The sequence below is a fragment of the Arvicola amphibius genome, chromosome 3 (assembly GCF_903992535.2).
Source record: "Arvicola amphibius chromosome 3, mArvAmp1.2, whole genome shotgun sequence".
Lineage (NCBI taxonomy): Eukaryota > Metazoa > Chordata > Mammalia > Rodentia > Cricetidae > Arvicola > Arvicola amphibius.
In genome coordinates, this window is record NC_052049.1 from 106641059 (window position 1) to 106713147 (window position 72089).

Below are 72089 nucleotides of genomic sequence, written 5' to 3' on the forward strand. Positions count from 1 at the left end.
CCTAATCCTGCCTCTGCTGCCCAGTGTTGGAAAGAGTCCTGCAACTCCTTCCAGGTTTGGCCTTGACTAGTCAGAGAGAAAGAAAAATAGAGCACTTAATGAGTGTCTGCTAATCTATCTGGCTTTTATTGGGGACTTAGAAATGAAGAGGGATTGGTTTAAGAACTGAACTCATTGACCAACTTTGAAGCTGGTGGAGACACAGTGCAGGAAGTGAGAGGTTGGCCTGAGGGTGAGAGCTTTCCTCCTTCAACCGAGATTACTTTTCTGGAATCAGGTAGTTTATTGTAGAGGCTGTATGATTGTCCTGATCGACCAGTGTTTGCAGTCCATGGACCTGGGCCATCAAGAGTCTGGGTAAGGGACTGACCTTATCCTGAAACCTAATTGCTATGTTTACAATAGTTCATCCAAAATAGAAGATCTGGGTTAAATGTTGTGTCCCTGCTTAAATAAGACTGCTACTTTTCTGGATTAAGATCTTCATCATTAGAGAAAATATATAAAATATATTTATTGTGCTCTAATAAAATCCCTATTCTCTGGAGCACATGGCCACAAAGCCTGTTTCAACTTTTCAAAAATAATTTTGGAGATGGAAGCTACATCATATTTACATTGTCTTTGTTCCCTCCGAGCCATAACATGATCCTGATTTTTTCTAATTCATGGTCTGTATTTCTTTATCAACACTTACACAGTAACAGTAGATACTTTATGAATGGGCCTTGTGTTTGTCTTCAGGATTTTGCATCTCTGAGTCTATGGGATGTCTGCACTGGAAAGTGAGTGTGTAATGGAATGTGCACACAGATGAACCTGTACTTTCTGTGAGGAACAGGATGTGCTCTAGGAGAGTCGAATAATGTGTACTAAATACAAACTATCTAAACTAGAGCCTGGTCTGCTGGGCTGGAAAGGCAGAATTGGAAGGGCTGTGCTGTCTGAGTCATTTGATCTCTGATCCTCCTATAGAGGAGCTGCTAATATTGTGAGGCCCAGCTGGGTGTCCCTAGCCAGTGAGGAATTCTGGGAAGGGTTAGCAATGGGGAGTACTAGTGGCAGACAGTTTGTGGGTTCTTTCCATGATTCTATTCTGCCTCTGCTGTCGTAGTAGTAAGGAAGATCACAAGCTATACCGTGGTGAGTGTTGGGTGTTGAGGTCTGTTGAACTGTCATTTCTGCTGTGTCTTAGACTGATCATGAGCCAGACTGTAGTTTTGTTGGTCCATGTGGCTCATGTTGGCAGTGGCCCATGTCCTCTGAGCCTCCCTATGTATGAATTTCCTGGGGCAGGGTCGACTCTGGAACTGGAGGATATGATGCTGATCGTCCAGCAGAGAACACACGTGGGCACTGCTCTTGGTGTGAAGTGGGAAGAGAGATTAGAAAACTGAAGGTCTGGATTCTAGAACTTCTAAATATTGCATTCCAATTTCAGGTTTGTGTTGTAAGATTACAAATAGCTTAGGAACTGGTAGGAAAATGGTGATATTGATCTTCTAGCAATGCATGTTCAGAATGCTTTTAATGTGATCCTGCCAGTAGCTGCAATGGTGTGATCCAGTGAAACTTGCAGAGACAAAGGAGTTTTTGTTCTGCAGAGATTTTTCAGATGTGCATTGTGTTGGGCAGGGAGGTAGAGCACAATTCACATCTTGGGCCATAATCCATGTAGCAGAAAATACATTTTAAATCATTTTTCTTTTTTTAATTAACAACTTTCTTCATGATACATTTATTTTAAAAAATTCCATCCCCTGTAAATGAGTTTAAAAAAAAAAATCCAGCTCCCACCTCCTTATTCCCACTTCTTCCTATTAAAAGACCCCAAAGACGGGTGTCTCACCTTTGGGGATCACCCTACCCAAGAACTGAGACCAGTCCACTGTATGCAAAAGCAAGAGGCAGTTTATTATTTACACAGGTGCCTGTGGATGCTGCAAAACAGCCCAGCTGGGTGAACAGCTAGCTGAATGAGCATGCCCGGCTAGGGATACATCATGCATTTATAGGGGGTTCAGGAGTTACGTAATAGGCTGCATAGCAACAAGCATTTCATTGGTTTTTGCATGGTTGGCTAGGGTCGAGCTTAGGACAGGGCTGTTTGTCCATCTGCAGTTTCATAAGAAAAACCATAAGATCTAGATAAGGCTAAGTTCAGCACTCTGGGTTTTGACAGACTGTTGCAGTGGTTTGCTGTCTTCCTGTTGGCCCAGTCTCTACAGAGCTAGCTAACCACAGATATTCTGTTCAGCTGAGCCCCACTTGGTTCTTTAAAGTTTGTTTTTCTAAGCTTATGTAGGTGACCTGATTTAAACCCTGCTATAGGCTGGGGCGGGGGTCACTCATTGTGACAGGCTGAGATGGGGTGGGGGTGTCTTTCACTATTCCCTCCAAATAAAAGGGAAAATAGTAAAGTAAAAATAAAAAAATAAAAAAAACAAGAACACGAGGTAAACAAAAACACTGCAAAAACTTCCCAAAACAAAGTAGTGTATTTCAGCAGGGGTAAGTGGAATTTACACTGAATCCACTGGGAGTGAGATGTTCCTCTTACAGAAACCTGCAAAGACAGAAAAATAAGCAAAAAAGGAAACAAACTTGTTCACCAGGCAAACTGGAGGGGCAGGGGCCCCAAGGAAAGAAGGGTAAGGTGTCCCTAGACCTGGTAAATCAGGCAGGGACTGAAAAAGGCAGGGAGAAGATGAGCAAAGGAAACAAGCTGAACAGATTGGTGCCCTTCCAGAGCTCTGGATAAAAAAAAAAAATCGCCCTCCTACCACCCATGCCCACCTTCCCCTGAGAAAGGCACAAAGAGAGTGAAGTGGAGGAGGGAAATAGGGAGCAGGTTGCACATTTGAGAAGTGTCCATGGTGAATCTCCAGAGGGAACATGTCACTCCTGCCCCACTCCCAGGGCCCCCCCTACTGCCCAGAGCAGGTCCCTCCTTGTTAGTTATGGGATTCTCCCCCTTCCACAGCACATCTTTTTTTATTTCTTTTTTTCCATGATATTCATTGAGCTCTACATTTTTCTCTGCTCCCCTCCCTGGCTCTTCCCTCCTCCCTTCAACCCTCCCACAAAGTATCCATGCTCCCAATTTACTTGGAGATCTTGTCTTTTTATACTTTCTACTTCCCATGTAGATTATATCTAGTAAGTCCTTCTTAGTGTCTGTATTGTTGTCTAAGTTCCCTGAAATTGTGTTTTTAGGCTGGCTTTCTTTGCTTTGTGTTAAAAAACCACCTATGAGTGAGCACATGTGATAATTGTCTTTCTGTGTCTGGGTTACTTCACTCAAAATAATGTTTTCTAGTTCCATCCATTTTCCTGCAAAATTCAAGATGTTACTATTTTTTCCTGCCGTGTAGTACTCTATTGTGTAAATGTTCCACATTTTTAAAATCCATTCTTTGATCGGGGGGCACTTAGGTTGTTTCTCAGGTTATGGCTGTGACAAACAAAGCTGTTATGAACATAGTTGAGCACATGTCCTTGTGTCACGATTGAGCATCCTTTGGATATATACCTAAAAGTGGTATTACTGGGTCTTGAGTAAGGTTGTTTCCTAATTTTCTGTGAAATCACCACACTGACATCCAAAGAGGTTGTACCAGCTTGAATTGCCACCAGCAATGCAGAAGTGTTTCCTTTTCCCCACAACATCTCTAGCATAAGCTGTCATCAGTGTTTTTGATCTTGGCCATTCTTACAGGTGTAAGATGGAATCTCAGTTGTTTTGATTTGCATTTCTCTGATGAATGAGAATGTTTAACAGTTCCTTAAGTGTCTTTTAGCCATTTTAGATTCCTCTGTTGAAAATTCTCTGCTTAGGTCTGTACTCCATTTTTTTATTGGATTATATGATCTTTTGGTGTTCAATTTCTTTAGTTCTTTGTATATTTTGGAGATCAGACCTCTGTCTGATGTCGTGTTAGTCAAGATCTCTTCCCTTTGTGGGCTGTTGTTTTGTCTTGTTGACCATGTCCTTTGCTTTACAGAAGCTTTTCAGTTTCAGGAGGTCCCATTTATTAATTAGTTCTCTCAGTGTCTGTGCTGCTGGGGTTCTATTTAGGAAGTGGTTCCCTGTGCCAATGCATTCAAGTGTACTTCCCACTTTCTTTTCTATAAGGTTCAGTGTGGCTGGCTTTATGCTAAGGTCTTTTATCCATTTGGACTTGAATTTTGTGCATGGTGATAGATATGGGTCTATTTTCATTGTTCTACATGTTGATATCCAGTTATGCCAGTACTATTTGTTAAATGTGCTTTCTTTTTTCCATTTGATATTTTTTTTTTCCTTCTTTCGCAAAGATCAGGTGTTCGAAGTTTTTGGGTTTGATATCTGGGTCTTCTATTCCGTTCCATTTGTCCTCCTGTCTGCTCTTTTGCCAGTACCAGGCTGTTACTGTAGCTCTGTAGTAGAGTTTGAAGTCAAGGATTGTGATGACTTGAAAAGCCCTTTTATTGTCCTTTTATTGCATAGTTTTGTTTTGGCTATCCTAGGTTTTTTGCTTTTCCAAAGGAGGTTGAGTACCATTCTTTCAAGGTCTTTGAAGACTTTTGCTGGGATTTTGATGGGCAGTTTATCCTTTTTAAATATACTTCTTCCATCAAGGTTATGTTGTGTTTTTCTTTTAATTTTTCTCTCTTCTTTCCTCTTTTTTTTTTCCTTTCTCCTTCTAATACTCTTTTTAGTAAGTGGAATACCTTGATGTTGCTCTAGCCTAGTCCCTGAAGAGTTGGTCCCAGGGCCTGCTGTTAAAACCACTGTAGAATCAAGACTGGGAGCTGTTGTAATTGGTAGTCTGGGCAAGGTATTGGGCACGTGGGAATCCCTTCTGATGTACTGATGGGAATCATTTTTATTTGTCTCCCTCTAAACAGGGACTCATCTAAAGCCAGAGAAGTCCAAACTGGCTCTTTGTCTAAGAGTTCTATACATGCAAACCCTTTGCATATATTCAGTGGCCCTTTGGCAAGGTCACTGAATTTGTCACAGACTGTAGAAACACGGTTGACTAACCCACAGTCATGAAAGTGAGCTTCCAGCTCTTCTGCTGTTGCACCATAGTCCACATTGCCAACATAGATGGAACTGGCATCAGCCTGCATCTTCTCTTCAAGAGACGTGATCACTGAGCCAGCATTACCTGGGGTTGTTCTCTTATTCCTCTGGTTCTCTACCTCCTTTTGTAGCTAGCTCCTTTAACTTCTCATCCTCTTCCTCTATCTCCCTGACTCCCTGAAGCTTTGATCACTTCTAGCTCTGGGTCCTCAATGATGATTTTTCTGGGGTTCACCTCAACCAGTCCTGGATCTTCCTCCTCCTCCTGGCTGCCAGGGACTCCCCAGGGGGGCCCAGAACTTGTAGTGTGGGGGTTGGGAGGGTGGAGGTGGCACAGGACTGGGGCTCTTTGTGCAGACTGTTCCATAGTCCTCTGCACCCCTGGGTCTCCCTCCCAGCTTACCCTAAAGCCCTAGGCCCACTGCTGAGGCACGAATCTCCAACCACCTGCTTCCCCTATTGCTCCTTAAATCATTTTTCTAGGTTGTTTGGGATTGGGAATCAGTGGAGCAGCATTGATCTGAAACCAGAAGAAAGCACAAGGGGATGGGGAGCCATCACAAAAGATCTTCCATGTTTGGAAGAAGAACATCTATATCATAAGGCTTCTGTCTTTGGAAGACAGATCTGTAACTGGATGTCAGGAACAACAGTTTAAGGGGCATTTCAAGATAACTTTGTGAAAGTTGTGCGGTTTGTGTTTATTTCATTTCTGTACACACATAATCAAAGGTAGCTGGGTAACATTGGTCAAGATCACACTTTTCCTTGCTTAAGTTTTCTTTGGTCTTTGATTAAAGGTTGACTATATATTTCTGCCTCTGCTTTTGCCTTTTTATTTCCTTCCCCTTAATTCTTATACAAATATTGTGCACATTTTTGATTTATGGATCATCGGGGAAAGTATAGAAGTCATATTACATAAATGGGTATCCTACTTTTCCATAATCTAGCTGTAATCCAAATATATTATTGATTATCTTGAAAATGATGGAGCTTCCTCAATTTTATTTAGAAAAGTTCTAATATTATTAGGTCATTATTGTTTTTTGGAAAGTTTCTCTTCAAAGACTGCCTTTTTCTTCTTAGATGCCTGCCTCTTTCCATTTCCTGGCATATCTGTGTCTTTTAGTTGTTGCCCTCTTCATATTTGAATCTTTGCTACTTAGTGTTGGTATGATCAATACATAATCCCTTGAGCGTTCTGAGTGTTTCCACTGTGAGTATTGGTTTGCTATCAGCTGTCCAGTTATAAATTGTTGGGCAAAGCAATTTGTATTCATTTAATGGTGGAAATTTATCATACACAAAAATCATAATTTTTATGGATCATCTTCTTAGGATCATTCTTTTCTTCTTTTTTATGTTTTGTTTTTCTTGTTTTTATTAATCTGAGAAAGACTTGACTTATTGGATAAAAGGTTTTATGTGTCTGGGCAGGTAGCTCAGCACAGATTCTTTTTGTGGATGACCTGAGTTCAGACACCTACATGCAAGTTGGGAGGTTAATAAATCTCCACTATTCCCAATCCAGCGGATCTGACAACCTTTCTCTCTCTCTCTCTCTCTCTCTCTCTCTCTCTCTCTCTCACTCTCTCTCTCTTTCTCTCTCTTTCACTCACACACACACACACACACACACACACGTATGATATTCTCTGTCATGCACAAGCATACACAAAAAATAGCAGTAACCTTGTTTTCAGAAGTGCTTGCGACTTTTAAAGCAGTCGAAGTAAAGCAAGTTGCGTTACATGTGCATGGACTCTTTAAAAATCTGTTCTCTTGAAATTTCATTTAAGAAGTTTTCGTTTCCTCACTGTGATGCAGATTTGTATTCAGTCACCAACTGCAGGAAACAACATGGTAAGTGATCCTAACAGACATCATTTTCTTCATCATAAGAGATGAAATGCTTTCCGTAATCAAAACTATTTTCTGTAAAGTAAAAGCATCAGAATACTTCAAGTGAATATTGTAAATTTTGGTGAAACAGCCCTTCTCACCCAACCCATTTTCTGTTATTGGTAAAGGAGAGAACAGGAGTGTACAGGATGCGTGATGGCCAGTGATTTCTTAGGAATTAATTTTGAATAGAGCCTTCTTGTTCTTCTTTAAGAAACAATTGTGTGTGTGTGTGTGTGTGTGTGTGTGTGTAGATTTGTGTTTGTGTCGTTTTGTCAATGGTGTCATTTATATTACTGATTTTGTGAACCATAATTTAATTATATCATTCATTGTTTTTGAAAATGATGGACCTTCCCCAATTTGTACTCAGAATATTTCTTATACTCTTTGGTGATAAACAGTTTTACATTTCTCTTCTTGATGTCGGATGCTTGCTTCTAATTATTTAGTTTTATTTTTTCATTTATATTTTAATAATAAAGCTTGCCTGAAGATCATAAAGTAAAACATGCCATGACCAGCCTTACACCCCAGGCAATACTGACACACATCTTTAATATCAGTAGTCACACAAGTTTGTTGTAGTGTCAAGTGCTGGTGTCTCACATCTTTAATCCTATCACTAAGAAGTTGCAGATAGGAAGTGGTATGCCTGGGCAGAGAGAAGAATATAAGGTGGTATAAGAGAGGAGCTGAGGATTGAGTATTTTGTAGAAACAGCATTCAGTCTGAGGACTTATAGAGACAGGATACCCCATTTGGTCTGTCTAGCAGAATTCATCTCAAGGTTCCCTTGGAGGGGATACTGAGGCTGAGGAAAAGTTAGATTAAGAGAAATGAAGACAGAATCATAGGTTAGACCTAGAGGATGAAAGGTCAATAGGAAGCAGCCTGAGTTTATTTCTCATCCAGCATATATACTAAATACAGTCAAAAGGCAGATCCAAAAGCAATACAGTGAGCTCCCCACCTCCCTGCACTGTGCTGGGAGGCAGCTCAAACCTGTGCATTATGTGATTCAGCTAAGCAGCTTCTAATCACTAACAAGGAGTGCCTCTGGCTGGCCTACACTAGCCCAAATCTTAATAGAAAAAAAATGGGCTCTTTCAGCTGAAAAAAAATGCTTTTTCTGTTGGCTGACACAGATGTTATTCACAGCCCTCAAGATTACTGGAAGAAGCACAGCAGGCATGCTTGAATTCAAAGGGATTCTTTAAGTCTCAAATGACTCCAGATGGAAACTGAGTCACATGTGGGCTCCCACATTGGACTGGGAATTTTATGGAGCTAAGAACTAGTGGCTGGATGCTGTGCTTCTCTGATCTTTCAGCTTTCAGCCCTACTATCGGTCTACAGGGTTTATGAATAAAACCAATTTGCACTACATCTAAAAACTAATTTTCAAAAAAGGCTTCTTCTTAATTCCTGTTCATGATTTTGGGTCTAAATCCCTATCAAGTAACTTAAAATTAAGTTTTTGAATTCTGTATGTCAATAACAAACTCTGGTCCTTTAACCTCTTTGAGCTGTACTACAAAAAGCACTTAAAAGGTTTTCTACAGTAAACCACGATCATTCTTAACAGTGACCATTAAAATCCTAAAAAGAGGCTTAGGGCCCCACACGATTGATTCCTCCTAGAGTGTGGTAATCCACTAAACTGACTACGCCCTCCCCCCCCCACAAAGGTCAGCTTTGGGCTATAAACTATTCAGGACAATTCCAACTTTAATATCCAAGATGGTCCTCATGCACTACACTAGCCAGTACTTGAGATAATTTCACCACATATCCATTACACAAAGACTGGACAAGAGATAATAGGTAATTCTCGCATGAATTGAAATTATCCTAGGTTTATTTCAGGGACCCTTATAGATCGCCCAGAGACAAAAAAAAAATAATTTTAAACGCATGGATCGCATATTCCCAAGAGTTGGGGTAAGCAGTTTGGTCATTCATTAGGTCATGATTTATGTCATCATGGAGGTGGAGGTAGTAACAAGGTACTATGTATGGGTAATGGTAAAAAGTATAAACAAAGGAGATTATATTCAGTTATCTTGTTCTGAAAAGAAAAAGGAAAGATATAGAAATTATAGGATAAATGATAGATTACTAATTTGACGTTAAGTAAAAAACAACTATTTGTATTAAGATTTTACATTAGTATGGATTTTTGTATATTAATACATATTTGAGATTATTTTGTTATGCTATATATGTTTCTAATCATCTTTAACATATTTTTGTATGTTCATGGAAATTCAAGGTTATTTTTGATAAAACATACTATACATACATTTCTACTCTTATGTAAGATTTTGTGCCCAATAAGTCACTTAACAGTGTAAAATAAATCTCTAGTTTTTAAAGATTACTACTGTAAACTATTTAAATTAATAAAAATACAGGTTGATAGTTACATATTATCATACTTATATACTCATGTTAGGTATTTTCTCAATGTGAAACAAAAAGACACGTCTTTTCCATTTTTTTTTCATGATAGGGTTCTTTTGTCTTGCTCTGATTGTCTTGGAAAACACCTTGTAGATGAACCTGCTTCTGCCACACAAGTGCTGGGATTAAAGACATGCACCATCACTCCCTGGCCAAAAATATATTTTAAATAGGCATTTTAAGTAAGTCATCAAACATTTCCTATTCAAAATATGGCATTTAAGATGTTGTGATAATATAGGGCTTTTATGACAATATATGTCTGTTTCTAACAACACCAATCTACTTCAGAGAAATGATGGATCTCATAGAAATGACTATATGGAGTTAACTTTCTTGGTGGCAAGACTTAGGCACTGGCAAGAAACTGTCTTTGACTTACATACTGACAGTATACTGTCTAAGTTAGATAGGCAGGACACAAAAGAAAGTGACAGCTGAGCGTTGCCATAGCAAAGCAGGGCAAGCTTTTAAAATTCCTGCTTCACAGAAACTCGGTCAGATCTTCTAGGTGTATAGACCACAGTTAAAACTCCCAACAGTGCAGTGGAATCTTGGGTGACATCTTTTGTGACTATCCAGGCAATCAGTTGTTTCTGTCATTTCTTAGTTTTTTTAATTGTTTTTATTGAAGTATATATTTTTCTCTGCTCTCCTGCATTCTTCCCCTCTTCTACCTTGTTCCATGATCCCCATTTTCCCACTTAGTTCAGGAGATTTTGTCTTTTTCTACTTTCCATGTAGATTAGATCCTTTTATGTCTCTCTTAGATTCCTCTTTGTTATCTAGGTTCTCTGGGGTTGTATATTGTATGGCTTGTTTTCTTTGCTTTAGGTCTAAAAGCCACTTATGAGTGAGAGCATAGTATATTATATATTTGTCTTTCTGGGTCTTGGCTACCTCACTCAATATGATGCTTTCTGGATCCATCAATTTGCCTGTAATTTCAAGATGTCATTATTTTTTTCTGCTATGTGGTACTCCATTGTGTAAATGTACCACATTTTCCTCATCCATTATTTGATCAAGGAGCACTTAGGTTGTTCCAGGTTCTGGCTAATACAAATAGTGCTGATATGAATATAGCTGGACACATGTTCTTGGGGCATGATTGAACGTCCTTTGGGTATATACCCAAAAGTGGTATTGCTTGGTCTTGAGGTAGGTTTTGTCCTAATTTTCTGAGAAATCACCATACTGATTTCTAAAATGAATGTACCAGTTTGCAGTGGAGAAGTTTTCCCTTCACCCCATATCCTCTCCAGCATAAACTGTCCTCAGTGTTTTTAATCTTGGCCATTCTTAGAGGTGTAAGGTGGAATCTCAGAGTTACATTTCTCTAATGGCTAAGGATGTCGAACATTTTCTATGTGCCTTTCACTCATTTTATAGTCATCTGTTGAGTTCTCTGCTTGGGTCTGTACAAATTATTTTCTATTGGATCATTTTTTCTTCTGATGACCATTCCTTGAGCTCTTTATATATTTTGGATATCAGTCCTCTGTTCAGTGTGGGGTTGGGGAATATCTTTTCCCACTCTGTAGGCTGCTATTTTATTGAACATTTCCTCTGCTTTACAGAAACTTCTCAGTTTCAGGAGGTCCCATCTATTAATTATTGCTATTAGTGTTTGTGTCGCTGGGGTTATATTTAGAAAGTGGTCTCCTGTACCAATGTTTTCAAGTGTACTTTCCACTTTCACTTCTATGAAGTTCAATGTGTTTGGTTTTATGTTGAGGTCTTTGATATATTTGGACTTGAGATTTCTGCATGGTGATAGATAAACTCTATACTTTCTGTTCACTCAGGTAATATTACATACTTCTAAGGTCTCTAATGGAGTTAAATACTAGATAATTGTAGTTCTCTCTGTTGTGAAATTGAAAAAAAACAACTCATAAATTAGTATGAAATATATAGGTTAAGAGACATAAAAAGTTTATTTTTGTTCGGTAATACAAGTTTGGATAAAAAGTAATTTAGGTACAACCCTTTGGACTTACCTAAATAGGATAGATAATATTTTCTCTAAATTTACCAAATACAAATGGATTGGTCATTGTTTCCTATATATATTTGTACATAGCTGTTGTATATTTTGTATATAGCTTTACTCTGTTAGTTAAATTCTTCACTTTTTATTTATTAAGAAAGGGGAAATTATGACATTTTGATCATGTTCTCATAATAGAGCTTGCTTGGAGTCAGGACAGAGCTAACCACAACCTGACTGAACATTGCCATAGAGATTTGAAGTACTTTGGCCAGATAGGAGTCAGGATTATTAATGCAGGCATGAGAGAAGTTACGGGCATTTTCTTGAACGGAGATATTGAAGTGGTAGTAGTCACCAATGGCTGATCAATTGGTTTTCTGATCTTTCAAGTTCTTACCCTACCATCAGACTCCTGAGTTTTTATTTTATTTTATTTTAGTTTTTCTGAGACAGGGTTTCCCTGTGGCTTTTGAGCCTGTCCTGGAACTCACTTTTGCAAACCAGGCTGACATCAAAGTCACATAGATCCGCCTGCCTCTGCCTCCTGAGTGCTGGGATTAAAGTTGTGCACCAACACTGCCTGGTCTGAGTTTTTATTGATAAATGTCAATTAGATTAATGCTTCAGTAGGGAAAGAGCTAATTAATTAAGCCCTTTGAACATCAAGCCCTACCAGTCATCGGTTGTACACACCTTTAATTTCAGAATTGGGAGACAGAGGCAGGTGGATTTCTGTGAGTTCAAGGCCAGCCTGGTCTACAAGAGCTAGTTCCAACAAAGGTTTCAAAGCTAAAGAGAAACCCTGTCTCAAGAAACACAAAAACAAAAGGCAAAACAAACAAAAAATGTAGCCCCATGTACCTGAGAGAGAACCACAGGATTTGACATTTGCTCTGCTGAATTTTCATCTTTCCTTGACTCAATCCTCCCTCATTTGTCCTCATTCTTTCATTTGTCTTTTGTTTCTTTTTTTTATTACCCTGACTGGAGTGCTTCCTTCCACCATTCATCTCAGTCCCACCTTTCCCCCAAATCTCTCTTCTTTGTTTACCTTTAAAAAGAGCAGGTCTTTCATACATATCAACAAAACATGGTGTCTTGTTGTAATTTGGGATCTGCTGTTGTGATGAAACACCATGACCAAAAAGCAAGATTGGGTGAACAGGATTTATTTGGCTCACACTTCCATATTGCTGTTCACTATTAAAGCATACCAGGGAAGGAACTCGAGGAGGGCAGGATCCTTGAGTCAAGCATTGATGCAAATATGATGGGAGAGTTCTTCTTACTTCCTTACTTCACAGGACCTACCCATCCTCTGTTCTTGTAGAACCCAGGACCAGCCCAGGGATGGCACAAGTCTCAATGGGCTGTGCCCTCTGCCATTGATCAGTCATTGAGAGAATGCCTCATTTCTGAATCCCATGGAGGGATTTTTTTTTCCTAAGGCTCCCGAATCTCTGGTGTCTCTAGGACACTATCAAGTAGACATGGAAAACCATCCCACATACATGGTACAACATGTTAGACTAACACTATGCAGAATCCATATAATGCCTGGATATAGAAACCCAGTATGAGGAAAGGGGTCTCAAGAGCTGTCAAATGAATTACAGTACACCCCACATATACACACCCAGTCCTAGGAGTCCCACAAAACACCAAAGTATGAACTGATAACATATATGCAAAGCATTTAGCACAGGCCCTTAGAGTATCATGATAGTCTCTGTGAGCACCAATAACTCCTACTTAGTTGGTTCCGTGAGCTGTGTTATTTTAGGGTCCTCAACCAAGGTGGGAGGTGGTTGCTATGGTACTTCCTCCCCATTGCCAGCAGGGTCTCCTTAGCTCCTGTTATTGTTTGACTGCCTGTGTTTGCTCCTGCTGCTTTAGCTTCCTGGAATAAGCCGGTCTGATAACAATTGGATGATGAACCATTCTATGAGTATAGCAGAATATCATTAGAAATCATTTCCTGGACTTTTTTTCTATGTTGTTTGGTTCTATCATAGACCTGCAGTGTAATGGGCTTCAAGTTCTTGGTCATCCAATTAGGATGGACATGGTCTCCCTTGAATGGAACGGGCCTGAAGTTTCACAAGTTATTTGTTGTTTATTCCTACATCTTCTGGGGAACAAATAACTCAACATATCTTGCAAGCAGGACTAGTTGTAGAATGAAGGCACTGTTGCTGGGTTGGTGTCCCTGTCCCAGTGTTGAAAACTTTGCCTGGTGAGAGAAGACTCCACAGGCTTCTTAGCCCCCATTCCTAAAAGTCCTTGCTAGGGCCATTTTCATACAATCGAAGGAGTATCTATTGTACTAGGTACCATACCAAGTCCCAAATGTGCCCCAATTCCTGTAGTCTTTCGTCATTCTCCCTCCATCCAAGCACCCTGATCCTGCTTTCTCCTGTTCCCATCACCACCTACCTCCATTCAATCCAGAAGACCTGTTCTAGTTCCCCTTTTGAAAGAGATCGATGTAGATAGAGCTTTTGTTGTTACTTAACTTAACTCTGTGTGTGTGTATTGTAGCATGATTATCCTTTACTTTACAACTAATATTAATGTATAAGGAAGTTCACACCATTGTCATTTGTGTCTAGGTTACCTCACGCAGAATGATTTTTTTTCTATTTCCTTTTATTCAGCTGCAAATTTTATAATGTCCCTGTCTAAATAACCGATTAATAATTTATTGCGTAAATGAACCACATATTTCTATTTTTTGGTTGAGAGACATTGACATCTAGGTTGTTTCCAGTTTCTGGCTATTAGGAATAAAGCTGCTACAGCACAGTTGCACAGGTGTTCTCATGGTAGGAAGACTGCAAACTTCAATTGTCCTACATTCTTTAGGTCTCTTTTCCCTTTACAAAAAGGAAGCAAAAATTGTATTTGTCAAATGGAAATAAAAAAATGTTTTGGAAATGAGGTTTTGTTTTATGTCCACTGGAAACAAGAGACTAAATTTATTCCAGGTCAAAATGGATCAGGTTTGACCAGAGAATATCCCTTGATTCTTGACAGGTTATATATATCAACAAAGTTACTAGCTGGTCCTTCCTGGTCTTGGACATTTTCTCAACTTTTCTCAGTGACCCATAAAGATGCCTTGACCCACAGACAGCAGAAATTATTATAGAAAAAAAGGCATCCACATTCCCAAGAGTTATGGTATGGAATGCTTTTGGTTATTTGGTGGATCGTGGATGTTTCTTTTAAGTTAGGGGAATATAGGATAAAAATACAACTATTAATCTCATATATTTTGCATTGGCATGGATTTTGATAAATCAATACAAATTTAAAGTTACTTTTGTACACCATATGCTTCTACTCTTCTTTGGGGTATTGTCCTTAATGTAGCTGATTTACAAATACAATAGTTAAGAAATGAGGTTACTAGTTAATCTCTAATAATCAAACTTGTAAACACATTAGCTTTCTTTTCTTGCTTACCCTGCTATATTTTAGACAGATGATTTGAAAACACTTCAAAGACTTACAAAATATAACATTAATGTGTTTAATAGTCTAAGGTTTTCCATGACACTGAGATGTACCTGTTCCTGGTAGCATCATTTTATTTCTAAAAGAATGATGGTCATCAAAGGAATGCCGTTAGAGTTCTTTTCATTGTGGCCAGGTTAACTATTTGGGTAAGAAATAAACTGTTTTTCCTTGACTGCTTGATGATGCCGTTAGAGTTCTTTTCATTGTGGCCAGGTTAACTATTTGGGAAAGAAATAAACTGTTTTTCCTTGACTGCTTGATGATGCCGTTAGAGTTCTTTTCATTGTGGCCAGGTTAACTATTTGGGTAAGAAATAAACTGTTTTTCCTTGACTGCTTGATAGGATGTTGTTTAAACAGGATATGCAGGAGTGACAGGAAAATGACTGCTGAATTTCATCAAAACAAGGTGGGAAGGTTATCAGATTTCCTACATCACTGGAGTGTCAGCAAGATATTTTCCCAGACAGAGTGACAGAGCGGAAAGTGGCTGAAGACCTTTGCCAATACAAGTAGAACTTTCCTTCAAATTTCCTGCTTCACTGAAAAGTCTGTCAGATATTCTAGGCCTTCAGTTTAAAGGTGAATGGTCCTGTGTTTCAGAGTAACTTTGGGTGACTGTCCAGGCAGCCAGATTGCTCTAATATTAGATAATGTTACATCCTACTGGGGTCTTTGGAGCTAAAGAAAAAATAATTAGTGTTACAGTTTTTCTTACTTATGATGGAAAGTAAGTTACTTATAAAATTTTTGAATACTAAGATAGGATATATAATGGAGTATTTTCTCTACATTTGATAAATACAAATGTACTGAATGTTATAAATATCATTCTTCCTGATACCTGTTTTATTGTATGTAGTTTAATGATGTTAAAGCTAAATCTTTTAATTTTTTTAATATTTATTTATTTATTATGTATACAATATTCTGTCTGTGTGTATGCCCACAGGCCAGAAGAGGGTACCAGACCCCATTACAGATGGTTGTGAGCCACCATGTGGTTGCCAGGAATTGAACTCAGGACCTTTGGAAGAGCAGGCAATGCTCTTAACCTCTGAGCCATCTCTCCAGCCCCCAAATCTTTTAATATTTTTAATAGTCAAAATTTTAATAAAATTTTCCATCAGAAACTGGAAATGTGACAATATTCAGTCACTGGTCACAAGTCACACATAGGAACTTAAGACAGATTCATTCTTACATCAAGGTATTTAATCCCTGTAAATGGCTATATCTCTGTATATTTACCAAATGTTGCATAGAGTTTAAAAATGTTGTGGCTTAGTCAGAAATGCATGAAGTACACGAACACATGTAGGCTGCAATGTCTAAATAAATTACAGCAGACAAGATGTACCTATAGAAAATAGAGAAACTACATTCTGCACTCATTCAGTAAAAGAAAACCTTCAGCAGCTGCAAATCAGGAGCCACCAATTAATTCTGCGTTTAATTCCATGAAGACTAAAGCCAGCATTCTCTAGGATTTTATCATGAAAGCATGATGGAATTTGTCAAAGACGTTTTCTACATCTATTGAAATGGTTGTGAGATATTTGTATTTAAGTCTAGGGTTTATTACATTTATTTATTGATTTGCTTGTGTTGAACCGTCCCTGTATTTTAGGCATAAGGTCAACTTGCTCATAGTGGGAAATCTTTGATGTATCCATTTGTCCTTTTTGGTACTATTTTTTTTTTGAATATTTTGAATTTACATTCATCAGGGACATTTGCTTGCAGTTTTCTTGTTGTTGAGTAACTGGTTTGGGTATTATGGTGATACTGGCTTCATAGAAGGAGGAGGGCTAGTGTTACATGAGGAGGGGGCCTCTTGTTTGTCCCAGCTGCCAGGCTAGCTTACACTCAAAATAATCACACTGAAACTGTATTCATTAAGACTGTGCTTGGCCATTAGCTCTAACTTCAGTTTGATTTGTGTTTCCCTGATGGCTAAGGATGTTGAATATTTCCTTGAGTGTCTTTTGGTCATTTGAGATTATTCTATAGAAAATTCTTCCTTTAGTTCTGTGCTCCATTGTTTAATTGAAATCATTTGAATTTTTGATGTGTAATTTCTTGAGTTCTTTATATATTCTGGAGATCAGTCCTCTATCTTATATGGGTTTGGGAATCTATTTTCCCATTTAATAGGCTGACTTATTATGTTATTGACTGTGTCCTTTGCTTTACAGAAGCTTCTCAGTTTCAGAAAGTCCCATTAATTTATTGTTCCTCTAAGACTGTGTGTTGCAGGTGTTATGTTTAGGAAGTGGTCTCCTGTTCTATACTTGGAAGGCTGCTTCCCACTTTCTCTTCTCTCAGTTCCAGTTTGGTCACATTTACATTAAGGTCTTTATCCCCTTTGTACTTGATTATTGCGCATGGGAATGATATGGATCTATTTTCATTCCTTTACATGTTGATATCCAGTTATGCCATAACCATTTGTTGCAGATGATTTCTTTTTTCCATTGTATAATTCTAGCTTCATATTCAAAAGGTGTTCATAAGTGTGTGGATTATTATCTGGGTGGGTCTTTGATTCAATTCCATTGGTCAACCTGTCTGGTTTTTTTTTTTTTTGCCCATTTTCCCTTTCTCAAACCTCCAAAATGAACTTTTTATTTAATTAAAACATGTTCCCAGCAGTCACAATCATCTCAATGTACCACTTTGATATTGTCCTGAGCAGTTTGTAGTTCAAATCCGATGTTTAGATGGTGAAGCATTAACCTAGTGCGGTTAAAACCTTTGTGAGACTCACGCTTCTTTTGGAGACTTCAAAGATCACTGTAAGGCATGCTCATACTTCATTTTAGAAAACTTAAGCATTTTAAATCTCATATGCACAAGATCGATAAGAAGTTAAAGGATGAGTATTTGTTATGTAAATTCAGAGTTCACAACTTAATGCCTAGATTCCTGATAGAGACTCAAACCCAAAATTAAATACAAGAAGCTAGATGAAACCTTTTCCCAGAATTAGTTACTTCTCTATATGATCACTAATATGGTAAAAGAAATATTTGTTGTTAATTTCTCCCAAGAAATTACTGCAAGCTTTTTGCCAATATTCACTTCTTGTCCATAATGATTCAATTTCAACATTAGTAAAACATGCTACAATTTAACCTTGGCCAATTCTTGCTAATTGATGAAGTTTCAATTTTCATTTTAAAATCAACTCACATTTTTTTCCACATAAGTTTATAGTATTTTTAGTCTGTTTCTATAGCAAAGATATTGATTTTAAGATATCTTTCTTCTGCACTAAAATTCCTATGGGGGAATGCATAGAAGATAAAATGTTCAGAGTGAAGGCCATGAAGTGGTGGCTCATTCCTTAAATCCCAGCTCTTGGGTGGCAGAGGCAGGTGGATTTCGAGGCCAGCCTGGACTACAAGATCTAGTTCTAGTACATGTTCCAAAGATACAGAGAAATCCTGTATCAAAGAAATGTCTTGAATGTAACCAAGCTTCAGATCCAAACAATCCATATGTGCCTCCTATAATTTTATTTCCACTAAACCAGTTTTTACCAAAACAGTTTTTTTTTTTTTTTCTCTGCTTTTGACGATAATTCTCTTTGGCTATTTAATCCTTGTCACCTTTTATGGTTTGGTCAAAATTATTCTTTTCAATATTTTACTCCAATAGTGGGATATAGATGGTCAATGTCTTGCAACAATTCTGAAAATCATTAAGAGTTCACAAATGATCTCTCCTAATTCTTACTTTTGGGCTCAAATTTTTATACAAGTATTTTATATGCTGAATAATTAATACAATCACCTTTTTTTATATTTTCAGAAGTAATTTGTACTCCCCAATGAGACAAAGTTTGCTTCACTTCAAACATTTTCTCTAAAGTATGTACACTTGAATCTGATAATAAAATTCTTTATAATGCTGAAAACATATCTAACTTGAGTATAATTTCAATTGTAATAATTAACAAACTACTAACATGCAATATTTTATATCGTAATTATTTGATAATAACTTTCAAGGACTAGATATTTTCATTACATATTTAAGTGAGTTGTATTAGATAGACTATCTTGAGTAGGAATATATAATCATAGATAGTATTTTTTAACAAAAATAATGTCAAATTAGTATCAAAAGGAAGCATCCATATCTAATTTAATGTAAAATATAAAAGTAGTTACTATTAAAATTATTTTTAATGATCTGCCCTTTCATCTCATCATACATATATATGCCTCTTTATTCTTTTTAGAGCAGATTCAATAATATACACTTTTATCCTGTCATTATATTGGGTACCTTTTGTAGGTGGATGTAGACTCATGAATATATAGAGCTGGCTTTGGACACTTGCTCTGTCCCTCTATAAATCCATATATCTTTATTAAGTAAAAGTTGAGTTTCTGTCTCATGTCAGGAGCCATGACATGGGACAGAAAGTAAAAAGAATTTAGAAAAATTTTACTTTTCTTCATATCTATTTTTGTCTCTATTGTACATGACATTGGATATATTTGTCTGTATATGGCTATATAAGTAATGTTTAAGTTTTCCACAATGAACAATGAATTTTCCTGCGTTAATTTTTGAAGTTTCTGGGAAGAAGATGGGGCCCCACAACAACAACTCAACCTGGTTGATATTATATTATGATGATGATAGCACAAGACCTGTTTTGCATACGTGCTGCTCAAGATGGTTCAACTTGGTTAGCTGAAATGGTGTCCTTTTTTTTTTACATTATTCTGGACAGACCTTTTAATAGGAAGCTCAGAAAATCCTTACCAAATAATGAGACTATTTGCAATTATACCACACGATAATCTTGAAACTTTACCACCATTTTCTTCCATAGGATGCCATAGAGAGAACATTGCCCCCATGACAGCTGGAAGTAATTTTAAAAGACTACCTCCCCTCTCCCAGCAAAGTTTGTCCTCAGGGTTAAGGAAATCATTTAGGGGTTGATTATAATTGGTATAGTGTTGCGGGTTGGAGGGGAAATTTTATAGGCTCAGGGATCTCTTTGAAAGAAAATGGCAAAATTGGATGGGATAATAGATTAGTGTGAGCTAACACACAATAATAATAATAGTGAGTAATAGATTCCTGTATATTGATGTTAAATTATATTGAGTGTTGTATGCATTCATGCCTCTCCTTTTGCTTAAAACATTTTTATATATTTATATTGATCATATTGCTATGCACATTTCTACCACTGATCAAGATACTAATACATTGTTTACATTTTGAGGTCATTGTCCTCATTTGTTGCAGAGTTGTTTATTGTATAATATTCCAATATGAAGTCTTAGTCTTTAAATTATATAGGTATTAAGAATTATAGATCAATAGTCATCTATGTTTGTCAGGTTCTTTAGATAAGTAGAGATTATATTCTGCATAAGTAGGTAATCTTCACTCACTTCAAAGAGCTGTAGAATATAGCATTTAAATAACTTTGGCTTCTGTTGAAGTGAGTCCCAATATCTCCTGGTATCATCAATTTATTCCCCAGAGAATGTTGAGCATCTGAAGATACTGGACTTGGAGCTTGTTTTCCTCTTGGCAAAACTGTCCTTTGTGCAAAGTATGTTCATGCCTCAACCACCGACAAGATACATGGTATCCAAAAATGAATAAGCAGATCTGTTAAATCTTGCCAAGACAGGGTAAGATTGTTTTGACAAATTCCCTACCCTGGAAAATGGCCTTTCATTTATTCTAGGTCTTATTGAAAGTTGGTTGCTTCAACATTGCAAATGAGACTTTGCATGATTGCCCAGGTAGCCAGTTGTCTCTGTAATTTTTTGCACATTTTGAAAATTTCTTGATTGCACTTCCTGCTTACTCAAGTAATATTTCCCTTCTTGGTGGAAGACTAGATAGTTGTTACTTTCCTCTCATCACTTGTCAAAACTATTTATTATACAAGACTTAAACTAGTTAGGATAGGATAGTTCATGAATATATTGTTCTTATTGTATATAATTTTGTGGTGGGCTTAGAACTCTCTTATTTATACAAAAGGGGGCATGGCATCTTATACTATATATGCCAATATAGAGCATGAGTCTGGCCTCTTTTCTGGCTGTGTAATTCAGATTCTGAACACCATTCAAACATAGAAGTCTGATTTGTGAGTCTACCCTTAAATAAATAAACATCTATTTTTCATGTTTCAGCAAGTGTTGGATTTCTTTTAAGCATCCTTATTCAAACATCATTAAATGTGAATCTGTGCAGTGACTAAATACATTTTTTCTATTGTTGACCATGAATCAATAGTGACTGGGTTCACAATGTACTTGACTGAATAAACAACCTCCCAGAAAATATGTATTTGAACAAGTTTCTGTCCTTAGTGGTTTTCTTTCAATTTTCTCTGGCCCTTTCATAGGAGAAGCCTTTCTAGATGAAATCCCTCATTGTATGCTATGAGTCTCAATACCCTCAAGTAATTTCCTGACATTTATATCTACTGTGTTGTGTTTGACATTAATCAGCCAACTTCCTACTTATACTGAAATGATTTTATCATCATTATAGGATCCATCTCTAAATCATGTAAGATATAGTAGAAACAGATGTTATTTAGTGCTAAGGAGTTTGGTAACCTGCTGTTTTAATTGTTTCATTTGCTTATCTGAATAACTGTGTGGCTCTAAATTCCTGAAAGTAAAGGGAGGGATCATTCCTGGCTCTATTTTTTTTATGTGAATGGATGATGGCCCTCGTTTTTTTCATGTTAAGTATATGCTGCTGTGCTGAGCTTCATGCTTATCTTGAATTTTAAAATTTGACAGAGAATATCACTCTGATTCCCAAGATGCCATGTATTTATAACATGTACTTCTATTGTTTTCATCTGTCCACTTGAAACTGTTTTATACAGGCAGTTCTTTTTCTACACAGTATTATTGGTATTGCAGTTTATATTCGGGTACTTCAGGTGTCTGGAAGATGAATACAGAACTGGAGTGAAAACAACTCTTTGTAGGAACTTCAATAAAAACCTTTCAGTTTTTCTATCCCATTGTTTGTTACATTGAGGCTTGCAATGGAGACAGGGTCTTAATGTGTACTGCCACCTCTCCTGGACCTGATTGCATAGACTTGACTGGCATTCAACTCAGAGACAAATGTTCCCACCTCTTTTCTGAATATTGTGGTTAAAGGCACAACACATCAATAAGCCTAGTTTGTACATCGTACATCTTTTTTTCTTTCTGTAGTCACTAACTTTTCATACAATTTTCTCATGCATACGATGTTCAACTCAGAGACAAATGTTCCCACCTCTTTTCTGAATATTGTGGTTAAAGGCACAACACATCAATAAACCTAGTTTGTACATCGTACATCTCTTTTTTCTTTCTGTATTCACTAACTTTTCATACAATTTTCTCATGCATACGATGTACTGTTGATCTTTAGTTTTCTCTCTCTGTTAATAGATAATGTTCTTAAGGTGAAATCCCATTAAAAGTGTAGAGAAATGACAGAATTGACTCTCCTTTTCTATTTTCTTCTAAAGTGACTGTCTATGTCATGGAATAAGAATGGGTAACAGCAGCATCATACAATACTTTCAAAGAAGTATGCATTTCCAATGATGTCACTGTCATGCTTACGTTGTACACATGTATGGTATATTTTTGAAGGCAGTGACCTATGATGATGTGCATATCAACTTCACTAAGGAAGAGTGGGATTTGCTGAATCCTTCCCAGAAGAATCTCTACAAAGATGTGATGCTGGAGACCTACAGGAACCTAACTACTATAGGTAAAAATGAAATTCCTTCATGTTTCAAAATATGGAGACAACTTTTCTCTGGTTTATGATGTTCTGTAATTTGATTTAGAAAGAAGTACAATGAGGTGAATACCAGTCATAATTCCTAGGTGCACTTAAGATAATAAGCTAATTGTTGTACAGTGTTAAATAATATACAAATTCGGGTACTGTGTTTTAGGATACATTTGGGAAGATCGTAACACTGAAGATCATTGTCAATGTTCTAGAAGACATGCAAGGTAATTTTCTTGTGCAAATTCCTAACAATGTGCCTCTGATGAGTTTGTAATGTGTCCTGGAACTGTTAAACAAAAGCAATAGTGTAAATAAGCACTGCTTTAAATGCGTTGATGGTTATTAAATTCTCACAAATCCATATACCTCAGTCATTCATTTATGAAAAAGTCAAGGAAGCAATGCCTAAACAGATATCACCATTTGAGTCATAGCACCATGAGAGCTGTTATAGATCTGCCAGCCCATTTGTTTCCTGCTACTCATTACAGGAAATGTATACATTTCAGTGATGATGAATATAGCTGCAAAACTTTCTATTATATCAGTAGCCCAGAGTAAGTCTTGTATTACTTATATACTTTTTGTGACTATGCTAAGTTTAGTGAAAGCAGCTGTTAGAGTCAAAGGTCAAGTAACAGATGTTGTGGAGAAACCTTAATATCTATACCACAAGACTGTGAGGAACAGAGAGTCAAACTGTGAAGAGTCAATGTCATATCTTTTACTCATTATTCTTCCTTTCGTGTGTGTGTGTGTGTGTGTGTGTGTGTGTGTGTGTGTGTGATTTGTCACTCTTGACATGAGTGTATGAGCATAGGGATATGGAAAGATTTGGCATACCTCTCTTTAAGAACAATTAAGAAGATAAAATGTAGTTCTTATATAGAGTATACTTGCTGAATTTGATCCAAGAATACAAAGTTAATTCATTTTCTACCATCATTGTTAATACATAAACAGAGTCACATTACAAAAAAACCATAAGTTCTAGGTCTGTACAAATACTTCCAGGTATCTTAGTTTTTTTAGCAAATGTATAATGATTCACAATATAGAAAAATTTATGAATGCATTAAAGTTGGTAAAGCACTCAGAGTATGCAGTTCTCTTCAAAAATGTAAAAAATATCCTAGAAAAAATATAGGTATAGATGAATAGGTAAACCATGACACAAAGGAATTTAACATCACAAGTATTTTTCCAGATGCAAAATAACCCCTGAGAGAACAAAACATGATTTTAAAAAAAGATATAAAACCTTAATTTTCAATTCCTTTTTATAATTGAAACAAATTATGAAATTAATTTATACAGATATGATGTTCAACAGTGCATTGTATGTGGTAAAGCTTTTACATGTGTCAATTATCCTTGCAGGATTGAAAGAAATCAAACTGGAGAGAAGTTTTCAGTTTATTCTCATTGTGCTAAAGCCTTGTCTTATGACACTCACTATCTAAGGAATGATAAAACACACACCAGAGAAAAATGCTTTGAAATTAAGCAATGTGGTAAAACCTTTGCTTATCACAGTCATCTTCAAATGCATAAAAGGACACACACTGGAGAGAAACCCCATGAATATCTTCAAGATGGTCAAGACTTTGTTCTTTGTGAAACTCATCAAAGTCATAAAAGATCACGTATTGGAGAGAAATCATATGGATATATTCTGTGTGGTAAGACATTTGCTGATGATAGTCATTGTCAAAAGAATAAAAGGACACATACTGGAGAGAATCCCTGTGAATATAATCAGTGTGGTAAGGCCTTTGCTAGACACAGTGTTCTTCAAACACATAAAAGAACACATACTGGAGAGAAGCCCTATAAATGTAATCAGTGTGGTAAAGCCTTTGCTCAACACAGTGTTCTTCGGATCCATGAAAGAACACATACTGGAGAAAAACCCTATGAATGTAATCAGTGTGGTAAGGCCTTTGCACAGTATGGTCATCTTCGAGTGCATGAAAGAACACATACTGGAGAGAAACCCTATGAATGTAATCAGTGTGGTAAGGCCTTTGCACAGAACTGTACTCTTAAATGCCATAAAAGAACACATACTGGAGAAAAACCCTATGTATGTATTCAGTGTGGTAAGGCCTTTGCATATCACCATACCTTAAAACTGCATAAAAGAACACATACTGGAGAGAAACCCTATGAATATAATCAGTGTGGTAAGGCCTTTGCTAGACACAGTGTTCTTCAAACACAAAAAAGAACTCATACTGGAGAGAAACCCTATGAATGTAATCAGTGTGGTAAGGCCTTTGCACAGTATGGTCATCTTCGAGCGCATGAAAGAACACATACTGGAGAGAAACCCTATCAATGTAATCAGTGTGATAAGGCCTTTGCACAATATGGTGGTCTTCAAGCTCATCAAAGAACACATACTGGAGAAAGACCCTATGAATGTAATCAGTGTAGTAAGGCCTTTGCTAGACACAGTGTTCTTCAAACACATAAAAGAACACATACTGGAGAGAAGCCCTATAAATGTAATCAGTGTGGTAAAGCCTTTGCTGATTCCAGTGTTCTTCTAATCCATGAAAGAACACATACTGGAGAAAAACCCTATGAATGTAATCAGTGTGGTAAGGCCTTTGTTGGAAACAGTGCTCTTCAAATACATAAAAGAACACATACTGGGGAGAAACCCTATGAATGTAATCAGTGTGGTAAGGCCTTTGCACAGAAATGTCATCTTAAATGCCATAAAAGAACACATACTGGAGAAAAACCCTATGTATGTATTCAGTGTGGTAAAGCCTTTGCAACTAAGGGTAAACTTGAATTACATAAAAGAACACACACTGGAGAGAAGCCCTATGAATGTAATCAGTGTGGTAAGGCCTTTGCAGTGCACAGTAATCTTCAAATCCATAAAAGAAGACACGCTGGAAAGAAACCCCATAAATGTAATCAGTGTGGTAAAGCCTTTGCTATTCACAGTGCTCTTCAAAACCATGAAAGAACACATACTGGAGAGAAACCCTATGAATGTAAACAGTGTGGTAAGGCCTTTGCACAGTATGGTGGTCTTCGATATCATCAAAGAACACATACTGGAGAGAAACCCTATGAATGTAATCAGTGTGGTAAGGCCTTTGCATATCACCATACCTTAAAACTGCATAAAAGAACACATACTGGAGAGAAACCCTATGAATGTAATCAGTGTGGTAAGGCCTTTGCATATCACCATACCTTAAAACTGCATAAAAGAACACATACTGGAGAGAAACCCTATGAATATAATCAGTGTGGTAAGGCCTTTGCTAGACACAGTGTTCTTCAAACACAAAAAAGAACTCATACTGGAGAGAAACCCTATGAATGTAATCAGCGTGGTAAGGCCTTTGCACAGTATGGTCATCTTCGAGCGCATGAAAGAACACATACTGGAGAGAAACCCTATCAATGTAATCAGTGTGATAAGGCCTTTGCACAATATGGTGGTCTTCAAGCTCATCAAAGAACACATACTGGAGAAAGACCCTATGAATGTAATCAGTGTAGTAAGGCCTTTGCTAGGCACAGTGTTCTTCAAACACATAAAAGAACACATACTGGAGAGAAGCCCTATAAATGTAATCAGTGTGGTAAAGCCTTTGCTGATTCCAGTGTTCTTCTAATCCATGAAAGAACACATACTGGAGAAAAACCCTATGAATGTAATCAGTGTGGTAAGGCCTTTGTTGGAAACAGTGCTCTTCAAATACATAAAAGAACACATACTGGGGAGAAACCCTATGAATGTAATCAGTGTGGTAAGGCCTTTGCACAGAAATGTCATCTTAAATGCCATAAAAGAACACATACTGGAGAAAAACCCTATGTATGTATTCAGTGTGGTAAAGCCTTTGCAACTAAGGGTAATCTTGAATTACATAAAAGAACACACACTGGAGAGAAGCCCTATGAATGTAATCAGTGTGGTAAGGCCTTTGCATATCACAGTAATCTTCAAATCCATAAAAGAAGACACGCTGGAAAGAAACCCCATAAATGTAATCAGTGTGGTAAAGCCTTTGCTATTCACAGTGCTCTTCAAAACCATGAAAGAACACATACTGGAGAGAAACCCTATGAATGTAAACAGTGTGGTAAGGCCTTTGCACAGTATGGTGGTCTTCGATATCATCAAAGAACACATACTGGAGAGAAACCCTATGAATGTAATCAGTGTGGTAAGGCCTTTGCATATCACCATACCTTAAAACTGCATAAAAGAACACATACTGGAGAGAAACCCTATGAATGTAATCAGTGTGGTAAGGCCTTTGCATATCACCATACCTTAAAACTGCATAAAAGAACTCATACTGGAGAGAAACCCCATGAATGTAATCAGTGTGGTAAGGCCTTTGCACAGTATGGTGGTCTTCAATCTCATCAAAGAACACACACTGGAGAGAAACCCTATGAATGTAATCAGTGTGGTAAAGCTTTTGCACGTCATGGTGTCCTTGAAATGCATAAAAAAACACATACTGGAGGAGAAACCCTATGAATGTAATCACTGTTAAGGCCTTTGCTAGACACAGTGTTCTTCAAACACATAAAAGAACACATACTGGAGTGAAGCCCTATATATGTGGTCAGTGTGGTAAGGCTTTTACACGTCATTTTTTTCTTCAGTTGCATAAGAGAACACATACTGGAGAGAAACCCTATGAATACAATTAATGTGTAAGGCCTTTGCTCAAAACTAGTCGTAAAAATCATGAACACATACTGGAGAGAAGCCCTATAAATGTAATCAGTGTGGTAAGGCCTTTGCACAGTAAGGTGCTCTTCAGTATCATCAAAGAACACACACTGGAGAGAAACCCTATGAATGTAATCAGTGTGGTAAAGCCTTTGCTCATCACAGTGTTCTTCAAATGCATAAAAGAATACATACTTGAGAGAAACTCTATGAATGTAATCGGTGTGGTAAGTCCTTTGCATATCAAAATAATCTTCACATTCATAAAAGAATGCATTCTAAAAACAACCCTTTGAATAAAATCAGTGTGTTAAGGCCTGTACTCTTCAAGGGCATAAAAGAACACATACTGAAGAGATATCTGCGAATGGAAAATGTGGTAAATCATTTTCACAATCATTTCCAAATACATAAACTAGGCCATCCTGTAGAGAAACTCTCAATTTAATGTGTCTATTCTTCAAAAAATGAGAAAAATCATACTGTAGAGAAACTATATAAATGAATAGTATTTTGTGCTTCATATAGTAGTAAGATTCTTTGTGTGTAATCAATCTGATAAAGCTTGTGCATATTACCATAATCTTTTTTGACCTGAGGAAGAAACTGGGGGCTTATTGTCAATTATGTTTAATATGCCTTGTGTGTATTCAAAGAAGTATTTTCATTTATCTTTTATAGATGTAATAAATAGTATAATCAGCAATCAGTTGTGTATCTGACACTATAACTTGATGTTCTTTTTAAAATTTTTTTATCAATCTTTATTGAGCTCTACATTTTTCTCTACTCCCCTCCCTGCATCTCCCCTCCCCTTCAACCCTCTCCCAAGGTCCCCATGCTCCCAATTTACTCAAGAGATCTTGTCTTTTTCTTTTCCAGTGTATGTATGTCTCCTTAGTGTCCTCACTGTTCTCTAAGTTCTCTGCGATTGTGATTTGTAGGCTGGTTTTGTTTGCTTTATGATTAAAACCCACTTATGACTGAGTACCTGTGATAATTGTCTTTCTGTGTCTGGGTTACCTCACTCAAAATGATGTTTTCTAGCTCCATCCATTTTCCTGCAAAATTTGAGATGCAATCGAGGTTAGGATTCTAGTCTTGCAATAAGTGTCCTTTCCCACTGAGTCATCTCATTGTTGCTCAAATTCAATTAGAAGAAATATTACAACAGTAAAGCCCTTTTTTGTATTGAGATTGTAAATGCATTTCCATTCAAGAATCAAAAAACATAGGACAATTTGAATAGTCAATCCTCTTTGCATGTGAAAATAGTCTTAGAAACACAGATTTTTAAAATTTTTTCACTCCGAGGAAAAAAAATGTATTTGTAAAACTTTCTTCGAATCAAAATTATATGCCAGCGAATTGCATAATTTACTAAAGTTCATTCCTGCTGATTATGATAACCTGGCTTTTATATCTTGTTTACCCTAATACTCTTACAAATTTTGTCATATTTGTTCACATCAGCATTACTTATACAGAGTCCTACATCAGCTCATTCACAAATAATTTTTAAACCCAAAAAAGTGTCTTTGAGGTTATTTGCAGCCAAATGACTATTTAGGTTTAAGCACTAAAACGCACAAAGTGTAAGTAGGTCATAGACAACTATGAGTTTGCCTGTCTGTGCTACATGCACAACATGGCTCATGTGTATTCACAAAAATACACATCAAGCATTTTCAAATGGATGGAGTTGACACTGCAATAAAAATAACCCATTATTATTGACATTACTTGGCTATTTAAATTACAGAACTTCAAGAAATATTGTTATTCATCAAAATAATGATGTTCCCTTCTAAGTCTTTCATTATGTTTTTAAAAACACACAATTCAGCTCAACTTAGAGGTGCATGGCTATAATCACAGAACATGGGAGTGTGGGTGGGTCCGATCTCAATGAGTTTGAGGCCAGCTTGTTCCACATAATGCATACCTGTCATCAGTGGCTACATGGACATATCCTATCTGAAAAACACAAAGACTATCCCAAATTATGAAAGTTTTCCTAATAAAATCTGTCTGGAGTCAGACTAATTTCGACCAACGTTTTAAATATTCCCTCACATAGAACTGTCTTAACAATGAAAATGAACAATATACCAGTTCCATCCATTGAATCCTTGCCAACCATCTAGAGTGGACTTTATTCTTCAAGTGATAAGAGACAGAAGGAACAGTGTGACCTCTCTACCTTCAGCATTAGAATGACAGGTTGGACCTGGAGAGTTGTCTCAGGCATACTGCTCCTCTTGGGTACACAAGTTTGATTCATCGCATCATATCTGATTGGTCTGAAATCCCTGTAATTGGAGGTCCTGAATATTGGGTGCATTCTTCTGCCCTCAAAGGGTACAAGATGTGCAAATATGAAAAGATCTGTTTTTGATTCTATATTAAATAGATTTTCTTCATGTGTCTGTTAACCTTAAAAAGAAATAACATTCAATTTAGATATACAAGTTTAACCAGTGAGTTTACTAAGTGTATGACCAGAAGATAGTGTCTACTCCTGTGACTGGAGGTACAGACAGTTGTGAGCTGTCTTGTGGGTGCTGGGTATCAAAGGTTCTCTGGATGAGTCACCAATGTTCTAAGTGCTGAGCCTTCTTTTCAGCCTCATGAACATGTCATTAATAACAGTAAGGTATAAAAGGCTGATCTTAAGATGAGTTCATCTTAACTCATCCTTGGCCCAGAAGAAATAAATGACTGATAGTATTGGAAACAAACTTAGACTTAGTTCTTAAAGAATGTCGGAGCCAAATCTTCCCCAAATAAGGGGAAAGTACAAAAAATTAATCAGGAAACAAGCTGACAATAAAAGTCTTCAAAAGATATTTGGATATTTAACCAAAGCAGTTGGCCATAATTGGAACTTAGAAACTCAGTTATCAGGTGTCCCCTTGCTTGAGTTCATTCTACAAGGTTGTGGGTGGTTCTTGGTTGGCCACAAAGAGCAATCATGTTTTCATTTATTGGTGGCCCCTCCTACTAATGACAGTAAACACATCACTTTTGTATTCACAGTTTAAAATTTTCTCTTACACTGCCTTGTGTTTGTAGACCACAATCAACATGCATTTAAGTAACTCAAAACTCTGAACTATCAAGAAATTGGACACAATTAAAAATGGGAAATTACTATTCCGCAGTAGAAGTCAGCAATCATATCTTTGAACAGAGAACTTTATGCTAATTTTTCATATGATATAGTGCACAGTAGCAAAGTAGATCAGTGTAGTGAGTAAGAAAGGACGCTTCTGGGAAGGTGTTGAAGGTAATTCCCAATAATGCTGTCCAGAGCTATTCAAGATTCAGTCATGTCAAATAAAAGACCAAAGGTGGGCTGCAGCCACAAACACATGACTGTGACACCTGAGCAGGACAGCCTGGAGAATCAAGTCAGAGCTGCACACATTCTTTGATTTGTAGAACCGGGGGGGAGGGGATGGCCAGCAGGTTCATAACTCTCAGGTCAGCAAGAGAAAGAAGACACAGTGCCAGTAAACTTAAGGTCTCTTAAAAGAACTGCCTATTTTTCTGCAAATGCTCATCATCTGATAAAGGGGGCAAGCCTCTGATCACTGATTGCTAGCATAGCCCACCAAGAAAAAGAGGCTGTCACTGAGAAGCTGTAGTTGGCTATGTAGTTTTTTGTTTTGATTCCTTTTCCAAGTTATTTCAGATTTTATGTGAAAATTTTTGTCCACACATTGGAATGCAATTTGTAAACAGTTACTTCTTTCCTACCTGACAGTTCAAAGTAACTACATTGAGGTTTTTAATAATTGAAAATACTTGACCAATAGATCAGGCTTATTACTACCTGTGACATTTTTAAGTTAACACATTCTTTATTTACTATCTATCACAGAGTAGAACCTTTATTAACAAGGCACATTCATGTCATGCTCCCTGTGCCTCGTCCCTATTTACTGGCCAGTCATTTCTTTATTTTTTTATTTTTTATTTTTTTATTTTTCGAGACAGGGTTTCTCTGTGGCTTTGGAGCCTGTCCTGGAACTAGCTCTTGTAGACACCAGGCTGGTCTCGAACTCACAGAGATCCGCCTGCCTCTGCCTCCCGAGTGCTGGGATTAAAGGCTTGCACCACCACTGCCCGGCTCAGTCATTTCTTTATTAAAGCAAATGGAGTGAAAAATCTTCAGAGTATACAAAAGAATCATTCCACAACAGATGTTACTTGGAAAGATTTGGTTTGTAAAATATTCAAAACTTTGGTACTCATGAGAATATGACCTTTTTTACATAAAACCTGCTAAATATCTATACAAATATAAACTGGCATAGATAAATATAGAAAGATACACAAGCAAAGTAAGCAATGAATTGTATGTACATACGTTTGTATGTACTAGTGTTCATCTGTGTATGTATGTTTGTGCATGAGTGTGTATATACTTGTGGAGACGTATATATGTGATTGTATATGTGTGTGTATATATTTGGAAGAGAAATCAACCTCTGATGTCAGGCCTCTAATTTCACCAAACTTTTATTTTCTATTTCTTTTTAGATAGGGTCTCCTATTGCTCTGTAACTTTCCAATTAGAATAAGATAGCTGACCAACAAGCCCCAGGTACTCATTTGTCTCCATGTCCCTTTCCCATTACTGGTGTTAAAAAGGCCTTGTGACCTTACCTTTTTTTTCTTTTTCTATTCAGCATGGATTCTGCGGCTCATATTGAGTTCCTTAAGTTCACAGGAATATCTCACCTGTCTTCTCTGGCCCTCTCAACTACAGATATTCTGTCAGCACTGTTTAGTTTTGGTTTATCTTGTCAGATAATTCCATGCAGCCTTGAGACTGGCCCCCATGTTCTGGGAAGCGTGTATGTGAAGGCCTGAGGTTGATATGAAGAGTCTTGCTCAATCTCTCTCTCTGCTACTTATCTACCTACCTACCTATGTACCTATCAATCTATCTTTCTGTGTTTTGAGACAGTATCTCAGAGTGGAGCCCTCTAATTCTACTCTAGCTAGTCAATACATCCCATGAATCTTCTTGTCTGCTTCTTCCCCTTACTTGGGGTCACAGGCATAGGCATCCAGAACCTGACATTTTATGTGGGTGCGGGGAATCCAAAATTAGTATCTAATTCTTGCATATAGGACTTTAACATCACCCCATACCCCACTGCCATCTCCTAAACAGCACGTTATGAAAAGTGTCAACAGATGGATAGATGTTAGATAAACAGATTGATATATGATGAGACAGAACGGCTATCCACTGTGAAGTCTAGATTTGGTGTTTAGGAGTTCATTGCCATTGTTAGAGTTTGAAAATGAAGCAGTCCCTCAGTTTATATGCTTATTGGTTGGTTTCCCAGACGGTGGCAACATTTGGGGTTAGTGTGATCTTTATGGTATAGTTGGAGGAAGTAGGTCACTGGAAATGTGCCTTGCAAGTAATATATTTCCCTGACCTTTCCTGTTTTCCTTCTCTCTGCTTTCTAGTCCTTATGTCATAATAAAACTTCTCAGTAACCTTTTCCGTCATTGTGAATTTCTGCCTAGGGGCACAGGACTGAAAATCTGTGAACAGTTGTTCCCAGTACAACACCACACCTATACTGGGACTTCTGCAAGAATAATCAATTGATTAGAACTTCTGTGCTTGTGGAGAGGTTTGGATGATAGAGTTTCAGAGCATAATTATAGTTTATGTTAGATTATCTTTAGCCCCTTTAATATCCATTTGTCTTAGTGTTCTATTTTCTGTAGAGATACCAGATCCTTGGGGACTCATATAAAAGGAAACATTTAGGGGAAAAAGCTGGATCGAGAAAACGTCTTAAAAGAGTGAGTTAACCCAGATCTAAAAAGAGAAATTAATCACTCCTAAATGGCTTTTAGATATAAAGCAAAGGAAAACCAGCCTAAAATTCACAATACCAGAGAACATAGACAACAAAAAGGAGCCTAAGAAAAACATACATGGATCTATTCTACATAGGACATATAGAAAGACAAGATCTTAGTAAATTGGGAGCATGTGGATCATGGGAGAAGGGGAGGAGACAGGAAGGGAGAGTAGTGGAAAAAACATATAGTTGAATAAAAAACAGCTTAAAAAATCCTTGCTACATAGAAGATTATGGGTTAATTATCAAAAATGATAGTAAGAAATGAATAGCTGAAATATGGAACTTTGCTTAATTTTGTAGCTGTATAAAATCACTTCTCATGCTAAGGCAAACTGATTTCTGACATTTAATTAAAAACAATCCACGCATTTTTCCAACAGAAAATTGAAGATTTGTACCATATCTCCCCATATTCCCAAACCTATAATAACATGCACACACGAGAAAGAAGTGTTTGATTTTACTTAATAAAGCTGCATTCATTCTAAATTCATCACTCAACACTGAGGTCATGTTTTTATGATGAGTTTTGAAGGCTGTACAAGTCAGAGTGACAGACCCTGAAGCTCAACGAGTACTAATTGAATCTTTGACTTTTGAAAACACCAAGTTAGAGCCTGGTGGTGGTGGCGCACGCCTTTAATCCCAGCACTCGGGAGGCAGAGGCAGGCGGATCTCTGAGTTCGAGGCCAGCCTGGTCTACAAGAGCTAGTTCCCGGACAGGCTCTAGAAACTACAGGGAAACCCTGTCTCAACTCCCCCCCCCCCCCCCCCCCCCAAAAAAAGAAAAGAAAATACCAAGTTAGAGTGTAAGAATATCTTGGTCTTTTATAGGTCCGATGAGCACCTACAAATGAATGGATCATGTATACAATAAATCTAGCAGCCAGAATCAAGTGCTAGAATCAAGAAAGTGACCACACACTTTACAGATTGATTTATAATGTTAAGAGACCATGCCCAAGTGGATTGGTATCTTAAAGGCTATTGCCAGAAGGAGCTTTCATAGCACCTACCCCTTTTGTTTAAATAAGAGAATCATGATATGAGGTAACAAACCACGAGCCTCATAGTAAAATATAAAATAACAGAAATGGGTTAATTTAAGATGTAAGAACTATATAGCAATATGCCTGAGCTGTTGACAAAACAGTGTTGTAATTAATAGTTTTGTGTGATTATTCAGGTCTGCGTGGTCAGGAAACAAAAGTGCAGTCTCCATTTACACATCATCCACACCATATGGAGCGAGGCCTGACCTCCAACAGTGGTCTGCTGCTCTGGAATATTATTTTCACTGTGTAAAGTTGTGTTACATTTTTTGATGCTTTTTTTTAATGATGCAAACATGTTTTACATTTTTTGAATAAATAAAATTAACCTGTGGTCAACTGGCTGCATCAGCAACCATCTGATAAAAAGTTGTAGGGAGAAACTAAGTGTAGTGGGAGTTTTAAGTGAAGGCTGAGTAGAAGGACACACCTTTGTTCATAAATGCAAGCAAAAAGAACACATTAGGATCTCACTATTCAACCTCTCTGAGCTAGCAGGAATTTACCTAAATATCTAAATCCCGAGTTCCACAGAAGGATAGAGATTTAGATATAGATTTTCTTAGCGTCTTGTTAGGATCCCTTATCTCATATCTCTGTGAGTCTGAGACCAGTGCCTGAGGGAACAGAATTCCCTCATCACTTTATCCCATAGGACAAACTGCTGCTGGTAAATGTGGAGTTGCAATTGCTGTTTGGGACAGAAGTTGCTTGAGGTGCAGTCAGTGTATTGAATACAAAACATCAGTGTGGCCCTCCTGCTAGCTGACTCCAGGCCACCACAGCCCCTGAGCACTCTGTCTGCTCTTTTGGGTCTGCCCCTGTCCACTGGGACTCTCAGTGAGGCAGGCTAGAAAGAGCAAGGAAATTAAGGAGCAGGGCAAAGGATAGAAGCTGCGCCCCCTGCAGTCTAGTTGGTATATTTTCCTCACTAAGAATCAAGAAACTTCAACACAAGCAATAAAACACGGATTTTCTGCAGAGGCAGTATGCATCATTCTAAAGCTATCTCAAAGAGAAATTTCAAAATGATCAAGAACTCAAGATAGGCGATAGGGTTGTTTGCCTCCAATCCCCGCATTAGGAGGGAGAGGCATGAGGCTCTCTATAAGTTTGAGGCCAGACTGGTCTACAAAGAAAGTTTCAGGACTGCCAGAGTGGTTACACAGAGAAACCCTGTTGCAGGGGGAAAAATAAATGAATAAAAACCTAACCACAAAATAATCAACAGCTCTCTTTAATTAGGGCCAGAATGTCTATGCTTTGCATTTAACTGTGTTAGCATACCATACTCACTTCTAAATCTAAATAATACACCTTACAATTTCATTTACATAGGAAATACTTGAGGATGAGGAATAAAACCTGGAAGGATGACTCAGCAGTTAAGAGCACTTACTGTTCTGCAGAGGATTCACACCCACATAGCAGAGCAGAGCATAGATCCAGGCGACCCAATGCCATCTTTTGGCCTCCATGGACTCTGCATATATATGATGTCAGAGAGAAATATATAATATGACTAATATTGGTTAGGGGCAATGCAGGCAAGGGTTGTCAAAACAGCTGAGACATTGAATGTGAGACCAGGTCTAGTTGTTGGAAGGGGAATGTTGGAGAGATGGAATGAACTGGTAATTCTTGTTCTTCTGAATATAATGATTCTTTCAACACAAGATAATTAATGAATATATCACAGTTTTTTTCTGCTATTTTCAGCTATCTTTATAGATTAGTAGACTTGATGTATATTAATTATCATTGACTAGGTCACTATGACAAACATTTCTGCTTTTTGCTCTCCTTCAGAAGACATTGGAACCAGCTTTAGTCATAGTGTGATAAGGCAAACTTGAAAGGATTTGATTCAGCAATCATGTAATTGACCCACAAAGTTTGTATATTCAGGAAATTTTCAAATGCTTGTACTGGGAGAATTACAGGTTTAAAAAAACCTTCTTTGATACCAGTAAAGCATACCAGAAACAATGTGAATAAGACACCATTTGGGTGTATTGCTTCCAGGTCTACAATCTATGCTACTGAGTACCGCTACTAACTAGAGAACATGTTTTCCCACCTTAGTTAGCTGTCACAGCAATACTCACAAATGAATTATCACATTTATATTATAATAAAAGTTCTAGTTGGATGAATGCAAATAATTATCAACAATATTGAGGTTTGAAGAAATATTAAAGTTTAAGCTTTGTTTTCAACTTTTTGAGGGTTTGTGTTAGAATTTCCATGAGAATTACATTGAGTCCTAGACTATTATTGGTAGGATGGCTGTTTTCACAATATTAATCTTACTACTGATCCTTTAACATGGAATTCTTTTTCATCTTCTAATGACTTCTTAATTTTCTTTCTTCCCTATATCAACATTTTTGTTATATACGTCTGTCACTTGTTTAGTGTTTTTCCAATATATTTTAGTAAGCTATTGTGAAATGTATTGTTCCCCTGATTTATTTTTTTTTCACACAAATATTACCTGCCAACTGCAGTTTCCCTTCCCTCCCCTCTCTTCCATATCTTACTCCATCCTTGATCTCTCCTCCATCCACCAACAGTATGCCCCCACTCTGAAAAGAGCAGGCATTTCAGAGAGATCAATCAAATAAGACATAAGAAGCTACTATAAGGCCAGTCACTTTCTATGAAAGGAAGACTGGATAAGGTAACCCTATAAGGGGGAATGTGTCCTATAAGTAGGCAAAAGACTCAGTGACTATCACTGATATTTCCAAGTTTTGTTCAATTGCCTGCAAATATCATAATATCATTGAATTATCATGAGACTTACTCACTGTGTAAATGTACCACATTTTCTTTATTGGTTCTTCAGTTGAGCAACGTTTCTATATTGTTTCCACCTTCTGCCTATGATGAATAAAGCTACTATGAAGATAGCCGAGTAAGTGCCCTTGTGGCATTACTGAGTACCTTTTGAGTATATGCCGAGGTATATAGGTAGGTCTTGAAGTAGATCTATTACCAATTTTCTAAGCAAACACCATATTGATTAACAAAGTAACTGTATAAGTTTGCATTCCTACCAGCAGTGAAGAAGTGTTTCACTTGCTTCATATTTTCTTAAGCAAGAGCTGTCTCTTGTAGTTTTGATTTTAGTAATTCTGACAGGTGTTATATAGTATCAGTTTCATTTTGATTTTCATTTCCCCAATGGCTAAAAAATGAGCATTTCGTGAACTGTTTCTCAGCCATTTCAGTTTCTTTGTTGAAAGTTATTTGTTTAGATGTGTACCCCATTTTAAAATTGAATTATTTTGTTTGTTGAGTGTAGTTTCTTGCATTCTTTTTTTTGGATATTAGTCATATGTCAGATGTAGAGTTGGTTAAAATCTTTTCTCATTCTGTAAGCTGTCATTTTGTCCCATTGATGGTGTCCTTTGCCTTATAGCAGCTTTTCAGTTTCATAAGGTCCCATCCATTAATTGTTGACATTAGCACCCGCCCTATTGGTGTTCTGGTCAGGAAGCTGCCTCTGGTGCCAATGCATTCAAGGCTCTCCCCCACTTGCTCTTCTATCAGATTTAGTGTATCTGGTTTTATGCTGATTTTTTTGCTGTTTTTTTATTGATTTTTATTGAGCTCTACATTTTTCTCTGTTCTCCTTCCTGGCTCTCCCCTCGTCTTCCAAGCCTCCCCAAAGGTCCCCATGTTCCCAGGGGAACTTATCTTTTTCTATTTTCTATTTCTCATGTAGATTAGATATATGTAACTCTAACTTAGTGTCCTTAATGTTGTCTAAGTTCTCTGGGATTGTGGTTTGTTGGTTGGTTTTCTTTGCTTCATATTTAAAAACCACTTAGGATGATGTTGGTTGTGACCTTTTTGTACATTGCTGTATCATGCTGAGATATGTGCATTATATCCCTTTTCTCCTCTGGACTTCTATAATGAAGGGACATTAGATTTTGACAAAAGCCCTTTATACATTTTATGAGATGATTATGCTTGTTTATTTGTTAGTTTTGTTGTTTTGTTTTGTTATGATTTGATTTTAGTCTATTTGTTTTTTATGGAGTATTATGATTACTGATTAATATATCGAACCATCCCTGAATCTCTTGGATGAAGCCAACTTGATTATATTGGATAATTTTTTATTTGTTCTTGAATTTGATGTGAATGTATTTTATTAAGAATTTTTTGTGTCTATGTTCATGAAGAATGTTGGTATATAATATTACATTTTCTTGAGTTTGTGTAATTTTGAATTTAGGGTAAGAAAAATGAATCAGGAAAGGAATTTTGAAATGTTTATTCAATATCTTTTTTTTGTGAAATAATTTGAGGAGCCTTAGGGTTAGAATTTCTTTGAATGTTTGGTGTAATTCTGCACTGAATTTGCCTTGCTCTGGGCTTTTTTAGGCGGGAGATTTTGAACTACAACTTCCATCTCAGCATGAGTTATGGATCCTTTAGGTTGTTTATTTGTTAATAAGATATGGGAATCAAAAATGGTCTAGCCACTTTTCAAAGCAGCCAATGTTTCTAGAACTTTTTGAAATAATCAGGTAGCTCTGTAAAATGGTAAAAAATGAGGTATCACCTGATATAAGAATTATGCATAAATATATATTAAGGATTTGGACATATATAAGTGAAAATGAATGTTTTTCATAAGACAGTCATTACCAATGCATTAAGAGTAAATTTAACCTAAGTACACATTATATAATGAATGAATAAGCACCTTGTGGTATCGTCATATTCAAGAAATTTATTCTGGTTTTAAAACAGTAAGTACTGACTTTAAACAATAAGTTCAGGCAGAATGAACTTTGAAAATATATTTCTACATATAAAGAGAGAACCCTACTGGTATCATTTAATTTTATGGGCTTTCCATGATAAGGAAATACATTGAAAAAAACAAAACATGATAAGATTTATCTTTGCTACAGTTTGGCAGTGGACTGGAGTAAAAGAATAGCATGTGATTTCAACATAATCTAGAATGCACTGATTAGTGTCGATAAACCCTGGAATTTTAAAATGTCAAAGTTTGACAAATTTGTAAGTATCCTAACTATACCAATAGTCAGTTTGCAATTTGACTAACATGGAAGAAAATGAGGGTCCGCCTTTCCCCACAGATGGCTTACCTTTTCTCTTTTTTTCTTCTTTTCTTTTCTTTCTTTTTTTCTCCCAACTGTGGCTCAATTCTGTAAGATTACAGTCTCATAAGAGCAGCCATTGTCTTAAAAGCCCATGTCTATCATTCAAAGCTGTTCCTACTTCACCATCCTTCTTGCAGACTACACCTGGTGATTCCAATACTAACACTGAGCAGAGATCACTTTAAAAAGTTCAGTTAATTAAATTTAGAGTTTCATTTACAAACTAATTTTGCATCTTTAGGATTAATATTCTTATTGAAGTAGAATTCAAAATGTTCCTATTAAAGTGGAAGCATTTATCTCTGTCAATGGATTTGTCTTATAGCTTATCTCTAAGCCAGGTCCAACCACCGGTCATCCAAATGTCAACGAAAAGAGTCAAGTAAATATCTATGTATATAAAATACTTATATGCATGTAAAAACAATTGATGAATAAAGAGTCCATGAATGTGATAGGGAGCAAGGATGGGTCTGAAACAGGGTTGAATGAGAGGAAAGGGAAGGAATACATGCTATATTTAAAAATAATATCTAAAAATAAACTAATAAAGGCCAAATTAATAGTGAAAAGCAGACTATAGAAATCTCCCAATAGAGCAAATACAGAATAAATTTCAGTGACACTTGCTTCCCAAGTCCATTTTCAGGAAAACCTGACTTTATTGCAAGTTTTAAATAAAAGGCAAAACTATGTATAACTTAGCAGATTGGTCAAGGTGTTGTCCTATCCTTTACTCTTTCAACATTGAATCTTGCCTGGAAGATCAGTCTTCCCTTCAAAATGATCTAAAAGTTGTTCATCTTTCTTCATGAGAAAAGTTTCTCTCCTGGCAGAAAAATTGTCCCTAGTGCTCTGATCTTTTCTCCTAGCCAGTGATTCCTAGATAAATAAATATTTACTTGTTTTTTTCACTATTCTGATTGCCAAAGTGACAGGAACAGGTGTCAGTTTAAAAGGCATTCAAAGGGTGGCCTGAAACTCCTAATTATTCTGTATCTACCTCTTAAGCATTCCTGATTAGGTGGGTTGGGTCTATTTCCCTATAAACTTGTCAAATGTAAATTCTAATTCTAAAAAAAAACTCTCATATATGACAACTTCAGTATAATTGTATATTCTTCATATCTTCTATATTGTCATTCATACAATGAAAATAAATTAAAGTACCATTAACTTCCTAAGAATTGCCCCAGACTTGGCTATCTAATTTTGAAAAATATTCTAAATATATGATATCAAGCTGCTAACTAAATCAGCTCAATTCCTTTTTTAAATTTTTTTCAGATGATGAGGAATGAATGTATAACATACTCTTTGTACCTGCAAGAATCAAGGCACTGATAGCTTTATGTAAATATCATTAACGTTTAAGACTGATATATTCAAGCCCAGGTGTAAAAGTCAAAATCGCAGGCATAATGTAAGATTAATGTTTCATTTCAGGTTGCAGACATGACTTTTGATTACTAAATGCATTCTCTCAATATATCATTATTTTCAAAGATGTAAGAGTATTCTTTATTTTATTGGATAAGGTGTATAATATTAATAAATAATGCAAACTTTAAAAATGAAGAGCATGCAAACAAAGTAACTTCACACTTAAGAAACCATGGGAGATATAAATGTGTCAAGAAGGCTGCACTCAAAAATCCCTAGGCACTGATAATTTTTTTTTCTCATGGTTTATTTTTTTTTATATTTAAAATTTCCATCTCCTTCCCTCCTCCTACCCCCTCCCTCCGCTCCTCTTCCCCCTTCCCTCCCCTCCTTCTCCCCCTTCCCTCCCCTTCCCTCCACCCATACCTCCCCTCCCTCCCTCTCAAGGCCAAGGAGCCATCAGGGTTCCCCACTCTATGCTAAGTCCAAGGTCCTCCCAACTCCTCCCAGGTCCAGGAAGGTGATCGACCAAGCTGAGAAGGCTCCCACAAAGCCCGTCCATGCAGAAGAATCAGAGCCCAGCGCCAATGTCCTTTGCTTCTCAGTCAGCCCCCGCTGTTGGCCACATTCAGAGAGACGGATTTGGTCGCATGATCCATCAGTCCCATTACTACAGACACAAGTTATATCAAATTCTGATCAATATATTGTCCTACTCAGGGTTCTTCTCAGAGCAGATTTAACATCTCTGTTTCTAAAGCTGTAGATTAAGGGATTCATCATGGGAACCATGATAGTATAAGAGATGGAAGAAATTTTCCCCTCATTCATAGACCCAGGTGAGGAGGGCTGAAGATACATAAATGTGCTTGATCCAAAAAATAGAGAAACAGCAAATAAATGAGAACTGCAGGTACTGAATGCCTTGTACTTGCTCTCAGTGGATCTCACCTGGAATATGGTGCAAAGAATGAAGCCATAGGAAGTAAGAATGATGGAGGTTGGAACAACAATATCCTTTCCTACTACAATAAACAGTTCTATCTCATTGACATAAGTACTTGTACAAGAGAGCTGTAGCAAAGGGAGGAGGTCACAGAAATAATGGTTAATGGTGTTTCCATCACAGAAGGTCAGTCGAAGCATTCAACCAGTGTGGATCATGGCACCAGAAAGGCCCATCAAATATGAACCAAGCATAAGATAGAAGCATACTTTAGGGGACATAGCATTGTTATACAAGAGTGGATTACAGATAGCCACATAACGATCATAGGCCATTGCTGTCAGCATGTAACATTTGGAAATTCCAAAAAAGCAAAACATGTAGAGCTGGGTCATGCACCCAGTGTAAGATATAACATTTTTCTCCAGTAAGAAGTTCATCAGCATTTTGGGTGTGATCACTGAAGAATAACAAAGGTCTGTGAGGGACAAGTTAAAGAGGATAAAGTACATGGGTGTGTGAAGGTGAGAATTCAGCACAATTAGAAGGATCAAAGTCAAATTTCCAAAAGTAGTTACCATATATATTGCTAGAAAGATGAAGAAGAGGGGGACTTGGAGACCAGGCTCTTCAGTTATCCCCAAGAGAATGAAATCCATCACCAAAGTGCCATTTGCCGCAGCCATTGTTCTCTAAGAAAATCTGGGGAGACATAAAAGGAGAAAAGTAAAGGAAAAACCCAACTGACAACTCTCTCTGCTGATCTTGAAGAATGTACTGGGAATGCACTGACCTGCTTGAAAACAGTGTACCTGCCTTTGATGTTATCATGATATAAAGTGGCATTCTTCCCTAGTAAATAAATACAATGCTTGCTTTTAAATCTAGAATTTTGGAAACAAAGGCAATTAAAACTTTCTGATGAAAAGGTCATCCTTTTCTACTGAGTTACATAGTCGCAAATCCCCATGTAAAATTACAGACAAATATACATTCAAATCACACACACACAACATCACAAGTAGTCTGCACAACTGTATTAAGTATTCTTGTTATAAAATGATTACTAGAAAATTAAGAGAAAAAGTATAGTAGAATGGAACAGGATAAATTTGATGACCTCTGTTGTCATCCTTTACTTCCAAATCCATATGGGTTATAGAGAAAAGGTATAGCAACCTAGGACACACCAAAGTGTGTTCTCTGCAGAAGGCAAATCCACACAGACAAAAATTATTAGAATCTAAAAATAGTTAAGATACTCAGGAACATTTAAGCTCTGGAGGAATTTTAGATCTGCTATGGAGAGGTAGGAAGCTAAATAAGACATTGCAAGTTACATTTCCACTGGCTCTCTGAATAGTGTTATTTCATCCTTCTCTGTTCTTTTTCTTTGGAGTTCACTTAAGTCATAAGCATTTCCTAAGCAGAGAGAAAGGGGTACAACATGGATTCTTGGACCAATCTAAATCTATTATCTACTGTGTGAACCCACTCCATAGGAATGCCTGAATATCTTCCTTGCATTTGAAATTTGCAAAGCTCATATTCACATAGGTTACTTGTTAGAACTCATAGAAATGTAAAACAGGTGAGGTGTGACCAAGTTAAAGAATGCTTGATTATGAAACGAAAATAGGTTCTTAATTTCAAATGTTCAGCAATGATAAACAAGTACTTTGTGTTTGCTTTAAATTACATTATATTATCCTCATATACATACATGTATCTCTACAAATCACACAAACATTAAAAGGGCATAATGAATTAACTTCAACAGTGGGTCATTTCAACAATGCACTTCTTTGTCAAAACACCAAGAATTATATGACATACATACTATTTTGCACATTAATAACATTTCAACATATATATTGAATAAAAGGTAAAATATTATTGTGAATAGATTTTAAAACTTACCCTATTTAGAAGAGAAAAAATATGGACTCAATGTCATTATTACTTTTCTTTTTGTCAATACCCGGTCCTGAGTCTTTGTTTGTTCTGATTCTATGAGAATGCTGAACCAAAGTTATTTCTATGCATTTTTCAGACACTTTGCTGAATTATTGTCCACAGGTTGTAATACTACTTCCTAATCAAGTAAAATAATGACAGGAAAACAAACTTTTTTTAACACACCTGCCACTTGAAACTCCAGATTCTTATGAGTTTCATGTCATAATGCACTGAGAAAATACAAGGAAATCCCTTCAGTTCCTCGAAGGGACTCAAGACAGGTATAAAAAAAGGACTGAAGTGATGGGTTGTACATGCTAGACCAATGTGAATCCTTAGTGCCTTGGAGATTCAACAGATTCAAATGACTGTCCTGGTCTTTGGGGAGTATGTATTCTCAATACTTTAGCCAAAATTCAACACCCTTCTCCTAATCAGCTTCTTCACAGAAATCATCAAGTAAATGCACTGACACCTTGGCTGATAGATTCAGTATCTTTGCAATTTTCATTTATGTGAGTCATCAGCCCCAAATCCTGTGATATGGGACATTAGAATTAGTGTTTTCCATATGTAAGATTGAGGATCAAAGTTTATATTTCAGTTTTATTCATTTTTAATAACCTATGAAGCAGTCACTATTGGTTTTATCATTTTCAAGTTGATTTATTAAGACAAACTGATTGGTGGAATTTCTAGACATCATGCAGATGAGCTGGAGACAAAATACACAAATTCTTAGATTCTGACAATGAAGAACTCATACAAGTTGATCTTGTATCCTGCCACGTTACTGAAGGAGTTTATCAGCTGTAGGAGTTCTTTGGTGGAGTTTTTGGGGTCGCTTATGTATACTATCATATCATCTGCAAATAATGAAAGTTTAACTTCTTCCTTTCCAAATTGAATCCCCTTGATTCCCTTATGTTGTCTTATTGCTATTGCTAGAACTTCAAGCACTATATTGAAGAGATAAGGAGAGAGTGGACAGCCTTGTCGTGTTCCTGAATTTAGTGGGATAGCCTTGACTTTCTCTCAGTTTAATTTGATGTTAGCTGTCGGCTTGCTGTAAATAGCTTTTATTATATTATATTTAGGAATGACCCTTGTATCCCTAATCTCTCCAAAACTTTTATCATAAAAGGGTGCTGAATTTTGTCAAATGCTTTTTCAGCATCTAATGAGATGACCATATGGTTTTTTTCCTTCAGTTTATTTATATGATGGATTACATTGATAGATTTTCGTATGTTGAACCAGCCCTGCATCTCTGGGATGAAGCCTACTTGATCGTAATGGATAATTTTTCTAATGTGTTCTTGGATTCTGTTTGCCAGTATTTTATTGAGAATTTTTGCGTCAATGTTCATGAGTGAGATTGGCCTGTAATTCTCTTTCTTGGTTGAGTCTTTGTGTGGTTTAGGTATCAGGGTAACTGTAGCTTCATAGAAGGAATTTGGCAGTGACTCTTGTGTTTCTATATTATGAAATACCTTAAGGAGTATAGGTATTAGGTCTTCTTGGAAGTTCTGGTAGAATTCCGCATTGAAACCATCTGGTCCTGGGCTCTTTTTGGTAGGGAGGTTTCTGATAACAGTATCTAATTCTTCGTGACTGACAGGACGATTTAGAGCATTTACCTGGTCCTGGTTTAACTTTGGTATATGGTATTTATCTAAAAAACTGTCCATTTCTTTTACATTTTCCAATTTTGTGGCATACAGGCTTTTGTAGTAAGATCTAATGATTCTCTGAATTTCCTCTGTGTCTGTGGTTATGTCCCCCTTTTCATTTCTGATCTTATTAATTTGCGTGTTCTCCCTCTGCCGTTTGATTAGTTTGCCTAAGGGTTTGTCAATCTTGTTGATTTTCTCCAAGAACCAGCTTCTTGTTTCATTGATTCTTTGGATTGTTTTCTGTGTTTCTATTTTGTTGATTTCTGCCCTCAGTTTGATAAATATTTATATGTTTATATAAAGCATGCAGTAAAGATTATTTTGATGAAATTGAAAGTCTTAATGGTCATGTGTTTATATAAATAAATTATGGCTAACGCTCCTGAGCCAATATTCTTCCTTAGGGCTTTGTTTGGTACTCAGGTTATACCCCAAGGGTTAACACATTAAGCAAGTATTCAGCATCGACAATTTTCCCAAGCTTTTTTTTTCTATAGGGGTTTGCTAAATTACCTGTCTTGGTCTTGATCTACTGAGAGCTTACTTCATCAAACATAGATCCACATATGGTCTCATGATTATTCTATATACCAATCACTTATCCTGACTATGTTGAAGTAACTTCCTTGCTTCTCTTACAGCTACAAGACCGTAGTGAAGCCTTATTATCATATTGTTCTAGTGAGAACAAGGAAATAGTGGAAAGTGGACAATCTTGTGTTATAATGGTGTTTATTTGTATTGACCTGTTCTTGGAACTCTCACTGCAACAAACACTTCTGCAGAAGTGGACACAGTGATCTCTGTCTGATGTCATAGGCATTTGGAAAATTGATATGTTTTATTGCTGTTCATAATGTTACAATCTTATGTTAAACGGAATCATTTTCATTAGACAGAAAGGGATTTATCTTTTAAAAATTCGCAGAATTCCACTGTCCTCCAACATACTTTGAAGGACAGACTGTATCCAGAATGAAAGGTCTTTCAATATTATTGTAATTTTTCATTTTTGTTGAATAATTTAAAATGACTATTGAATATAAATACTTTTCTACTCACATATATTCTCAGGAGAAAAAGATCAGATATTTAAAGAATACGTGTTATTAAAGTCTTTGTCCTCTATACATTTATTGTGGCAACATAGTTCATTTTGGTAATATTTAGTTCATTTTGCAAAGAAATTTCATATAGTAATCCATATGAAATTCAAGTATAATGGAATGATTTACTTGTATCATAATTTTCCTATAGGTTTAACTTTTCTTTATTGTCTATCAGCTTACATTTTTAACCTATCCAGAGAGATGGTTCAGTCCTCGTAATATTTTCAGGAGGTTCCAGAAAAAAATTAAAGAAACCATAGAAAGAAGCATTGATTGCCTGCCCTGCACTGTGTGGAGATTTCTTCCTAACTAGTGTCTAAATGACCACTTGCTCTTTATTCCTTGACTTAGCTGTCTTCACTCTATTTGGACTGAGCAAATATAACCTGTCATCATTTGCCAAAAAAGCAGTCTTTATCATTCAAAACACTATTACTTGACAGTTGCTGTTGGTGTTAAGGATAATGTGAGATTGATAAAGCAAGGGAAATATTTGGAATGCTCTACAGAAGAAAGTTAAGATTCAGATAACATGATTTTCAGAACGCCTCAGTGAGGATTAGAGGGCTTTTATTTACTCACTGTCTTCTTGTTTCCTCATTAATGACTTCTGTTGTTACCCTATATGCCTCTGATATTTCATGAATGACTAGGAACTTAAAACATTCAAATTATTGCATTTGGTAGATGCACTCAACTCCCTACTTGTAAAATAATGAAACAAAAATCCAAACAACTCAGGGAGAAGAAAATAAACAAATCACAAGGAATAATCCTGAATAAAGTGACCACTGAAACAGTTCTAAATTCAGATCTTTGCTACAGATCATTATAAAGATTTAAATCTATAATATATACATATGTTCATATTTCCATAATAATAATAACATGTGCAAAAGGTATGTGAATTAGTGAATTAATAACATGCTTGCAACCTGAAACAATTAGGATATTCTACAGTTTTAATTAAGCTGTTGATTATGAACAAATAAAATCTGTCACACTGGCATTTGAAAGAATTATGTTACTTTCCATTGGAGATGTAAAGAAAAGAACAGAAGCAGATGTTTGAATTACACATTTAAAGATATAACTTCAAAATGAGAAACCCACATATCATGGAAAGTGCCATCTACTTACTTGGCCATTTGAAGAAGATCTTTAGAGAATAAAAGAAAAAGAAAGTTCGTAATGAATGGGGAACAGTTTGTAAGTGCTTTCTGTGGTATTTTAATTTTTTTATTTAAAAGTTTTTTTTTTCATTTTATATACCAACCTCAACTCAATATCCAATGGCATTATTTTTATATAAGAAACAGAATTGAAAATGGTGAAATGACAATAAAAATAAAGAAGCAAACTCTGGAAATATTAATAATATATCTAGAGATTTAAATAACTTTTTATGAAAGAAAAGAGAACAGATTAGCTTTCATAGCTGCACCAATTGTTTCTGCCTGTTTAAAAACAAATAAAAACAAAACAACAGCAACAAAAAATAAATAAAAATAAAAAGCAGAATAATTTCTAGGAACTAATTACAGAGGTAAAGCCATCTGCTAAAATATTGCTCATACATAGAAATTATTTCTGTTCCTTAAATAAGAGGCATAAAGACAACCATGTACAATCAAAAGTTCCTGCTTCTAAGGCTGTTCATCAGGGCAACTTTAATATCTTTGTTCCTCAAGCTGTAGATTAAGGGATTCATCATGGGAACCACATGAGTGTAAAGGACAGAAGAGATTTTTCCTTCATTCATAGACCCAGTTGAGGGTTTAAAATACACAAGTGCACCTGACCCAAAGAACAGAGAAACAGCAATGATGTGAGAGCTGCAGGTGCTGAAGGCTTTGGACCTTCCCTCCGAGGAACGGATGTGGAAGATGCTGTAGAGGATGAAACCATAGGAGATAAAGATAGTTGACGTAGGAACAATGACATGGATGCTCCCAACAACAAGAATTATAAACTCATTTGCATATGTGCTCGTGCAGGAGAGCTGGAGCAAAGGAGGAATATCACAGAAGTAGTGGTTGATGGTGTTTGCGCCACAGAAGGTCAGTCTCAGCAAGCATGCAGTGTGAGCTATAGCAGTAGAAAATGCAATAAAGTAGGAACCAAACATAAGGCTCAAACATAGTTTAGGAGACATGACAACATTATACAAGAGTGGATTACAGATGGCCATGTAGCGATCATAGGCCATAGAAGTCAACACATAAAACTCAGAAATAACAAAGAAGCAAAAGAAAAAGGCTTGAGTCATACATTCCTTGTAAGAAATTATATTCTTCCTTAATACAAAGTTCATCAGCATTTGGGGAGTGAACACAGAACAATAGCAAAGGTCTACAAAGGACAAGTTAAAAAGAAAAAAGTACATAGGCGTGTGGAGGTGAGAATTCAGCACAGTCAGAATTATCAAAAACAAATTTCCCAATACAGTGACCAGATACATTGCTAGGAACATAAAGAACAAGGGCATTTGTAGTTCAGGCTGGTCTGTTAATCCTATGAGAATGAATTCAGTCACTGAAGAGACATTTACTCTGTTCATTTTTCTCTATGAGAATCTGTGGACAGAGAAATAGACCTACATTAGAAGATGACTTTTACTTGTCATGGGTCATTTACACCTGTGAGTTGTAAGTAGGGAATGTTTCCTCTCGTCCAGATTAATCATATAGAATCAGCTGTTGCAGCCACAAAATATTATCTTAAGTCAGAAGTACACTGGTACCAAATTTTAGTATTATTTATGAAAAAGCAAGAAGAATATTCTGATAAGCATTCAACCTTCTCCCATCTCCTGTCTTCCTACACTAGAGCCCTCCATACAACCTTAAAATTGGGAATAGATGCCTGGACAGCACAGTGCTGGTTTCTACTGCAGATTCACTTTTGCTGTGCTATGAATGAAAAACTTGTGCCTAATCTAAAAACAAAAGGAAAAGAGAGAGTCACGGGGAAAATAATTCTTGTCCCCTTGTCACAGAGTCATGAATCTGGAAGATTTAAGTTTTGACCATGTAAGTTATCTCCAGTGGAGGTGCTGTAACCCCATGGCCATTGCCTTGTAACCCTCTCTGATCCATCTGAATGCTTTCTTCTGCAGGTTTTACTTGAGGCTCATTTCATATAAGAAAAGGAAGACACTTGCTGAAGCCCAGCATATGTTGTGAGATATAAAGCAAGTGGATTTGGAAGAAGGGGGAGTGGATAGTATCTCAGAGGAGTTGAGGGTCACGAAATGGTAATCAGATTATACTATATGAAAAAATCTTTTTAATAAAACAAAAAATAAAAAATCTAATATTTATTTATAAAAAAGACAGAGGGGCTGGGCGGTGGTGGCGCACGCCTTTAATCCCAGCACTCGGGAGGCAGAGGCAGGCAGATCTCTGAGTTCGAGGCCAGCCTGGTCTACAAAGGCTAGTTCCAGGACAGGCTCTAGAAACTACAGGGAAACCCAGTCTCGAAAAAACAAAAACAAAACAAAATAAAACAAAACAAAAACCAGAGGGAAGAAGTACGGATATTAGTAAACCTTGAACTCCAAACTCACAGTTTTCTGTCCATTCCTTAGATCAATCCTATTTCTCCATTTTCCTCTTTATCTGGATAAATATTTCAGATTGAAAAGTTTCAGATATTTCAATTTAAAGAAGATATACACAAGACTTAATTCTCTTGGACCAATTTCTGAATTGCAGAACATTATTTGTTATTAAGGCTTAGAGTCTTTTTTGGAAGCAGAGAAAGTGCCCTTTAACTGCAGGATGTGTGTGTTTATAAGCAGGGCAGAAAAATATTCAGACTCTTCTTCAGAGGAGAGCATTTATATTGAATTAGGAATTGGGGAAATTGTGTTACACTCTTCATCATGATATTTATTTCCCAAGAGACTCACAATTATACTCATCCTTTCTATTCACTCTAGAGAGCATGCATCCCCAAGTGTAGATAGAGAGATAGACTTCTGCCTACCCAATTATCTTTGTTTCTGAAGGAAAATCTGAGTTTTGTGTTCCTGCTCTCTTGCTTCCTGAAGTTAAGTAAAAATTGTGCACAGATCTTGCTCCTGGCTTACTAAATTCTGTGTCTGAAAGTTGCAAACTGATATAGCAAGTCACCTCCAGTGCTGTGTTGCCAGAAACCTCACAGATGCTTTTTACCAAAGAGAAAAATATATTTCTGAACACCAAAAAAAAAAAAAATTTCTAGGAGACATGCGAGCATAAAAGGGGAAAATCTCAAGGGGCCTCAACCTCTAATGGAAAAATATAGTCTTTCTTCAGAGAATAAATAAACTCCTATTGGTAATCCAATATCAAGTGATCAACTATAAGGTCATACAAAAAAGTAACATTATATGAACAGAGAGGTTGTATTTATAAATTTAAGAGCATATATGAATATATATGTAACAATAGTTAAGGAAATAGAAATCTTGCACTTCAGAGAAAACAAAAGGTTTGGAGGCAGGAAAGAGAACATGGAAAAAGTATGTAACTGTATTTTAAATTATAAAAGTAAAAATATTTTAAAAATTAATAAGAAATCTTAAAAGTTTTAATAAAATAAAATAATATAGCTGCATTGCTTTCCCAGTTCCCTCTTTTTACTCCAAGCAATCCCCAAACATTCCCATGCTTACCAACTAAATCCCTCTAAATTAATGCTCCCCTCTAAATGTATGCATATATGTTATTTCTTTTTGTACATACAGACACTCATGTATAGGCACAAATATGTAAATTCTGTCTGTTTAAGACCAACACCGTGTTTTTATTCCTTATTCTTTTTTTTTTTTTGTTTGTTTGTTTCGAGACAGGGTTTCTCTGCATCTTTAGAGCCTGTCCTGGAGCTAGCCCTTGTAGACAAGGCTGGTCTTGAACTCACAGAGATCCGCCTGCCTCTGACTCCTGAGTTCTTGATAGATTTTATATGTATACATGCAAATATATGTATATATAACAAAAATGTAGGAAGAAAAGGCCTAGTAAACATTGGGGTACAGAGAATAAAATGAGATGTGAAAGGATATGGAAGGAATTATGCTCAATGAGTCAGAGGTTTTTTATGAATATTTTATGTCACATATTATTTAAAATGAATATATACAATGACAATTCTGAAAATTAATAATGTTAACCTCAAGCTATGTATTTAACAGTGCTACATGTACTTTTCACACATAAAAACTTTAAGTACTTTTATCAAATTTAAAACATTTAAAGTATTCAAAATAAGCTTTTCAATATTTGATAAAATACAGAACTGCAAAATGTTTCTACTCTATTAGGAAGTCTTCAGATGAACATTATACACATAGAAACACATACAAATAGTATGCATTACAAATTTATGCAGCTCACACCATGCAATAAAAAGTACATTAATCAGGATGCAAAAGCTTTTTATGTTCTAAGCTGGAAGATACTTTCTTTTTTTTTTTTTTTTTCCTCATGGTTTATTTTTTTTTATATTTAAAAAATTTCCATCTCCTTCCCTCCTCCTCCCCCTTCCCTCCCCTCCTTCTCCCCCTTCCCTCCCCTCCCCTCCACCCAAACCTCCCCTCCCTCCCTCTCAAGGCCAAGGAGCCATCAGGGTTCCCCACTCTATGCTAAGATCAGGGTCCTCCCAACTCCCCCCTGGACCAGGATGGTGATCGACCAAGCTGAGAAGGCTCCCACAGAGCCCGTCCATGCAGAAGACTCAGAGCCCAGAGCCATTGTCCTTTGCTTCTCAGTCAGCCCCCTCTGTTGGCCACATTCAGAGAGACGGGTTTGGTCGCATGATCCATCAGTCCCATTCCAACTGGAGTTGGTGATCTCCCATTAGTTCTGTCCCACCGTCTCCATGAGTGAACGCACCCCTCTCGTTCCTGACTTTCTCCCTCATGTTCTCTCTCCTTCTGCTCCTCATCAGGACCTTGGGAGCTCAGTCCAGTGCTCCAATGTGGGGCTCAGTCACCTTCCCCATCTGTTGCCAGCTGGAGGTTCCCTCCCGGTCCTGACTTTCTTTCTCATGTTCTCTCTCCTTCTGCTCCTCATCAGGACCTTGGGAGCTCAGTCCGGTGCTCCAATGTGGGGCTCTGTCATTTTCTTCATCTATCGTCAGGTGGAGGTTCTATGGTGATATGCAAGAAATTCATCAGTATGGCTATAGGAACTGGCCTTTTCAGGCTCCCTCTCCTCAGCTGCCCAAGGAACTAACTGGGGGCGTCTCCCTGGAAACCTGGGAACCCCTCTAGGGTCAAGTCTCTTGACAACCCTCAGGTAGCTCTTTAAATTAAGATATATGCTTCCCTGCTCCCATAACCACCCTTCCTATATCCCAAGCACCCCATTCCTCCGAGCTCCCCCCGTTCTCCCCTTCACACTTTTCTCTCCCCATGGAAGATACTTTCTTTGTCTTTGCAGAATCAATAAAACTGTGACACTTTAAATTGGCCTTTCTAGTAGGAGGTAAATTATATATAACAATGATGAAAGAGACCGAGAGAAGGTTTGTCTATTATGAATCATTCCAAACTTCTTCTAAAACCTCTTTCTCATATTCTCATTTATTATTTAGATATAGATTGCTCAATGGCTTTTGACTGGACAGTTTGGTTTTAGTTTATTCAACTGATACTGAATTGAATTTAAGAGAGAGGATATTACATATGTTGGACTTCTTTCATTCTAAGGAGTATCAAACCATGCTCCCATTCACATACACATTTGAATGAAATATTTTTAACAAAACCTAACCTGTTGTGGAATATAGTGTAAGAAGTATTATATTTGTTTATGTTTTAAAATATTTGTTTACTGATGCAAAGATGTACTGCATTCTTTTATGCCCCATTTGTGTAACTCTGTAAAGCTGTGTTACTTTGCCTGTCCAAAACACATGATTAATCTAATAAAGAGCTGAAAGGCCAATAGCTAGGTAGGAGAAAGGATAGTCAGCAATTGCCAAGCAGAGAGAATAAATAGAAGGAGAAAAAGAGGAGATGAAGGAGGATCTAGAAATGGAATAAAGGAGAATCCTAGAGGCCAGTCAACCAGTCAGACATGGAATTAGAAGGAAAGAAAAGTTATACAGAAACATACAGACAGGTCAAATCACAGAGGCAAAAGTTAGACTGCATAATTTAAGAAAAGATGGCCAATGAGGGAAAAAAAAAGTTCTCAAAAACTACTCAAAAAAATATAAAATCCTTTATAATTTGACAAAAAAAAAAAAAGAAAGAAAGAAAAGATGGCCAGAAGTAAGCCAAGCAAAGGCCAGACATTCTTAAAAAAATAGAATCAGTCTCAATGTGATTATGTCATAGCTTGATGGAAGGCTCCCAAAGAGTAAAGAGAAAAACAAACAAACAAACAAAAAAACCCAAAAACATCTACACTGTGCTTTATTTAGATATTCTCAGGAAGCTATGTTACTGCTTTAAAAGTATTGTCTTCAAAAGGTGTCCTTCTAGTCCAACTATAACTACACCCAGGTGATGTGGGAGTCTCCTCTGTGTGTTGTTTGTATTGGTTAATGAATGAAGAAACTGCCTTGGCCTAGTTGATAGGGCATAACTTAAGTAGGTGGGAAAGACAGAACTTAATGCTTGGAGGAAGAGAGGTGGAGTAGGAAAGAGATGCCATGAAGCCGCCTAAGACAGACATGCCAAATCTTTCCCGGTAAGCTACTACTATGTGGCTATATACTGATAAATAGAAATGGGTTAAATCAAGATGTGAGAGTTAACCAATAAGAGGCTAGAGATAATGGGCCAAGCAACGATTTAATTAATACAATTTCTATGTGGTTATTTTGGGGCTAAGCTAGCTGGGTGGCCGGGATAAACAAGCGAACCTTCCCCTGCAACAATTGTCACTCAACGTGGGGCCTAAACCCATGACCTTGAGATAAAAGTCTCATGTTCTACACTCCTGGAAATATTGCTGTTTTTAAATGGTGCACCACTAACCCCAAAAGGTGTACTTTTATACTCACTGGAAATTCTGCATGAGACTCTTCTAGGGTTGAAGGTTCATTACTGTTCCTTGTAGAAAATTTAATGATTTCAACTTAAATTGTTCTGTTTCATTTTAAATGTATGAACTCCTTTTTTAAAATTTATGAAGCTCAGTAGATATTGAAGGTCCCTTACAAGTTTTAATGTGTAAAAGAAAATTAAGAGTTTTAAAATATTTTTATTAATTTTACATATGAAAATCACTTTCCCCTTCCTCTCCTTTTTCCTCTCCTCCCACCTTCCCCCATTCAATCACATATCTACTATTCATTAAGGGTAAGACCTCCGAATGTGAAGTCAACAAAGCCTGGCATGCTTAGTTGAGGCAGAACCAAGACATCCTTCCTGCATAGAGGTGGAGCAAGGCATTGCACCATATAGAATGAGTGAGTGCAAAAAGTCAGTTTATGCACCATGGATAGATCCCTGCATAGGACCAAGCAGGGTAGTTTGGATGTGGATCATGGTTGTATAGCCTGGTCTGTTTGTGGGACTCCTGGCAGTGGGACAATGCTCTATCCCTGGTGCATGAACTGGGCTTTTGATCTCATTCCATATTGTAGGATGCCTTGCTCAGCCTTGATGCAGGGGGAAAGGTCTTAGTGGTGCCCCAGCTGAATGTGCCAGGCTTTGTTGACTCCAGATGGGAGACTTTACTCTTTCTCAGGAGTGGATGAGGAGTGAGACTAGGGGAAAGTGGGAGTAGGCAGATTATGGCAGGGAGGGGGACTTGTGGTTGATATGTAAAATGAATAAAAAATTTGGAAAAAAGCAGAATAAATGAATAAAGGAGAATTAAGTTGACCAAATCAAAATACCACCATCTTAAAGATAAAATCACAAAAACCTATGAAGTTTTTGGGCTAACTGGCAGTCCTAGACATTTCATTTAATATAGATAGGCAGAAAGATGGATCAATAGCAATTACAGAAGCAGATAGACAGATAATTAGATATGATTGTATAATTATATCAGTTTATTAATTTCTAGTAACCATCAAATAAACATTGAATTTCTCCATGATATCAATGTACATTTCCTTTATGGTATAATTAAGCCAGTATCTGTGCCCTTCTGAATTTACCAACATGTAAGACATTGGAGCACTGGACTGAGCTCCCAAGGTCCTGATGAGGAGCAGGAGTGAGAACATGAGGGAGAAAGTCAGGAACGAGAGGGGTGCGTTCACTCATGGAGACGGTGGGACAGAACTAATGGGAGATCACCAACTCCAGTTGGAATGGGACTGATGGATCATGCGACCAAACCCGTCTCTCTGAATGTGGCCAACAGCGGGGGCTGACTGAGAAGCAAAGGACAATGGCTCTGGGCTCTGATTGTTCTTCATGGACGGGCTCTGTGGGAGCCTTCTCAGCTTGGTCGATCACCTTCCTGGACCTGGGGGGAGTTGGGAGGACCTTGGTCTTAGCATAGAGTGGGGAACCCTGATGGCTCCTTGGCCTTGAGAGGGAGGGAGGGGAGGTATGGGTGGAGGGGAGGGGAGGGAAGGGGGAGAAGGAGGGGAGGGAAGGAGATGGAAATTTTTAAATATAAAAAAAATAAACCATGAGAAAAAAAAAAAAAAGAAAAAAGAAAGGTCAGGTTTGGTCAAACCTTCCACCATGTCAAGGTTTTTCTCAAGACAACTTGATGAAATTTACTAGCTAGTTACAAGTAATTTTGTTGAATCATTAGAAATTCTAATATATAATACCACACCATCCTTGAAGAACTATTATTATATTAATATATTATATTTATATATTATATATTATATTAATAATTTCTAATTTGAAATCTCTCACCTACTTTTTTTGCCCAGTGACCTCAACAAGAGCGGCTCACTCTTGATTGAACAAAAACAGCAAAGGTAGAGGATGGTGAAGTGGCTTAACTGTTAAGAGCACTTACTGCTCTTCGAGAGGATCATGGTGTAGTTTCTATTACCCAACTCAAGTGACTCACAATTTGCTATAACTCCAGGTTCAGGGGATACTGTGTGATATTCTGAACTCTACCATCAACCTCTTGCACTTGTTCGTAGACACACATTCACACACAAATATGAAAGGAAGTGAGAATAGCTGTGGTTGGTTCATAAGTGTGTGGAATATCTTATGGGGCTTTGATTCCATTCCATTGATCCATCATTCTGTGTTTATGTCTACCTCATACTGTTTTTATTACTATAACTCTGTAGTAAAATTTGAGGTCAGGTATGGTGATTTTTTTCCAGTATTTCTTTTATTATACAGGATCATTTTATCATACAGGATTGTTTTTATTTCTGTTTGTTTTTATACATGAAGTTGCATATTTTTCTTTCTAGGTCTAGAAAGAATTGTGTTGAAATTTTGAAAGGGATTGTTTTGAATTTGTAGATTGATTTTGATATGATTATATTTACTATCTTAATCATATTGAGCCATGAGCATAGGAGATCTTTGCATCTTCTGATATCTTCGCCATTTTTTTTTTTTTTTTGCTCAGGACTTGAAATTATTGTCATACAGATATTTTACTTGCATGGTTAGAGATACCCGATGACATTTTATATTGTTTGTGGCTACTGTGAAGACTGTTGTTTCCCTGATTTCTTTCTCAGCCCCTTTATAATCTGTGTATAAGAGTGCAATTTTTTGAGTTAATCTTGTGTCCAGCCACTTTGCTATCAAAGTATTTATCTGCTGTAGGAGTTTCCAGTCAGAATTTTTGAAGTCACACACACACACACACACACACACACACACACACACACACACACACACACAATGTATCATCTGTAAGTAATAATACTTTGACTTCTTCTTTTCCAACTTGTATCCCCTTGATCAGTGTTCATTGTCTTATTGACAAACTAGAACTTTGTACACTATGTTGAATAGATATGGAGAGGGGGGGGGGAACATCCTTGTCTTGTTCCTAATTTTAGTGGAATTGCTTTGTGTTTCTCTCCATTTAATTTGAGGTTGGCTCTTGGCATTTTATATACTGTTTTTATTTTGTTTAGGTATGGCCCTTGCATCCCTTATCTCTCCAAGACTTTTATCATGAAGGGATGCTGTATTTTGTCAAAGGCATTTTAATTATCTAATAGATGATAATGTGTGTTTCTTTCAATTTCAATTATATATGGTATAATAAATTGACAGATTTTCATATATTGAACCATCTCTGCATCTGTGTGATGAAGCCTACTTGAACATGGTAGATGATCTTGTTGATGTGTTCTTGGATTCCGTTTGCCAGTATTTTATTGCATCAATGTTCATGAGTGAAATCTGTCTATAATTCTCTTTCTTTGTTGAGTCTTTGGTGGTTTAGATATCAGAGTGATTCTGGCCTCATAGAAAGAATTTGGTACTATTACTTTTGTTTCTATATTTTGTTGAACAATCTGAGGAGTACTGCTAATAGCTATCATTTGAATATCTGATAGAATTTTGTATTAAAACTGACTGATCATGGGAATGTTTTGGTTGGGAGACTTTTAATGATTGCTTCTATTTCTTTAGGGGCTATAGGCCTGTTTAAATTGTTTATCTGTGCTTGGTTTAATCTTGATATATGGCATCTGTCAAAAATTTATCCATCTCTTTTAGATTTTCCAATTTTGTAGAGTACAGGTCTTTGAAGTATGATCTAATATTTGCATGATTCTCCTCAGAGTCTGTTATTTTGTCCCCTTTTGATTGTTGGTTTTGTTAATTTGGATATTCTCACCCTGTCTTTCTTTTATTTACCTTAGATAAGGGTTTGTGTATTGTGTTGATTTTTCTCAAAGAACCAACTGTTTGGTCCATTGAACATTTTACTATTTATTTATTTATTTATTTATTTATTTATTTATTTATTTATTTATATTAAAAAATTTCTGCCTCCTACCCGCCTCCAAATTCGCTACCCCTCTCACCCTCCCTCCCCTCTCCCTCTCCAATCCAAAGAGCAGTCTGGGTTCCCTGCCTTGTGGGAAGTCCAAGGTCCTCCCCACTCCATCCAGGTCTAGGAAGATGAGCATCCAAACAGGCTAGGCTCCCACAAAGCCAGTACATGCAGTAGGATCAAAACCCAGTGCCATTGTCCTTGACTTCTCAGCAGCCCTCACTGTCCTCCAAGTTCAGGGAGGCCGGTTTTATCCCATGCTTTTTCAGTCCCAGTCTATCTGGCCTTGGTGAGCTTCCATTAGATCAGCCCCACCGTCTAAGTGGGTGGGTGCACCCCTGGTGGTCCTGACTTCCTTGCTCATATTCTCCCTTCTTCTGTTCTGCATTTGGACCTTGGGAGCTCAGTTCAGTGCTCCAATGTGGGTCTCTGTCTCTATCTCCATCCATTGCCAGATGAAGCTTCTATGGTGATATTCATCAGTGTGGCTATAGGATAAGGCCAGTTCAGGCACCCTCTCCTCAGCTGTCCAAGGAACTAGCTGGGGACATCTCCCTGGACACCTGGGAATCCCTCTAGAGTCAAGTCTCTTGCCAACCCTAAAACAGATCCCTTAATTAAGATATATACTTCCCTGTTCCCATATCTACACTTCCTTTATCCCAACCATCCCATTCCCCCAAGCTCTCCCCATCCTCCCCTTCTCACTTTTCTCTCCCCATCTCCCCTTACCCCCATCCCACCCCCACCCCCAAGATCCCAATTTTTGCCTGGCAATCTAGTCTACTTCCAATATACAGGAGGATAACTGTATATTTTTCTTTGGGTTCACCTTCTTATTTAGCTTCTCTAGTATCACGAATTATATGCTTAATGTCCTTTCTTCATGGCTAGAAAACAATTATGAGTGAGTACATCCCATGTTCATCTTTTTGGGTCTGGGTTACCTCATTCAGGATAGTGTTTTCTATTTCCATCCATTTGCATGTAAAATTCAAGATGTCATTGTTTTTTTACCACAGAGTAGAACTCTAATATGTATATATTCCCCCACTTTCTTCATCCATTCTTCCATTTAAGTGCATCTAGGTCGTTTCCAGGTTCTGGCTATTACAAATAATGCTGCAATGAACATAGTTGAACAAATGCTTTTGTAATATGATAGGGCATTTCTTGGGTATATTCCCAAGAGTGGTATTGCTGGGTGCTGGGGTAGGTTGATCCCAAATTTTCTGAGAAACCTCCACACTGATTTCCAAAGTGGTTGCACAAGTTTGCATTCCCACCAGCAATGGATGAGTGTACCCCTTACCCCACAACCTCTCCAGCAAAGGCTATCATTGGTGTTCTTGTTTTAGCCGTTCTGACAGGTGTAAGATGATATCTCAAAATTGTTTTGATTTGCATTTCCCTGATTGCTAAGTGTCTTTTGGCCATTTGGACTTCTTCTGATGAAAATTCTCTGTTCAGTTCAGTGTCCCATTTTTTAATTGGGTTAATTAGCATTTTACCGTCTAGTCTCTTGAGTTCCTTATATATTTTAGAGATCAGACCTTTGTCTGTTGCGGGGTTGTTGAAGATCTTCTCCAAGTCAGTAGGTTGCCTTTTTTTCTTAGTGACAGTATCCTTGGCTTTACAGAAGCTTCTCAGTTTCAGGAGGTCCCATTTATTCAATGATGTCCTTAATGCCTGTTCTGCTGGGGTTGTACATAGGAAGTGGTCTCCTGTGCCCATATATTTTGGAGTACTTCCCACTTTCTCTTCTATCAGGATCAGTGTGTTCAGATTGATATTGAGGTCTTTAATCCATTTGGACCTGAGTTTTGTGCATGGTAATAGATATGGATCTATTTTCATTCTTCTACAGGTTGACATCCAGTTATGCCAGGACCACTTGTTGAAGATGCCTTCTTTCTTCCATTGTGTACTTTTAGCTCCTTTATAGAAAATCAGATGTTCATAGGTTTGTGGGTTAATATCTGGGTCTTCTATTCGATTCCATTGGTAGACTTCTCTGTTTTTATGCCAATACCAAGCTGTTTTCAATACTGTTGCTCTGTAATAGAGTTTGAAGTCAGGGATGCCTCCAGAATTTCCTTCATTGTATAAGATCATTTTGGCTATCCTGGGTTTCTTGTTTTTCCATATAAAGTTGATTAGTGTCCTCTCAATATCTGTGAAGAATTTTGATGGGACCTTGATGGGGATTGCATTGATTTAGATTGCTTTTGGTAGAATTGTCCTTTTTACTATGTTGATCCTCCCAATCCAAGAGCAAGGGAGATCCTTCCATTTTATGGTATCCTCTTCAATTTCTTTCTTCAAAGACTTAAAGTTCTTTTCAAATAGATTTTTCACTTCCTTGGTTAGAGTTACCCCAAGGTATTTTATGCTATTTGTGTCTATAGTGAAAGGTGATACTTCTCTGATTTCCCTTTCTGCTTCCTTATCCTTTGTGTATAGGAGGACAATGATTTTTGGGAGTTGATCTTGTATCCTGCCACATTACTAAAGGTGTTTATCAGCTGTAGGAGTTCTTTTGTAGACTTTTGGGGGTCGCTCATGTACACTATCATATCATCTGCAAATAACGAAAGTTTAACTTCTTCCTTTCCAAATCGAATCCACTTGATCCCCTTTTGTTGTCTTATTCCTATTGCTAGAACTTCAAACACTATATTGAAGAGGTATGGAGAGATTGGACAGCCTTGTCGTGTTCCCGATTTTAGTGGGATGGCTTTGAGTTTCTTTCCGTTTAATTTGATGTTAGCTGTTGGCTTGCTGTAAATAGCTTTTACTATATTTAGGTATGAACCTTCTATCACTAATCTATCTAAGACCTTTATCATAAAAGGGTGTTGAATTTTGTCAAATGCTTTTTCAGCATCTAATGAAATGATCATATGGTATTTTCTTTCAGTTTATTTATTTGATGGATTACATTGATAGATTTTCATATGTTGAATCAGCGCTGCATCTCTGGGATGAAGCCTACTTGATCATAATGAGTAATTTTTCTAATGTGTTCTTGGATTCGGTTTGCCAGTATTTTATTGAGAATTTTTGCATCAATGTTCATGGGTGACATTGGCCTGTAATTCTCTTTCTTGGTTGAGTTTTTGTGTGGTTTAGGTATCAGGGTAATTGTAGCTTCATAAAAGGAATTTGGCAATGACTCTTCTGTTTCTATATTACGAAATACATTAAGGAGTATAGGTATTAGGTCTTCTTGGAAGTTCTGGTAGAATTCTGCATTGAACCCATCTGGTAATGGGCTTTTTTTGGTAGGGAGGTTTCTGATAACAGTTTCTAATTCTTTGCGACTGACAGGACTATTTAGATTGTTCACCTGGTCCTGGTTTAACTTTGGTATATGGTATTTATCTAAAAAACTGTCCATTTCTTTTACATTTTCCAATTTTGTGGCATACAGGCTTTTGTAGTAAGATCTAATGATTCTCTGAATTTCCTCTGTGTCTGTGGTTATGTTTCTGAAATACATCTATCCAGGACTTTCTGGCTTTCATGTTTTCCATATTGAAATCAAGTGTAAGTCTGATAGTACCTATATAAGTTACTTGACCTTTTTTCTTTGCAGCTCTTAATATTCTTTCTTTATTCTGTACGTCTTGTGTTTTGATTATAATATGGCCAGGGGATGTTTATTTTTGATCCAGTCTATTTGGTGTTCTTTATGCTTCTTGAACTTTCATAGGAATATCTTTCTTTAGCTTGGGAAAGTTTTCTTCTATAATTTTATTAAATATATTTTCTGGACCATTGAGCTGTACTTCTTCTCCTTCTTCTACTACGATTATTCTTAGGTTTGGTCTTTTTATTGTGTCCCAGATTTCTTGAATGTTTTGTGATGAGAATTTGTTGGGTTTGTTGTTTTCTTTGATCAGTGTGTTTATTTTCTCTATGGTATCTTCAGAATCTGAGATCCTTTCTTCTATTTCTTGTATTCTGTTGGTTATGCTTGTTTCTGTAGTCTCTATTCATTTATGTAGATTTTTCATATCCAGCAGGTCCTCGGTTTGTGTTTTCTTCCTTGCCTCCATTTCAGTTTTCAAGTCTTGAACTGTTTCCATTATCTGTTTGATTGTTTTTCCTTGGTTTCCTAGGATATCATTACAGACTCACTCAATTCTTCACACTTTTTGTTATTCTTCTCATCCATTTCTTTAAGGGAGTTTTTCACCTTTTGTTTAAGGGACTCTATCACTTTCATAAAGTCAGTTTTTTTCTACTTCTTCTTGATGAAGGTGTTCAAGTCCTCCTGTTATAAGTTCACTGGGTTCTGGTGCTTTCATGCTGTTTTGTAAATTATTGGATGAATTCTTGCCTTGGTGCCTGCCCATCTCTTCCTCAGACTAATCCCCCATTGATCGTCTTTTACATATTCACTTCTCCTTGCTGGCCAGGGAGCTAGCAGACAAAAGGTCTAACTTGCTGCAGACAGGCTATTGAAACAAAGGCACTCCATCTGCCTTGTTGCACTCACTACCTGGTCCCAGTGCCCGGACAGGCTGAACTGGGGGAATTTTTGGCCCCGAAGAGGGGAGGATAAAGAGGGGGGGTTCTGGGTGTAAACTGGGATGGAACAGGAAGAGGGAAGCAGTATCTGGGGAGAGTAGCCCCTGCAGGAAGACCAGGAAGTGTAGGAAGTTGAGGAATGTCTGTGCTTCTTCTCTGGGTGGCTGCTGCGGGTCAGGCACTCACTCACCCCAATGATGGATATTCTGGTAGAGAATCAGGTCTCCTTGCTGGCCAGGCAGCTCACAGACAAAAGGCCTACCTTGCTGCAGGCAGGCTATTGAAACAAAGGAACTCCCACCGGCTTGGTTGTACTTTCTATCTGGTCCCAGTGCCCAAATAGGCTGAGCTGAGTGAATGTATTGCCCCAAAGAGGGGGAGGGTGAAGCTCTTTGAACTTTTTATTGTCCTCCTTGTTACTTCTTCTTTTCTTTTCTTTTTTTTATTATTTATTTATTTATGGTTTTAGGCAAAGGTTTTCTATAGCTTTGGAGCCTGTCCTGGAACTAACTCTTGTAGACTAGGCTGGCCTCAAACTCACTGAGATCTGCCTGCATGTGCCTCCCAAGTGCTGATTAATGGCATGTGCCACCACTGCCTGAAGTATGGTTTCTATTTTTATTAATTTCAACCTTCAGTTTGATTATCTCCTGCTGTCTACTCCTCTTGGGCTTGTTTGCTTCTCCTTGTTCTAGAAGTTTCAGGTGAGCTTTTAAGTCACTAGTATTAGATCTCTCTAAATTCTCAGTGTTAAGAACTCAGTGCCTTCGAACCACTTTCATTGTGTCTCATATGTTTGGGTATGTTGTACTTTTATTTTCATTGAATACCAGGAAACCTTTTATTTCTTTCTTTATTGCTTGACCCAGTGGTAAATTATTAAATATTTGTTTGGTTTCTATTATGTGTAGGCTTTCTGTTGCTCCTGTTGATGAAATCCAGCTTTAATTTATAATGTTCTGATAAGATACAGGGGGTTATTTCGATTTTCTTGTATCTGTCAATATTTATGTTTTTTTTTTTGACCAAGTATATGGTCAGTTTTGGAGAAGGGTCCACGAGGACTGAAAGCATGGCATATTCGTTGGTGTTTAGGTACAATATTCTGCAGAAACATTAGTTCCATTTGGTCAGTTTCCCCCATTGATTCAAATTAACTGAATTTTGTCTGTTACATACATTTACTGTAATAAATGTCTTGCAACTGTGATCATTTCCAGAATTGCATTTCTAAACAGAACTGAAGAATGACATTTATATGAAAAGTTTCTAAAATTGGGAAACATGATCATCACAGTAGTTTGCTTTTATTAAAAAGATATACAAATCTATAGGACAGAATAGATGATTCATTTTTCTTGTAAATATCTTATTGATTTACAAAAATCAACATACTAATTTAATAAGAAAAAGAAAATATTTTCAATAATTTCTTTTGAAATAAGAAATAGTCACAAAGAAAACAATTCACAAGAGTTGATTTTTCTAAATCAGAGCCTATATGTAGAAAAGGTCTTTGACAAAATACAATGTCCCATCATAATAAAAATCCCGGAGAGATAAGGGATATAATGTATATACCTCAGCATGATAAAGAAATTTACAACAAGCCTACAACCCACATCATCCTAAATGGAAAAAAATGCAAAGCATATCCACTAAAATAAAAAAATGTTTGGATGATTAACTAGGCAAGTTGGTGTGGGGGAAGTCCTTCTGTATATGTGTTGCATTTATTGGATAATGAATAAAGAAGCTGCTTTCGTTCAATAGCTTAACAGACTATAGCCAGTCTAAAAGAGATATATACAGACAGTAGGGGGCTGGGTGGTGGTGGTGCATGCCTTTAAACCCAGTACTTGGGAGGCAGAGGCAGGTGGATCTCTGGAAGTTCGAAGCCAGACTGGTCTATAAGAGCTAGTTCTTCCTGTACAGGCACCAAAGCTACCAAGAAACCTTGTCTCCAAAAACCAGAAAAAAAAAGAGAGTAGGAAGAGGCAGTGTGAAGCAATCTAGCCTCTACTGGGGGACAGACACACTGGAACCTTGCAGGTAAGCTATAGCCAGACTAACAGAAATAGGCTAACCAAAGATATAAGAGCTAATAGCAGTACACTTAAGTAGTTGGCCAAGCAGTGATTTTAAATCACTAAATAATATAAATAAATTTTAAATCACTAAATAATATAGTTTTGTGTGACTATGTCATGGTCTGAACATCCAGGAATGAACAAGCAGTCTTCCCCCCAAAAGCAAGTAAAAGACTTTGATTGTAAAAACTTTAATACATTGAAGAAAGAAACTTAAGAAGTCAATAGAATATGAAAAGAATTTACATACTCCTGACTACTTAGTATTAATATTGAGAAAATAGTCACAGTTATGTGGGTCTCAAGGTCACTCTCCTAGAACTGACAGCAGGGTCCCACTGACAAGCCAACATCCACACAAGTTACTGAATATAGAGAGGTTGAGCTGATGTCTGCATGGAGCCTTCACTCATATGTTCTAGTCTCTTTGGTGTGAAAAGGTGTTCTGCAGGTGACAAAAAGAAAAACCTGTATACCAATCCAGAAACAAAGCCTACAATCTGTCCTGAATGCAAGGTGTACTTGGACAATAGTGGCACACAACTCTTAGGATTGGGCAACTAAACCTCAGTTTAACTTGAAATCTATGACACAATTACCAATGTCCTAACTTGCCAGAATGGCCAGGAACCAGTGATTGGCTAGCCTAGTTATCTTGGGTAGTGTCAAACATTACCAGAAAAAAGTCAATGAAATTATTCCTAATATATTCTGTTATACTTATAGATCAATGCCTTGCTTACTTGTCATCAGAAAGGCTTTCTCTGGCAGCATAAGGGAGCAGGTACAGAGAGGACCAGAGCCAGATATTATGCAGAAAATTTCTAAAGTGGAAGTCTCTACCAGGTCCTTCCCCTCTTCAAAAGATGTGGTGGAAAAATTGTAGACTTCAAAGGAGATAGGACACCAGGAGACCATGATCAACAAAATCAACTAAGAAGGTCTCACATGGGCTTACAGAGAAAGAAGTGTCAATCACAGGAACTGCGTGTCTGAGCCTGACCTTTTGGGTATACACTATGGCTGTTAGCTTGTTTTTTGCTTTTCTTTTGTTTTTGTTTGTGAGGGGACTCCAATCAGTGAGAGATGGGGTGTCTCTGACTCTTTTATCTGCTCTTGGGACGTTTTCCTGCTTTTTGGTGGCCTTATTCAGTCTCCAGACTTTTTCCTGTTTTTTGGTTGCCTTATCCAGTCTCAAAATGAAGACTTTTTCTTGTTTTATTATTTATAATTTTGTCCTCTTTGACTAGTCTCTTGGATGTCTGTTCTTTCTGAGGAGGAAAGAGAGACAGGATGGATCTGGTGGGAGGGAAGAGGGAGGGGGAATAGACAGAGGAGCTGGAAAGAGCAGAGGGAGGGAAGGAGAAAGCATGGTAAGGATATTTTATATGATAGAAATATCTATTTTCAAAAAATAAAAAATAGTAAAAAAAAAAAAAATCTTACCCAAACAACCAACTGACACATTGCAATCACCATTGAAATTCCAACACAATTCCTCAAGAAGTTGTAAACAAATATTAGTTCAATGTTTTCTTCAAACTTAAATATTGTTGATGAATATTTTGCACTCATCCTCGTAGAATATTATTATACTTTTAAAAAGGGATAATGTGCATGTTTGTGAGAATTGCTGTAATAGCTAACTAAGTTGGGAAAACCTGTTCTCTAATCAGTACTGGTACCAAAAAGCATAGATTGTAGACCTAGAACCAAATCCCTAAAAGGTGCCTTATTCCCAATGTTTCTGATGTGCTTTCATGGTGTCAAAGCAAGTTTCTTAAACTATAATTCTCCCAGTAGATGCACCTAAGAAGTACTTATACATACATTAATGCATGAATGTTGAGTCAAATTCTTTGAATTATGCCTTATCATGCTATGATTAAATCTGGTTCCAATGTCTTCTGAAGAAGAACAGAAAGGTGTAGTCGCCGGGCGATGGTGGCACACGCACGCCTTTAATCCCAGCACTCAGGAGGCAGAGGCAGGCGGATCTCTGTGAGTTCGAGAACAGCCTGGTCTACAAGAGCTAGTTCCAGGACAGGCTCTAAAGCCACAGAAAAACCCTGTCTCGAAAAACCAAAAAAAAAAAAAAAAAGGTGTAGTCTGCAGCAAGATCTTTGTGATGAAGACCTGACTCATAATGATCAATATGCACCAAGTTCATTAGTCTGTAAAGTAGTTGAAAATAACTTTGTGAAATATTCATTGATTAACTTGTGTGGAAAGAATCAACACTATCAAAGACTAAGAACTCCCTATTCATGCCTTTTATCCAATTGCCCATATCTAGATCAATTCCCACATTCAATGCCTCAGCCTTTTATGGTTACCCCTTGCTGCACTGCAACCAACCTCTAAGCTTCCCACAAGGCCCTCTCTACATAAAACTATCAAGAGGTCCCTTCTGCACTATATTCAATACTACTGATCCAGACTTCAAATTTCCTTTTCCAAGGTCTGGCCAGGTTAGTCTCGTTGACCTCTCCGTCCAAACCTTTTCCTAATCACCATATCAAACCTCAGTCCTCCATTGAATTCACCAGCCTTGTTGGTCACCTCAAATTTTACCACACTCAGCTTCTAGAATCCTATCAGGATTTTCACTACCTATCTTCCATGTAATAGACTCTGCCCATATCACATTCAACCTTTCCATTCAGGAAGATCTACTCCCACACTCTATGTTTGGATTAGGGTGTACATCATATACATGTCTCCATTGAATCTGATATAGTTCAACAGACTGTGTTTTTACTTTTATGTTTTGCATGTTTTTAAAAAACTTTGGTAATATTTGCCTATCAGTTAATATAGCAGTTTTCTATTCATGGGACAGAGAAATTCCACAGTATTGAGAAAACTCTGATAGATATATTTGGCATAGATGAAGATGTACTTGTTGAATGTGTCCTGGTGGGAATAAATATCATCCAGGAAAGTGGAAAGTAACAGGTTGCAGTGACTGTTTTTTATGGTTCATGTGATGTCAGTATTATTTTGTTGCATTTGGAAATTATAAAAAAAATCATGAATTACTATTATGGGTTTGTGTATGTTTGTGGTTTTGTGTGTATGCATATGCACAAACATGTGATATATAAGTGTGCATGTGGAGGTTAAAAGTCAACTTTGTAGAGATGGCTTTCTCCATCATCTCTGAAGTAGCTACATTGATTAAACTCAGGTTACCATGTCTGTGGTGTACATGCCATTACCAGCATAATTATCTCACTGGCCTATGCTTTTTAGGCTTATAACACATTTACTGTAGTTGATAAATTTGAAAATTCAGTTTTTAAATACAGGTAGGTGGTTTTTTATATTCATAAGTTGTGAAAATATCATGGTAGTAAGAGGGTTGCTTGGTCATTCCCAGCTGCGCAGCTCTGAAATAATCACACAGGAACTATATTATTTAAATCACTGCTTGGCCCCTTAGCTGTAGCTTCTTATTGGCTAACTCTTACATATTATTTTAACCCATTTCTATTAATCTGTTTATCACCATGAGGTCATTGCCTACTGGCAAGCTTTCATTGTGTCTGTTTCTTGCAGCAGCTCCATGGCTTCTTCCTAACTCCACTCTTCTTTTCTCCCAGCATTCAGCCTCGCTTTCCCTGCATACCTCTATTCCCTGTGCAGGCCAAAGACAGTTTCTTTATTCATTAACCAATAAAAGCAACACATAGACAGAAGGACCTCAAATACTATTTCCCCTTTTCTGTTCATGTCAACATACACCTGCTGCATACTTGGAACTGGGGCAGTGTACACAGCTCAGAGGCAATGAATGGACTTCTTCCACCATGTCAGACTGGGCAGGGCAAGCAGACAGTGCCATATATACTCTAGTAATGGTGCAGCTTCAATTTTTACGAAGTGCTTAGCACTTTAAGAAGTCATTCTTGTCAGTAAAGAATTATAGATATGCAATAAAAAAAAGTTAGTGCTGGCTTTGTTTTCAGTTTGCTTCAAATATGTGATAAGATATTCACTATCTTTTATACATTTAGCAATTCTGTGATCAGATCTGGGTTAAATAACTTCTTTGGTTAGTTCTCACTGTGATGTGAACAGGACAGATTAGAGCAGAAGAAAGGATGGGTATGCAGGTTCTAAAAGTTGGAAATGGCCTGGATGGAATGAATCAAGATGGGCAGAGACAACAGGGCTATTCTTTGTTTTATTAGAGAAGAAGAAATAATATCTAGATGTTATTATTAATTCATAATGTGTGTACTTTAATGACACTAGCTATATTTTATAGGACTTCAATTAATAATTTTATTTTTTTAGTTTTACCTATATGGAAGGATATTTATGCTATAATTCCCAGAACTGGTGAGACTATGCAACAAGGAGGGTTGAGGGGCGATGCTCAGAGTTCTGTGGGAAGGAGAAATAGAAGAGATTTCATAAAGGGTCTGAAGGTGGATGGGGATGGTAAAATGAGCAATCAGGTTGGGGAAGGTTGACGGAGGTGGGTGAGTACTGAAAGAAACTATTGGAAATTGGAGCAGATGGGTTCATGTAAAAACCTGGTACAAAGGAGATTTCCAAGAAACCTACAAGGATGACAACAACTAGAACTCCTAGCAGCAGCAGATGTGTAACCTGAACTAACCATCTCCTGTGTCCAGAGTGGTCCTTAGCTCAATTGTAACCACAGAGGTCTCATACAGCAATGGTGAGAACAGATACAGACCCACAGCCAAACATTAGGCAGAGTTCAGAGAATCCTGCAGAAGGGGAAGAGAAAGGGTTTTAGAAACCAGATAGTATAGGACACCATTAAACAAATTCTCACATAATCAATTAACCTGGCCTTATGAGGGATCACAGACTGAAGTGACAACCAGGGATCATACATGGGAATGACCTAGGTTCTGGGCATATATGTTATGGTTCTGTACATTGGTCCTCTTTGGGACTCCTGATAGTGGAAATAGAGGCTGTCTTCAACTCTATTACTGGCTTTTGTGACCCTACTTATGTTGTCAGGAGGCTGCTAGTGTGTTCCCTGCCACCCTCCATGTGTTCATTTCCCAGCCGTCTAGATTCCTGAAATAACCACACAGAAACTATATTAATTAAAACACCGCTTAGCCAATTACTTAAGCATATTGCTAAGTAGCTCTTACATCTGTAATTAATTAACCCATCTCGATTATTTTATATTTTACCACAATGCCTGTGGCCTACCGGCAAGGTTTCAGCATGTCTCTCTGGCAGTGGCTCCATGTTTTAACTAAACTCTGCCTCTTTTCTCTCAGCATTCAATTTAGTTTTCCTGCCTAGCTTTACTCTACTCTATCACAGGCCTAAGACAGTTTCTTTATTAACCAATGGTATTCATAGCATATAGAGGGGATTCCCTCATCACCTCCACATTTCTGTTTAAATAAGAAGAAAGATTTTAGTTTTAGAATAGAAAAATTACATATAACAAAAGTTATCAAGCAAGAATTATAGTTACAATATTTATATCTATTTTCTCTTTCATCCTGACTAAGGAAAACTATTTCTATTCTTATACTTCACCAAAGACTCCAGAAGGATGCAATATTGCCTAAATTAACAGGAAGTGCATTATAAACAATTTCTGAAACTCTAGAATTGACAGAGACATCTCACTGCCTGAACAGTCATCCTAAGTACTTCTGTACCATTGGGGCATCCATCTTCAGTCTACAGGCCCATAGTTCCATAGTATTCAGCAGACTTTTCCACAAACCAGGAAATTTCAAAGACAGTTCTGCCTGTATTGGCAGTTTGTCAGTCACTTTCTTCTGTATCCTGCATAATGTCTGGCAGAATCTTTGATGAAGCAGGAACCCTGAAGGACCATCCCACTTTTAGGCAACTTTAGAAGTCATTTCTCTGTGGGTCATGCATATCTAGTTCATACAGTATAGTAACAAGCTGTCTAGGCAAGAGCAGGGTTTTTTTTTTGCTATTTTTTTTTTTTTTTGCCAAATGACTACCAAACTTCATGAGAAGCCTCTTCAATGCCCATCTTTCTCTTAAAGTAATTGGTGCTGCCAGGAGCAAATGTGTCTCATTGTCATGAAAAGTTGTAAGTTCTTAAACACCTTACATGCCATATTCTGTAGCTTCAATAGGTTTGAATAATGACGATCTAACTGAAATATATCTCTATATATCTAGAAAACCTAACATGACTACAAGCTTGATTATTAGAGATGAATATCTATTAACCTATATTTCTTAATTATACATTACATTTTAAAATGAGCTATACAAACACAATACCTTAATGAAACAGAAATATACATATAATAAAATTGACCTATAATTGGTATCCAATAAACCAAGATCTATACCAATGCAAATTTCTATAGCATATCCCCCCTTAAATGTAAACAAACATTTATAAACAATCATTTAGGGAATTTGGGCATAGCTCTCTCCAAACTATTCCTGCTTTTTGTTGAGCAAAGTAATTTTGGGCATGTTCATGGTGACCTTTCGGGGTCTTAGACCATAAAATCATATTAATCTGGAAGGAGTCCACAGGTTCTCATTCTCTGTGGAAACAAAAGAACAACCTCTTTTCCAAAGCAACATATCTTTAGACCTATATTTTGAAGACAAAATACCTTTAAAGTATATAGGTTGATCTAGCTTAGCAGCCCATACAATGAAATATCATTCTGTACTTAGCTCCTTCAAAGTTAAAAAATTCAAAAACACAATAATATACATAATCTAGATTCTCTTTGCATATTACATCTTTACATGACCTATTTGTTTTTACTCTATTACTTTTTAATATTTATTTTATTATCTTTATTTCTTTAATCTATGACTGCTGTACTCTGTATCTTTAAAGACCATGCTTTATTATTTTAA

General features: G+C 37.1%; 2 protein-coding genes and 2 pseudogenes across 2 annotated transcripts; 1 reads left to right on the forward strand and 3 right to left on the reverse strand.

Moving 5' to 3' along the window:
- Nucleotides 1-4697: 4697 nt before the first annotated feature.
- LOC119809332 lies at nucleotides 4698-5438 on the reverse strand (annotated as a pseudogene).
- Nucleotides 5439-22602: 17164 nt separating this feature from the next.
- Nucleotides 22603-27696, forward strand: LOC119809333 (zinc finger protein 709-like). Its single transcript, XM_042054709.1, has 4 exons — nucleotides 22603-22747; nucleotides 22938-22998; nucleotides 24407-27249; nucleotides 27578-27696. The coding sequence occupies exons 1-4, from the start codon at nucleotides 22603-22605 to the stop codon at nucleotides 27694-27696; spliced, it is 3168 nt and encodes a 1055-aa protein (XP_041910643.1).
- A 13991-nt stretch (nucleotides 27697-41687) lies between these two features.
- On the reverse strand, nucleotides 41688-42620 carry LOC119810177 (annotated as a pseudogene).
- Nucleotides 42621-48308: 5688 nt separating this feature from the next.
- Nucleotides 48309-49238, reverse strand: LOC119810024 (olfactory receptor 8B3-like). Its single transcript, XM_038323318.1, has one exon. The coding sequence runs from the start codon at nucleotides 49236-49238 to the stop codon at nucleotides 48309-48311; it is 930 nt and encodes a 309-aa protein (XP_038179246.1).
- Between the last annotated feature and the right edge of the window lie 22851 nt (nucleotides 49239-72089).

What these genes read in the sequence shown, in the direction of transcription:
- LOC119810024 (XM_038323318.1), bottom strand. Translation starts at nt 49,238, where the DNA reads ATGAACAGAGTAAATGTCTCTTCAGTGACTGAATTCATTCTCATAGGA.
- LOC119809333 (XM_042054709.1), top strand. Translation starts at nt 22,603, where the DNA reads ATGTATGGTATATTTTTGAAGGCAGTGACCTATGATGATGTGCATATC. An exon ending in CAGGAACCTAACTACTATAG is followed by an intron (nt 22,748 to 22,937) that starts GTAAAAATGAAA and finishes ACTGTGTTTTAG; the next exon opens with GATACATTTGGGAAGATCGT. An exon ending in TAAAGCTTTTGCACGTCATG is followed by an intron (nt 27,250 to 27,577) that starts GTGTCCTTGAAA and finishes TTGCACAGTAAG; the next exon opens with GTGCTCTTCAGTATCATCAA.